The 69478-nt window shown below is 32.7% G+C and overlaps 6 protein-coding genes and 1 long non-coding RNA gene across 9 annotated transcripts in view; 4 read left to right on the top strand and 3 right to left on the bottom strand.

Annotated features, from left to right (window-relative positions):
- The window catches only part of LOC131603726 (calcineurin B-like protein 7), a 2334-nt gene extending 1654 nt beyond the window's left edge, over window positions 1-680 (top strand). For both annotated transcript variants that reach the window (XM_058876144.1, XM_058876143.1), the window contains exon 7: window positions 1-680. This exon is cut by the window's left edge and continues 380 nt beyond it. The gene's annotated coding sequence lies outside the window, so the exon portion shown is untranslated.
- Window positions 681-5377: 4697 nt separating this feature from the next.
- Window positions 5378-8366, top strand: LOC131603724 (phosphatidylinositol 4-kinase gamma 2). The gene is made up of 2 exons (XM_058876142.1): window positions 5378-7313; window positions 7594-8366. The coding sequence occupies exons 1-2, from the start codon at window positions 5958-5960 to the stop codon at window positions 7969-7971; spliced, it is 1734 nt and encodes a 577-aa protein (XP_058732125.1). The 5' UTR covers window positions 5378-5957; the 3' UTR covers window positions 7972-8366.
- A 5641-nt stretch (window positions 8367-14007) lies between these two features.
- Window positions 14008-15022, top strand: LOC131608103 (uncharacterized). The gene has a single exon (XM_058880035.1). It carries the CDS (start codon window positions 14223-14225, stop codon window positions 14862-14864), a length of 642 nt encoding a protein of 213 aa, XP_058736018.1. The 5' UTR covers window positions 14008-14222; the 3' UTR covers window positions 14865-15022.
- Window positions 15023-19557: 4535 nt separating this feature from the next.
- On the bottom strand, window positions 19558-21696 carry LOC131608101 (GDSL esterase/lipase At4g10955). The gene is made up of 3 exons (XM_058880034.1): window positions 21533-21696; window positions 21120-21214; window positions 19558-20766 (listed from the first exon to the last, which is right to left on the bottom strand). Exons 2-3 carry the CDS (start codon window positions 21179-21181, stop codon window positions 19794-19796), a joined length of 1035 nt encoding a protein of 344 aa, XP_058736017.1. The 5' UTR covers window positions 21182-21214; window positions 21533-21696; the 3' UTR covers window positions 19558-19793.
- Window positions 21697-32644: 10948 nt separating this feature from the next.
- Window positions 32645-34998, top strand: LOC131608100 (uncharacterized). 2 transcript variants are annotated; one of them, XR_009285502.1, is made up of 6 exons: window positions 32645-32877; window positions 32970-33032; window positions 33120-33662; window positions 34042-34164; window positions 34258-34310; window positions 34409-34998. It is a non-coding gene; the product is annotated as an uncharacterized LOC131608100 (long non-coding RNA). The 2 variants fall into 2 exon arrangements; XR_009285501.1 differs by having other exon boundaries at window positions 34258-34998.
- Window positions 34999-36882: 1884 nt separating this feature from the next.
- Window positions 36883-43818, bottom strand: LOC131603723 (dynamin-related protein 5A). The gene is made up of 16 exons (XM_058876141.1): window positions 43460-43818; window positions 43313-43376; window positions 43115-43222; window positions 42839-42940; window positions 42644-42694; window positions 42363-42424; window positions 41940-42030; window positions 41707-41771; window positions 39941-40135; window positions 39708-39827; window positions 39496-39566; window positions 39154-39379; window positions 38769-38819; window positions 37574-37802; window positions 37300-37439; window positions 36883-37171 (listed from the first exon to the last, which is right to left on the bottom strand). Exons 1-16 carry the CDS (start codon window positions 43586-43588, stop codon window positions 37043-37045), a joined length of 1833 nt encoding a protein of 610 aa, XP_058732124.1. The 5' UTR covers window positions 43589-43818; the 3' UTR covers window positions 36883-37042.
- An 8231-nt stretch (window positions 43819-52049) lies between these two features.
- On the bottom strand, window positions 52050-56582 carry LOC131603722 (UDP-glucose 4-epimerase GEPI48). The gene is made up of 9 exons (XM_058876140.1): window positions 56282-56582; window positions 54895-54944; window positions 54616-54751; window positions 54215-54316; window positions 53838-54065; window positions 53469-53547; window positions 53220-53302; window positions 52656-52747; window positions 52050-52483 (listed from the first exon to the last, which is right to left on the bottom strand). The coding sequence occupies exons 1-9, from the start codon at window positions 56465-56467 to the stop codon at window positions 52402-52404; spliced, it is 1038 nt and encodes a 345-aa protein (XP_058732123.1). The 5' UTR covers window positions 56468-56582; the 3' UTR covers window positions 52050-52401.
- Between the last annotated feature and the right edge of the window lie 12896 nt (window positions 56583-69478).

Below are 69478 nucleotides of genomic sequence, written 5' to 3'. Positions count from 1 at the left end.
TCTTAAACTGAGCATGTTAATCATGCCAAACTTAGAAACGAAGTTATTGAACTTGGAGATAGGTAGAGCCTTTGCAAGTTGGTCTTGGGATGAAATTGGAAGAAGGCGTGACAACTCTTGTTAAACCTTTTCATGCACAAAATGACAATCAATTTCAAGATGTTTCGTTCGTTAATAAAAAACGGGGTTGGAAGCAATATGCATTGCACTTTAGCTATTACAATATAGGACAAGAGGTTTGGAGCATGTGATGTGAAGATCTTTCATCAAGAACATCAACCAAAGTAGCTCATAAGTGGCAAAAGATGATGCCATGTATTCGGCCTCAGATGAAGATCTAGAAATAATTGGTTGCTTCTTTGCTCTCCAAGAAATCAAGGAGGGGCCTAGAAAGGAGCAATACCAGAGATTGATCTTCTTGAATCGAGACATCCAACCCAATCTACATTCGAGCAACCAAAGGTTTGTAATTCTGAACTGGGATGGAATATGAGACCTCATCCATGATTGTACTTCAAATATCTTACCATTCTACAAGCTGCTTGGCAGTGAACAATTATGGGATTGTGCAAGAATTGACTGAGCTGCTGGTAGCAAAAGTTCTATCACCCTGTAAATGTACATGACACCCCCAAATTTTCTCAATATCCAAAATACCCCTATCAATTTTTTTAGTTAAAAATAGCACATGAAAAACTAGTAGTTTAAGTAAAAAATTCGGTATGAATGTAAAAATCCGGTAGGCTAGTTTAAATGTATGATATGCATCTTTATCAGTTTTAATAAAAAAACGATGCATGGAAAAATATATTGTTTTTTTTTAAAAAAAAAACACCACAGATTGCCGAATATTTTCTATAATGTCAAAAAATTTGGTAGTGTAAAATCACATTTTTTTGAAAAGCTCATGCATTTACAAAATATTTAGCAAGGTTATGAAATATTCAGTAGTTTGAATTTTCACGGTTGAAATTTTGCCAACAGTTTTATACGGCCGTGATTGCATTGACAATTGTGTGTGGTTCATAATGAATCCAAACTTGTATAAATAAGGATAATACATTGTTAAAAAACATCTTTGAATGTATCAATATTCGTATATGGCAGTTGTGTACTTCAACAGCGTGAAACCTCCAGTTGATTTTTGACTCCCTGAGGACACCACGAATCTCTCTATTCTGAGATCCAAACTAGATAATTTGTTGTCAAACAATGAGATTAAAAAGGTGGATATGAACAAGTTTCATGCACCATGATGTTGAAGGAAAGGTGAAATACAACAAAATTGAGCTGAAGACTGATGAAGATTTGAAGGTTATGTGGAGAATATATCACCGTAGGCCAACAAAGGAACCAATCGAGTTTGATGTGACAATTGCTAGATCTGTCGACGATATAATTAAGATGTTGAAACGTTCAAAATCATCTAGTAATGTCTAAGTTTTATTATTTATTATTGATTTGTTAAGTTATGCAATTCTCCGTGTTAAATTATGTTAATTATCTGTGTTAAGTTATGTTAATCCTGCAATAATGAAAGCGATAAAGTGTTGTCTTAATAAATTGTTAAATTAAAATGTCAGTAATATACAAACAATATACGAATAATACAAAAAAAAAACAAATCTCCCATGGGCTATGTGTGCTATCTGCGATGGCTAAGTATAAACCTTACCATCTAAGTTTATCAAACCCATAAGGTTATCAGTAAGTACTACTATCGTCTACAAACGTTGCTGGTCAGCCACACGTGGGTGGAGGCGGTGACACATCATCGGAAGGTCCCCCTAACATCGGAAGTTCCAACATCATCAACATTCTCAACATGTGGGATGATGCGAGGGTGTGATACGGTAAGATATCATTATAAGTAACCATCCACACACTATCTAGGGAGCTGAACCTTAACCGCATGATCTGAAATAAGACGAGCACAACTGACAACTCACAATTGGCGCAAACACCTCTCAAGTAAGTGTATATCTACTAAGATCTCCTATTGCAGATTACTAGAAAAAAAGAAGTGTCATCAAACTTCTGATGTGCTATATGGTTTGCGTAGGGTGTCTAGATAACAATGTCTAAGGTTAACACATCGATCATGCGTCTGTACTAAAAAAGACCGTCTGAATGTGAATGTCTCGTTGTTTTATAAAATCGAGGGGAAATTGTCTATTTTATTCTTTCATTAAAAAAGAAACAACATTTCCCCTCAATTTTATAAAATAACCAAGGGGTATAGCTACTCAGTTAACCAACAACGAATCTATACTCTATGTTCATAAAGTAACAATGCCCAAGATATTGCCAACACATTAATTCACAAGAAACCAATCCTCTACATCCAATAAGAACACGAACACCACCACTATATATCTTAGACACTATTTCGTGAAACTGAAACATTGATAATGAAAGCGTTTTACATGAAAACAATGAAAACATTGATAAGAAAAACTTGGAACAAATCTCTGGGATGGATTGCAATTGTGGAAAAAAATAATTCCAACGTTGGTGTTCTTACATAATATCTTATATTTTTACTTAAATCTCATGTTATATGTGTATCTAACCTTTTTCTTATGTTATATCATAAATTGGAAGGGTGCAAATCATTGAGCTTGAAAAACATTGTGTATATAACAAAATATGTATTTATTCAAAGTGATGCTAATGAATCATATTTGTAAACAAATTGTACTTGTAGATTGAAACCAAAACAATGTAACATAAAAAACCTTGAATTAAATATTATGTGTAATTTAATTATTATGTGTAAACAATATAATTTAATATTCTATGTAAATAATGTAATTTATTTATAAAAAGAACTTTTTTCTTTGGTTTTTGACAGAAACTTAGAGGTATGTGGCTCTAGTTTTTAAAATATAAAAATGATGTTGTTGGGGATCGAATCAATGGCCATTTCAACTATCTCCCCGCTTAATCAGAAACTGAGGGGTAAAATGGAGAGTTTTGACGCTCTTTGCTACCTCACTTGTGTAGCTGGGGTAAAATCCCTTTCGTGGCCGAGGTAAAATGTGTTTTTTGTAGTAGTGCAATCATCGACAATCTCCCTAACGTCCAAAGGCGTCTGGACATCTGAGAACTTCTTTAGCTTTGCCCCGTGGGTGGTACATTCAAAGGTAGGAAATCTTGTAACAAAGAAAGTAAAAACCATCAATTATTTTCAACGTATCAATAATAAATAAAAATAAGTTTAAAATAATACATATATAGATCTCCCTACCATAATCTCAATGCTACATGATTGACATATCCTGTGAGCACTGTACAGTCACTAGACCCTATAGGAAACCCTTCATCAGCGGGTAAAGACGACTCTGTATCAGCTAGAGCAGTCATCTCTATATTAGTCAAAGTAGTCACCTCCATATTAACTGGAGTCGTCACCTCCATATCAACCAGAGTAGTATCCTCCACTGTATCCTCCGGAGCCTATGTCTCAGTATGATCGGCCACCTTTGTCGCAACCACCATCTACCCGTTACTGTGACCTTAACCTTTTAAGTTGCTGTCTCGACATCGTCAACAACGATAACAATGGGCTTATTAGCAAGATCTATGGCCTTTCCATCAGCTCCACCTCCTATACATCTAATAATGCGGGGTGTGCGTGACTGCTCAACCAACCTTCTCCCGTGAGAACCGATCGAGACTACTTTACTTGCTCGGGCATGTGAATCCTCGACATCATCCGTCCTCGCACGGGAGCTCACTACAACTGATCTCTCAGCTGACTGTCAGTATGTCTATAATCAATCGTGTTGTCTCGTCCTTTGATCCTCAATACAAAAAAATATATAAATTATCATAATTTTAAAAAATTTGGAGAGCAAAATAACTTTCTTGGGTTTTTCGAAAAAAATACAATTATCATTTCAACATTTTCTTCTACCTTTTTTTCGAAATATTTAGTATACATGTATGCATTTTTATTAGACTTTTCAAAATCATCAGTAAAAATGCCTTTGGTTTAATTGAAATTTTAAAAAATCTGATAAAAATACATGAAAAATATGAGTTTTTATCAGACATTTCAAGAATGCTGTTAAAATGCATAAGAGATATGAGTTTTTACCGGACATTTATAAAATGCTAGTAAAAATGCATAAGAGATATGAGTTTTTACCGAACATTTAAAAAATACTAGTAAAAATGCATGTTTTTAATAAAAAATGTGGTATTAAACATAAATTGCCGATAAAAACACAATTTATTAATAAAAATTCGATAATTAGTTCAAAAAAAATCCGTAAATTGCACAACTTTTCAAAATATTCGAAATATGACAATAAAAATATGAAAGTGGTTTTTTAATATAAAAGGATAATATAGTAAAAACACTGCAATGAGGGTACACGATACTAAGTGTTATTTTATATGACCAAAAAATATATATTTTAAATAGTAGTAATTATATATTCTTTTGAAATGTACTTTTTCTTATAATAAATTAATATTTTTAGTAAATTAAAATTTGCTATTGATACCTATAAATGATCAATTAATAAAATAGAGATTAATTACTGACATTTATCGGTGTAAAATTTTTTATAATGTCAATTCATCACCATCATTTGTTTGTATTATTATTGATTAAGATAGTACTAACTTATATTTTTGAAGTACAAATTATGAGATAAATATAATTAAAAAAATGAAAATTGTATGTTAAATTTAATACAAATTTATAATTAATAATTTTAATTTTTTAAAATACTAATTTTTTATTAGTGAATTTTTTAACAGGGACCCGAACAACACAAAATAGCATTACTATATCTTTTAGTACATTTCAATTAAATTAAAAAAAGGTACTGTAAGCAATAATATATAATTTAATTACAAAATTAAGCGAAGAACCCTCTAGAACAGAACCTTTAGGCTATGTTTGGGAGTTTGGAGGGGAAGGGAGGGGAGGGCTTTAAAAAATATGAAGAATTGGGTGAAAAGGGTAAAAAGATTTTGGGTAGGAGGGTTTTGGAGGGTTTGACTTTATTCATAACATCGAAAACCCCATAAAATGGAGTAACTCAAAAATTGTATTGTAGGAGGGTTTTGGAGGGTTTTGAAGGGCTTACATAAATTTTCCAAATATGTTTTAGGTTGTTATAGTATTATGAAAATTAAAAATTTATTAATGATAATGACTCTTTTATCATTCTAAACAAAATCATTTTTTCAAAAAATGTCAAATATTTTCCTATATTTTTTCAAAATTTTATTTTTGGAAGCCTTCCCCTCCCCTCCCCTCCAAACTCCCAAACATAGCCTTAGTGTTATAGTACAAATATTAATATCAGTATCCAATAAAATAGAAGCAGAAAAATTTAAACATAGAGCGTTTCATACGAAGCGCCGTTAACGACGACAAGAGAAAAACACAGACAGTGGCAAATGGCAACAGAGGTTTTGTTTGGTTTGGTCTCAAAACATTATATATAACCAACAACGCCTACAATAACGCTTTTTCTTCCATTCCCATTCCTCCAAAATCTTAAAATCACTTTTCTCGGAACAGAAATAATCTCCCCCTCACAGATTATAGATTCATCACTCCTTTCTCGGAATCGCTTCCATTCTTAAGCTTTTCTATCTCCCCATTCTCCTTTGGTTCTTTCCTTTCGGTTAGAATCCCCTCTCGCTCGCATTCAACCCTTCTTTCATCCTTTCGAGAGCACAACTTTTTCACACCATACTTTTTCCATTCTCAATTATTCAATCCCACTTTTCATAACAACATTAGGGTTTCCAGTTTCCACATTCTAATATTTCTTCTTAAATGTAGTATTTGATTTCATTCTGTAACTGTATTGTTTTTTTTTTCCAAGTAAGGGAAAAAGAAAAAGTAGTTTTTTTGTTGCTGTTGTTATTAAAATAAAAATATAAAAATAAAAATTAGGGTTTTGATTTTCGACATTCGACATTGAAATATGTCGGTTGCTTTGAGTTCAATTTCGAAAGAGAGGGTATATTGGGAGGGTCAACCAGAACATTGTTCTGTTGATCCAATCCTGATATACCTTACTGTGGATAGTGTTGTTACCCCGATGCGGGTTTTGGAGTCGGATTCAATTGCTTCTGTGAAATTGAGGATTCAACAATGTAAAGGTTTTGTGGTGAAGAAACAGAAGCTTGTTTTTGGTGGCAGGGAGCTTGCGCGGAATGATACACTTATTAAGGAGTATGGTGTTGCTGAAGGCAATGTTCTTCATTTGGTTTTGCGTCTTTCGGATCTTCTTTTCATTGTTGTTAGGACAGTTTCTGGTAAGGAGTTTGAGTTTCATGTTGATAGGCATAGGAATGTGGGGTATCTTAAACAAAGGATTAGGAAAAAAGGGGAAGGTTTTATTGATCTTGAGGAGCAAGAGCTTTTTTGTAATGAAGAGAGGCTAGATGATCAGATACTTTTTCATGATATATGTAAAGGGGGTGATGGTGTAGTGCATTTGATTATTAAGAAATCGGTTAAGGTTAGGGCTACGCCTATTCATAATGATTTGAATCTTTCTCTTGAGGCTTTGATACCGCGTGAGAGAAGTGATGTGTTACAATTACAAGTAGAAGAGAATAAGAATAGGAGCAGACCGATTCAGATAGCAAAGTTACCACCCGGTGTTGGTTTCTGGTTGGAGCCTATTGCGTTGAATCCCAAGATCAATTTTTTGCCTTTCCTTTCGGACATGATTAACTCCACATATGAGGGTTTGAAGAAAGGAAATCGTCCTATTAGGTCCTCGGAAGGAACGGGAGGGACTTATTTTATGCAAAATTCGACTGGCCAGGAGCGTGTTTCAGTATTCAAGCCCTTGGATGAGGAACCAATGGCTGTGAACAACCCAAGAGGCTTACCGTGTTCATTGAACGGCGAAGGTTTAAAAAGAGGAACAAGGGTGGGAGAAGGAGCCTTAAGGGAGGTAGCAGCATATGTATTAGATCATCCAAGGAGCGGGCCACGTTTGGTGTCAGGTGAGGAAATCGGGTTCTCTGGTGTTCCTCCTACTGTTATGGTGCAATGCTTACACCAAGAATTTCACCACCCAAATGGGTACGCATGCTCATCAAAACACATCAAGATTGGGTCGTTACAGAAATTTATGAATAACGATGGAAACTGTGAGGACATTGGACCCGGGGTCTTTCCAGTGGAGGAAGTGCATAAGATAACTGTGCTTGATATAAGAATGGCCAATGCTGACAGACATGCTGGGAATATTTTGTTCAGAAAGGAGGCAGCTGGCCAGGTTAAGCTCATTCCCATTGATCATGGTTATTGTCTACCAGATAAAGTAAGATTTCTCCTTAATTTCCTCTTTTGTATTACATTTTTCAATTTCTTTGTTTGATTTGATATCGTAAGAGTTGATTGAATTTCCTGATATAAAATTACTTGTCGAACACGCGTTATAATTACAGCGTAATGTTCTTTTAAGCGGCCAATGTGTATGCATGTATAAATGTTATTTGAGTGTTGCATGATCCATAGGCCACATCAGTAGTCCACGTCTTGCTGAAATTTAAGATCCTTCACATTGATTTAATATGGACTCATAGTATTTTTCTCTGCAGTTTGAAGACTGCACATTTGATTGGCTTTACTGGCCGCAAGCACTCCAGCCTTACTCAGCTGAGACAGTTGATTATATCAATTCTTTGGATGCCGAAAAAGACATTGAAATTTTGAAATATTATGGATGGGATATTCCACAGGAGTGTGCGCGTACACTTCGCGTTTCTACAATGCTGCTCAAGAAAGGCGTTGAGAGAGGTTTAACTCCCTATGCTATTGGAAGCATCATGTGTCGGGAAAATTTGAACAAGGAATCTGTAATTGAGGAAATCATAAGCGAAGCACAAGATTCCTTGCTTCCTGGCATGAAGGAATCAGCATTTCTTGATACCGTCTCCCAAATCATGGATTCCCGTCTTGATAAGCTTGCACAATAGATATTTTTATTTTCTGATTTATATATTGGTAAGGTAATATTTATATGTAATATGACTCTAGTCCATTTTTGGATGGACTGTGCAAACTGCAGGTTGCACCAACAAAAATGTCATATGGCTTGATGTGATCTGGACATAGGCCTGAAGCTCTTGTCTATTTCTGGCTTCTGAACTGTTTTCAGGATTGTATTGTCATGTTCAACAGAAATTAAAAGGTCTGAATAAGTTGTCTTATACTAAGATGAGATTTTGTGTATCTGAGATTTTGTGTATCTGAGATTTTGTGTATCATCATAGGATTGATTGTAGATGCTTGACAAAAAAACTGGATTTGTCATTTGTACATAATAAATGCCGTGCTAGATTTATTATCTAGCTACCGAAAAATTGCAACATGTTAGCTAGCTTTTCTCCTTGAATGAAATTTATTCTGCTTGCAGCCAAAAATCGAAAGATAATAGCAGTAATGTGGTCTGATTATGATTCATGATAGCAGGGATAGTGCACTAGATAGAAGCCAATGCAAGTGCCTGGTTGTTGCAATCATTGGAATCTTATTAGAGATAGATAGTTAATAATTTTGTTGGAAAGGCAAGAGATGTTGAATCACACCAGGTTTTGTGTGTTCTCCTTTTACTTTATCTGTGGTATGCTCATGAACATCAAACATCCTTGGGCATATGTCTAGTTTGTTGGCATGTAGTTTTCTCCTATTATGAAAGAACCCAGAAGTTAAGATAAAATGAAAATATATTATTGATTGAAATATGAACTGTTATAATAGAGAATAATTTTTGGTGTGGCCTTGACATGAACAAGTTACAAATCAAATGTTTGCTTGCTACCCCCACATAATCAGTTGCATTAGTTAATGTTTGCCACCTCGCATAATCAGTTGCATTGGATAGATAGATCATTAGCCATGTCGAATTCTCGCTTGAGTTGCAATGCTGTGTCCTTATGCAAGAATCTGTCGTTATCACCTTTGGTTTAAACATCAATAGTCCACTGGCTCCGACTAATACAATTAATGTCAGCAGACATATGTAAGACGATATCCTCATCAGCTAAGTACATGCCAAGTACCTTTTCTAGAATCTCAAGTTTAGAGATTACATTTTTTTTCCCTAACTGTCCTTAGATCTTTTCCATGTTCAACAACAATGACACAAACTAAACTGAAAAGTACATATGGTGGTTCCGCTGGCTACCTTCGCGTGCTCAAGCGACCTTTTCTGCGTGAAGGAGCTCTTCTCTCCTTGGTAGCGGTCTAACACTGTCACAACCATAGGGGAAGTGTCTAACGACGTCTAAGTGTTATTTCTCTGTCATTTCCATCTTTCTCCAAGCTCATCTTCCCACCTCTCTCCACCCACATTTTTTCTCAGATGGCTTAGACAGTAGTTTCCGTCATCAATGAATCGGTGTTCAGTGGTTTCAGAACTAGTGTAGGTGAGAGTTCGATCCTCATCTTTAGCAAGTCAGTTTTCCCCTTCAAGTTACCATGTTTGGTTGAGTGAGTATCTCGGCCCCGAGCCTCAACGAGTCATATTTTTCTTTCAAGCTCTCACATTTGGTTTAGTGAGTATATTAGTCCTCACCCTTAGCAATCTGAATTCTCCTTCCAAACTCTTAGAACTGGTTGAGTGAGAACTTTATCCTCAATTTCCCTCCAAGCTTGTACAATTGGTTGAGTGGGAACTCTAACCCTCAACTTCTCTGATATGTCCACTTCTCGACCAACCATCCAGCTGCTAACGGTAATGACTCCACCTCCAGTTCAATTCAAGGATCCTTCCTTGGGGAAAGGGCAGAAAAATTTACATTTTGTTCAACGATTTGTTTTAAGAAATGTTGGGAATCAATAAAGTCAAACAAGCATCATACTTAACAATCATCAACGGATAGCAATGAATAACCGTCAATGGAAGAAGCATCATACTTAACAACCATTTATAAGTTTAGAAACCAAATCCAAAATAAATCACAATAGTGAACAATTAGCTTGCACACGATTGTAAAGTTAATGTTCAATTGCAACATCAAATAGCACAAATAATTCCAAGAGTACACTAAACATCTAGTCAACTTGACCAATGATGGATAGAAGAAAACATCAAAACCAAGGAGGCGAAATATTTATAAAAAAATGATAAAGGCAACACATGTATGTAAGAACTTCTTTTACTAATCCAAACCAAAATGAGGCTTACTAAATTACCATTAAACACGATAAAATGCTTTACAAGTCTTCCAAAAGCACAAATTACAACACTATATATATGACTCCATTAGTTGGTATATCTCACGACTTGTTTTTTCATGGAAAATCCTCCAATATAACAGCAAAACCAACACGATCTTGAGATTTAAATAAGAAGTAAACATACTTTGATCAATCATTCCCATCAGCCGACTTTGATATTCTAACACACCATTGCTAAAAAGTTGACACAAAACCACCAGCCAAATCCAATTACTATGTAGGAAACTTAGCAAGTCTGAGTGTCAAATCAGTGGTTCTCCAACACTGAACATAGAAGAACCATTCCTAATAGCAACTGTGAAAGATTGGAAATTGAACATAATGAGCTTAAGCTCTATTTGCATTGATAAGGTCGATATATACAAGATATAGCTTGCAACACAAGTAACAAATAAACTATAACTAACCTAACCAACATAACTGTAAAAACAGTTATGTATTACAAGAGTAATAAGACTCAATACCCCTCTCCCTCAACTTGGAGCGTAGTTAATTGAGATTCTCAACTTGGATAAGATGAGAGAAAACGAATGAGGATCGAGGGGATTAGTAAAGATATCTGTAAGTTGGCCAGAACTTGGGATAGGTAATATGACTTAGAACAATTTCAGATATTTTAGACAACATGTGAGAGTCATTAGGTAGTTTGATGGTAATGGAACTAATAGAACGATAAGAATACAAAAGATTAAGGGAAGAGTAAGGCAAATCCGATGATGAGACATGAAAGATATAAAAATCTGAAGTGTTTGACTCCTCTGTTTTGCTGAGTAATGCGACCAATTTGTTGTACATGTCAGAGTTGATTTCAACTTTTCTATCTTGGAGATCAACATTAGTGGATGATGAATGTTAATACTCATCCCAGATATTAACATTGTTGGAAAATCTACTTTATCTTTGAACCTAAAGGTCGGTGGAAAATCATGTTTGAAATAACATGTATCAAGAATGTGACCAATTTTGTCACAAAATGTACAAAATTTGGAATTGGTTAAACCTTTGCCTTGGAAATTTGGTTTTCCACGACCTTTGCCTTGTTTTGGGTGAAATCTTACATTAGGTGAAGGATTATGTGTCTGAGCTAAGAGAATCTTGAAATTTTCAGAAGGAGAGAGAGTGGTTAACTGTCTTTCTTGTTACAAGATTGAAGAGGAAACCTTTGTAGCATTCGGGAGGGGCTCCACCATGAGGATTTGAGATTTTATATTGTTGAAATTGTCATTCAATCCTTTTAAAAAGCGAATGACATATTCCATATCACATTGCATTTTAACTGTGAGGTGTGAACCACAAATTCAATTGGGAAGAATTCCGAGAGCTTCTAGGTCTTCCAAAAGAGTTTTTAGCCCATTAAGTAAGCAGTCACAAATTTCTCACATTGTCTCTTAAATGAATTTGTTGAAGAAGATTAGATAATCGAAAATGATTACTCTTAGAAAAGCGACTGTGAATACCTATCTATAGTTAAGCAGCAATATCAACATAGATGGTTCTTTAAACAATATTAGGAGATAACGATGCTGAGATCCATGAAAGAACAACGTTGCTACATCTTTCTCAAGTATCGAAGAGAGCATCGTCTTCTAATGGTATTGTGAGTTTTCCATTGATAAATTTAATCTTGTTTTTTCCTTCAAGAGTTCACATTTCATCAAACGACTCCAAGATTCATAATTGTCTTCTAGTGGTGTTCTGAGTTTTCGATTGATAAATTTAATCTTGTTTTTGTTCAAGAGTACAAATTTCATCGAACGACTCCAAAATTCATAGTTGTTTTTCGATATGGGAGGAGAAACAAGAACTGCACCAGGATTTTCGGAGGGGTAAAGGTAATAGGGACTTAATTAAACAAGAGTCAGATTCTTGTTTGTTTGATTGTTGTTGGATTGATTATTGTTTTGGTGGTTTGAGTTGTTGTTGATTGTGTGATTTTTATGTTGTATTGTGGATGAATTTTCATGATCATGAATATCAATAGGTGAAGATGTGAATGAAGCTCAAGATGCAAGGTGTGGGAATCAGTGAAAAAGGAAGAAGAAGAAAATTGATCTTCTAATTACTCACACTACTAATACCATTATATTAATTGTGAAAGATTGGAAATTCAACATAATGAGCATAGGCTCTATTTGCATTGATAAGGTTTTTATATACAAGAAATAGCTTACAACACAAGCAACAAATACACTATAATTAACTTAACTAACATGGCTATAAAAAAATGATTACAAGAGTAATATGACTCAATAACTCCATTCACACAAAATTATACTCTAATATCATATTATACTCTGATATTAATGATAGCAATGATACAAAATAAAAGAGCTAATTACTAATAAATTAGCCTAATGATATAACGCCTCAGACTACTTTTAGAATTATCGACTGACCCTACAAACCGGTGCAACCACCCCTCACCTTTTTAGGCCTCGGGTGTTACATGCCCACCAACTTCCACATGGTTCGTTCTTGAACCACATCGTATTGGAAGAAGTCTGGCTCTGATACCATTTGTAACGCCCTAGACTGCTTCCAGGATTACTGACTGACCCTACAAATCGACACGAATCTTTTCAGCATGTACTTTCCGGAAAACTTTCTAGAAAGTCACCCACCCGTCCCAAAATTGCTTCAAGTCAAGCACGGTTAACCGTGAAGTTCTTATGAAACAGGCAACCGGAAAAAATATGCATATTGTTGGTATATGTAATATCAATCAATCTTTATATGCATTTCTTCAACCATGCAGTCCATTTCCTGCACAGTCTCAGGATCTCTCTTATTCTGATGTGGCGACCACCCTTATCTTTTTTTGACCTCAAATATTACATGCATTGCAACCACCCCTCATCTTCTTAGGTGAGGGTGTTACAAATGAACTCGTAATGAGCTATTATAGTTATTTTAAACATGTTAATGAAGTGCTATACTAATAAACATTATCTTCTACCTCATATACTAATTAACCAATGAGTCTAGCTAACTATATTCAATATACTGGATAATATTTTCAAGTTTGGTTGGGTATCAACCGTCCTCTAATCAATCAATACAATACCATGTCATTTTTGTATAATATTTTTTCAAACTAAATTTAAACTTGTGTATAAATTTTACCTAAGGAATATCAATCCAAAATAAACTCTTAGATATCAAAGAGTTTATTTATTATATCCGTTTCAAATAATAAGTAGTTTTAAAAAAAATTCAAATTATAAATTACTATACAATTTTATTGTACTAGTATCTATTACCATTAGTACTATTTAGTATTTTGTTTTATTTTCAATTATTTAATAAATGAGTATTATAAATTATACTATAATTTCTTTTTTCATATAAAATTAACTAGTGCTCTCTCATTCAAATAATTCATTTACTTTTTGTTAGAGAGATCAAGACCAGTCACATGGCAAGTTTTGCTTTGTCAGATTGATCAAACGATGAAAAATACTCTCTCTCTTTTGCACGAAAGATAGACAATATGTGTCCCCAACCCAACCAACCGTTCTCACTCAATCTAGTCAACAAAATGCCCACTCCAAGACAAACATGTCCACTTCCAAACACAATTATCTATACAATATTTATTTAACAATAAAAAAATCAATTTAAAATCGCCCATCCTTAATCCTCTCAATAAAACAAAATTACCTCAATTCTAGTCTGAAAATAATGCTGTTCGCCTGTTCCCAATAACACCACTAAACAAACTAAAATTAAATAAGAAAAAGAAAGAAAAAAAGCTAAAACAAAATTTCAAAGTTCATTTCTCACATACTCAACTAGTGTAGTGTTTGGTTTTTATGATTTCTTACTCTTCTATTTTGACAAAGCAATTTTCTACTTTTTCATATCAACATGTGGGGTTTGTTTTAATCAAATGGTCTTCACCTTTTATCTAACCTTATAATTTTCTTCATTCACATTCTATTTTCCTCTCAACATAAGATCCACCACCACTCCACCACCGTAGCCCATGGCGGATGGACCCATCCTCATCCCCACCACCGCCTCCACCACCAGACCAAAACGACCACGACCACCATCCGGACGCACCAACCTAGCCTCATGTGTCGTCGCCACAATCTTCCTAATCTTCATCATCATCGTCATCCTCATAGTCTACTACACAGTTTTCAAACCCCAAGACCCCAAGATCGCCGTCAACGCCGTCCAGCTCCCCTCCTTCTCCGTCATCAACGGCACCGTTAACTTCACCTTCGCACAATACGCCTCCGTCAGAAACCCTAACCGAGCCGCTTTCTCTCACTACGACAGCTCTCTTCAAATCCTCTACTACGGTAGCCAGGTCGGATTCATGTTCATCCCAGCCGGCCAGATCGACGCCGGGAGAACACAGTACATGGCCGCCACGTTCTCTGTTCAGAGCTTCCCGTTGTCGGCACCGCCGAATGTGGGGCCCACACTGGCGAATGGTGATGGTGTTGGGTTTAGCTTCGGGTTGAGAGTTCAACCGACGATGGAGATTGAGTCGAAGCTGGAAATGGCGGGGCGTGTTAGGGTTTTGCATTTCTTCAGCCATGAAGTGAAGGTTAGAACCGGTTGCAGAGTCGCCATTGCCGTTAGTGACGGTTCTGTGTTAGGGTTTCATTGTTGAGTTTTCTTTTTTGTTTTGTAACAGTAGAATTTAGTGGTAAATCTAAATATTATATATATCAAAGTTAATTGTTAGTGGTTTTGAGTAAGAAAAGGATGAAAATCAAAAATTGTAAAAATGATTATTCAGATTTTAAATTATGAATGCAGAGTTTTTGACATTGTTTGTAAGCTGTAAATAATCAATTATTAGTAATTAATGTGAATGTGAAAGTGGGGACAGAGAGGGAAATGAAGTGAAAGTGTTTGTGTTACTTTATTGATACAAGTTAAAGGGAGTGGAGTGGGTGATGAGTGTGAAGAGAAAATGGAACTCGAAGCACTTTTTTTTATGAGTTAGGTTGGTACTATTACTAGTTAATTGTTGGTTAAGCAAGGTTGGATGCTATGACTTTTTAAACATACATTACTTGTTGTGAGTGATAGGAATTGACAAAATGGGTTACTTTTTGCTAAGAGGTTTGAATATATGGGAATCAAATCAAGTGATCTTAGAGAGAGAAAGAGAGTGAAACGCGGGTCTCTTAAAGGAAGTTAGTTGATTGGCATTGTGTGGAAGTATCTAGTTATGTCTAGTTTCCTTTTCTATCTATGATGGCTATAAGATCTTGGATTTTGTTTTCCTTTTCCACTTCTTCAAACTTCTCATAAATCTCTATACTTGATAAGAACGTTTCTTGAATTTAGACATAGCTATTTTTGAGAACTCTGAATTTAAAATATTATAATGGTTGAATATATAAAGAAGCATAATGAACTAAAACATTTCATTAAACAAGATGAAATTTAACGAAATGTTATATGTTAAATACTAAAAATAAATTGTGAATAATAAAAAAATCAATTAAATATAAACAGATTGTAAATCGGACAAATTAATTCTTTTTTTCATAAGACTCAATTAGGCATGTTGTAGTCCAATCAAACATTCTGGAACAATTCATGCTTGAACAAATAGCACAAACATGGATGACCAACGTAACATCTAATTCGATTAGTTCTTAAATACTGTTTTGCTAGGGAATAAAAATTCTTGGTGAAATCGTGGGATATAGTTTCGTTATAGTGGAGTAGACATTTGGTACAGCAACGCGGAAGTGGACATGCAAGATTAGCACTTCAACTCCAAAGTCAGTAAAAAAATGAAAAGTAGAGTAAGTTATGAGTTACTGAGAGAATACCTCAAATCTCATGAGAGGCGCCTTGTATATAAATGACAGTTATGAACGTTTCCTACCATTTTGGCATCGGATACGAGAGATCGTCTGATGACATTTAACGACAAACATATGTGCTTGGTGAAGATCTAGGGTGGAGTTCCTGAGTGAGGTTGCATTGTTCCCTTAGTGCTTTAGTGGGATGTATATGATTGATGATTGAGCCTCCTTCTTTTGGGCCTGTGACCGACGCATAACAGTTTCGCCCAAGGCTTGTCGTGGCGCAACGATGGAAAGTCTTTAAGAAATTGGGTCGCACTTATTTCGTTGGGTCCATCACTTGGAGAAATGGAAAATATTTAAGACTTGATATGAATAACCTTGGGAGCACGTGCATTAAATGTCAATCTTATCATGAAATGTTTCGCAAGATTGCTTTCACATGTGGCTCTAGTTCCTTAGACTATGGTGTGACGCTTCCCTCTAGGATGCTCAAGTGTACTCAAGTGCCGTTAAAATATCGAGGCAAATCTAACTATGATTTTTCATCTGCTTATTTCCTATTATTTAGGATTACTAATTTTCCTGCTTCACCCCAATATATGAAGGTTTATTTACATTGCTAACTACGTTTTCACTCGTTGCACAAATTGTAAACCTTTTTTTCTTCCATGAATCCCGATTATTTTCTTTGGAGATTTGGTGACTCTTGTTTTACCTATCTTTCTTTTCTTCTCTGAGTCTTGCATTTTCTATGTATTTTCTCGATTCATCGCATCCCTAGAAATGTTCTTTGTTTTAATCATTTTCTCAAGCTTCAGCTTTTTCAGCTACTATTTCTCCCCCTACTTACCCTTGTTAATTTTCACTTCCTTGTTATATTCATGGATAATGTGGAAGACGACCCTACAAATGTTCTTAAAATTTCAAGTGATGCGAGCAATGCGAGATGCTCAATCTCGCATTGAAATAGTAAATCCATATATTCCAAATGTTGCACCTTTAGTAGTTAATTGAACCATTGCTAACCTCATTGTTCTTAGTGATAGTTCTGACTCTGGTGGGGGGTTCTATCGAAGATGGCAGTGAACCCTCGCGTTTCAATCCTAGTGGAAATACAAATGGTTTTGTTGGCCTGTAATTATGCCTTACCAAACAGAGCCTAAATTCAACAAATAAATTTTAAATATTTTCTATTAAATTTTATTTTAAAATTCGTCTTATGCTTCGATATGTATTGGGTGGGCTCTAGACACAAGACTCACATGATGTCTAGTAGTAGTATGGTACAACTCTATTAGCGTATGGTACAAGTTTATTGGCGCATATCTTAGGCGCATGCTCCTTCCCAATAGAGACGGTACTAGTCTATGTTTTCACTAATGTTGATCTTGAGAGCATGGTGTTCTTGTCCATTACTAAAGAAAAGAATTAGGGTCTGTTTGGTCAAAATAGCGGTTGACTGATAAGCTAGCTGATAGCTTATAAGCTTATGACTGATGGCTTATAACTTATAGCGGATTATTGAGACTGATAGCTTATAAGCTAATTGAAGTGTTTGGTAAAATTAACTGTTCAATTAACTTATAAATGTAAAATGACATAAAAGATATTTAATATATAATTATTTTATTTTAAATTAAAGTAAATTATAAAGGTTAAAAATCAATATTAATTAAAATAATAAGAATAAAAAAGGAAGAAAAAAATAATAAGTTATAAGACATAAGATAAAACGCTATTTAAAATAGCGTCTGAAAAATAAGCTATAAGTTAGTAAAATAAGATATAAGTTCGTGAAGAAAAGACCGTTATCAAACGAGACTAAATTATCATACGAGCTTATAAACATAAGACATAAGCTATAAACTCGAAAACATGTCTTACCAAAGAGAGTCTTAGTCAAACAATTTGAAAAAAAATAATATAACCTAACTTCAATATTTTGGAATATTGTGGCTCAAATTATAGAAACTAAAGAGATGTCTGATTTGATTTCTATAATTCAAAACATGCTTGGGGGCGTATCCATATTTTACAATCTGGACAATAACAATAACCTAGAAGAATAAAAACGTAATGCATAACTCATGTAACAGTGCAAAGGTGTACTAATTTGTTTCTAAATAGGAAATGATGATTGATTCAAGAAAGATTTTGTTTAAAATTAGTCAACGTGAGATATTTGAATTAGAGGATTTAAGAGATGTGGAAATTCAAATGCTAAAATCAAGGAAGAAAAGAAAGTTTGTTAAGAGTGTGTTTGGATGAGGTAATTAGAAATTTTAAGGGAATTTAAAATTCAAAGCAATTCAAATGATTCAATTGAAATCCATTCATTTTAAATTATTTTGTTTGGATGAAGTATTAAGGTAATTCATTGTTAGATTTTTTGGGTCATTTTTTATAAAATATAAATTTTTTGTACCAAATTAAAAAATTGAAAAGTAGGGACCAAATTGCAATTTTAAAAATTTGAAGGACCAAATTGTAAATTTTAAAAATTATTAAGGATCAATTTGTAATTTTTTTAAAAATTTTGGGGTCAATTTTATAATTTTGGAAAATATGAGGACCAATTTGTAAAATTTGAAGAAATAATAATAACAAATACATTCTATGGAACATGAGAGGAATTTCAAATTCTTTGGTTTTTGGTGTCATTTCAAAATGATTAAATTTAACTTAGATGAAATATTCCATAAATTTTCATCATTTTAACAATTCTTCATTTTTGTATCCAAACAATGGATTTTGGTCAAATCATTTTGAATTCCCTCAAAACATTACTTTCCCTCGTTAAAATGCTCCATCCAAACACACTCTAAAGGAATGTTTCAAATACTAGAATCCATAGCTCTATATTCTAGAATTTGAAGTGTTTCTGTCATTTCAAAGTTAGTATGAGAAATTTAAAAGGTGTGAAAAGAAATTAGTATCTTTCATAACCAATTTTAACCATACACAGAATAGAATTGTACACCTTTCTAATTCTTCTCATGAAATAGACTTACAAGGAATTTAAATTCTTTCCATCAACTATTCTCTTAATTTCTATACATTTCAATCTGAATCGTAAAATTTATCTAACAATTAAAAAAAAAAAAAGATTATTGCTTTCTAAAAAAATTTATTTACTACATTTTTTTATTGATAAAAATATCTTTATAAAAACACATCTATATAACTCTTAGGGAGATGTGGATAATGTGCATATAGCAATCAATTCTCTTTATTTATTTGTTTTTGTTTTTTATAAAAAAAAGATATAGTTAAAAAAAAAACATGAATAAATTACTAGTACATGAATACATTTTAGTATTTTGGTGTTTCTGTTTTTTTTTTTTTTTGTTACATTTTGCTAGATTGAAGCAATTGAGGTAGAATATACAGCATTCTTATAGCATCAAAACACATAATTTAGTTGTTGTTCTAACACCAGCAATGTTCATGTCCTAGTTTGAGATAAGATAACAATTACCAATACAGTAGTTGTTAAAATGAAGGTTGAATATAGTCTATGTGAACTTCAAATAATTAAGCTAATTCAAACACTTACTTATGGAACAAAATTACAAAACAAACATACTCTACAGCAATAAATACCGAGCCTTATTCCACTAACTGTGGTCGGCTACATGAATCAAATTCTGCTATAATGTTCTATAAAAAAAAATCATGTTTCTATGAATTTTCTCAATCTTCACACGAAAACCAGAATCATCAACCCCTAATAATTCACCTCCAATAAATTACAATAACTACTACATGAACTATTTGTAATTGTAAAGCTTGTAGTCAAGACTCAAGTCAGGTTTCCACCACTGATGAATCCCATGAGCTTCTTTGAAATCAGATGCAGGTGCAACATTAACTGTCAAAGAAGCTGAAGGAATCAGATGCAGCGGTTCAGAATATTCCTTCCCGAACGCACCCATCAATAGTCCACCAAGCGAGTTTTGAGTTGCTAGCCTTTCAATCACGCCTGCACCAATATCCTCCATGTTCCTCCTGTGTTCAAAATATCCAATATACTCCGAACATAAATGATCAGATGGATTCACAAATAAACACGGAACCCAGGCAGCCAAAGCGGTAAATGGATCGAGTGAGAAATCCTTCGGCTGTTTGGCTTTCATAGCCAAGGTGAGTCCAGCAGTTATCACGCTGCCAGCGAATCGAATCCCATGTTTTACTCTCTCGTCCTTAATCTTCTCAAGTGGGGCAGATACAAATGGAGGGTTGAAAAGAAAAGATTCAATAAAGTTTCCTTCCTTAGCCATGGCTTTCCCGGTAAGCATCGCCATTGCTGATCCTAGGGAATGTCCGGCCAACCAAACATTTGAATCACCTACAGTTGTAACTGTATTTCGAACAGCTTGAACAGCTATGTTAGAGCGTGTGGTTTGATGAAGTCCCTGTCGGATGAAGTGGATATCTAACTCAACATCGCGTGAAACCGAGTGTGCTTTCGTTAGAGTCCCTCGAAAGGCAATCACGTAACGTGGACTTCGGTATAATGTGTCGTTAGATTGAGATGATGGAGGCTTGAACTCGTAGATTGCACCAAATATGGAAGAGTCAACATCATCTACAAGTGGACGAAGTAGTTGAAAATGGAAAAATGTCCACCAAGGAGGAGCAAGGGCTTCCGAACCTTGGCGGTTTTCCTGCCGGTCTCTTTCTAGAATGTAAACACCTTGAACCAAACAAGCAGCAACTGACATTCGATGATATGGATTATCCCTGAATCAAATATTAAATGTAAAATACTAGTTAGATAATGATATTCAAGACGGAATCAGAGAGTCTGATTCAAGATCCGTTGGGCGTTAAGCCATCTGCTATCGGGTTTTTACTATCAAACCAATTATTATTTACATCTATACACCAAGCTCAATAGTGTTGAACGTGACGGGAGTCTTAAGAGTCTCACATCAGACTACATATGACCTGAATATATGTTTATAAGTAGGGACAATCCTCACAGAGGTTTTGTAAAGTTGAATACCCAACCACAATTTTAAGAGCAATAAAACTAGTCATTTTGTTATCCAAGTAGAGAAATAAAGAAGAACAAATTGATTTGAAGATCTTACCATAAAACATAAGTCAAGTGCAAAGGTCCCGAGAGGTCAAAACTTTCCCTCTCAGAGGCCATGGAACTCTACAGCACACCCTTCTGGCTTTTCTTCTGAGATTGCAAAACAATTCAAAAAGGAAAAGAAACAGATCAAAATTTGATTTTTAAGGTATCAGATTCTGAATCACATTTCATGGTCAAATCGAATAGTAAATCGTTGAATCAACGACAACGAAATAAAAAACTAATATTCGTAGAATATTCTCGCAATTATTATTATATGATAATGATGCAATAGGTGAATGAAGAAATGAAACAGAAACTGCAATGTGAGATTTGGATTGCGATTGTGTAAGCATAAGAAAAATGAAAATGAAACTATGATTGAAGAGAAATGGAGGTAAACGAAAATGGAAAAATGATTCTTACGTTGGAATCGGAGAGGATGAAATGAACGTCGGTTGTTTCGGATCTGCGAAGGTACAACGTCGTATCGTATGCTCCGGTGGTGGTCTCCTGGTGATAATGAAATGGAATCTACCGCACGACAACATAAAATCATTTTTTCACTTGCATCTTTCCTTTTAATATAGGTTACTTGTTTTTAAGAGAAGATTTGTTTTAAAACAATTTTTTTTTCTTTTTATAGAACAAAATGAGAAGTTATATAAAATCGTCACATTATTATAAAATTATAATTAAAAAATATATTTATAGTGTAAAATATTTTTAGAGTGTTAATTAGTTGAAGACAAGTATCACAATAAATCATATTTTTATTTTTTAAATATTGAAATGATATGAGAAATATAAGTTTTTTGATTGATTATAGGTGTAAAATTGTGTTACGTTGCAATATATTTAAACTCGTTAAATCATATTTTTACATTAGTATAATAGTAATATTTGTAGTAGTATAAATATCCCTTTTGATTTATGTAAATACACACCAATTTTCTTTGAATGACAAAAGTGATTTCATTCTTCTTTCTTCTTCATTTTCTCTTAGTCTAGTATTATATAACTAATATCATCATATTAATTCACAAATATTAACAAAGTTAGATTCAAATATCCAATTTTTCTCGACACGATCGTTTCTATCGGAAGATTTTACTACACTAGATATATATTATATACTTATCACTCTATTATTATTATTATTATTTGCTCCAATTATAGAAAATTGACAACCAGTAAGTGATTTATAAATAGAATGACTATTATCGTTATTATTACTTTATCCTTTGTTATAGAAAACAGACAATTTGTCAAATGCTTTATAATAAGTGTGACTATTATTATTATAAATCTTGTGTGGAGATATAAAACTCCATATATAGATACTAACTTTTATATTTTAATGAAGTTTTAAAATTACCAATCGTTAGTTGGTTTAGTGGTGATTGGCGCTGAACTTGGTTGGGAAGACCACGGTTCGATCCCCCGCAACTACGATCGGGAGAGGGCTGGAACCACTTGATGCCAGAACTGACCCCCGAACCGGACTAAACCGGTGGTTATAAACAAAAAAAAAAGTTTTAAAATCGCATACGTAGTTACTAACCTTTAAACTTAGTGGAGGTCTAAAACCCTATAAGCATATACTAACAATTAAATTTAATAGAGGTCTAAAACCACATATGCATATACTAAATTTTATCATATATGTTCATTTAAAATATATGTTATATTATAATTATCCCTAACACTTATAAAGGCTAGATGATATTTAACACACTTAAAATTTGACTAGATAATATTTAACATACTTAAACTTTTCTTTTTCTTTTTTTCTTTTCCCCAACAATAACTATAACGGTCATTTTACTAAAGCATCTATGTAAATACTTCAATTTATATCACATCATTCTACTTGTCATTATTTTGTTCCTTATCAGAATTATCAAGCATGAAGAATTAGGTAATAATTACATTGCATTAATGATATTGATCGTTTTACCATTACTAGTCTTAGCTTGGTTTATTAATAAATATTTTTGAATAAAACTTGATCATGGTTTTTGTAATCAAAACTGATATTTAAATCATCAAGCGTAGAGACTCTAACCCTAAATTTGAGTTCTTTTATCTAAAAAGACCCTAAATTTGAGTTTTAATATTAATGACTATTTTAGCCAATGCTTAAACTTAGGTGTAATTTGATTATTAATGACTATGTTAGCCAGGCTACTAAAGCTTGGTTATAACTAAAATTGGAGTTTGATTTGAAGATGAATTAAGAACTTCTTGTGTTGGCCATGGGTGTTTGTCAAATGAAGCGAAAACAATTGGAGTTTCATTTGAAGATGAATTTAGAAGAGCTTGTGTTGGCCAAGGGTGTTTGTCAAATGAAGCAGGAACAATTAGCCAACAACTAAGGGAGTGCATATTAAATTGGGTTAATATTGCAGACTGCAGTTTCATTTTATTTTGACAACGGTTTCTGCTGATTTTGGCAACGATTTTTTTGTAAAAATCGTTGCGTAAAAGCAAGGAGATACCAAAAATGAAAACTGCAATATTTAAAGGGACTAAAAACTTATTAAACCCTATTAAATCTGTAAGAGAGAGAAATTAATAGCTAATGCAGTATTAATTCTCAAACGGCATTGTTTTTAAAAACAATGTACCAAAGGCAGCATTTCTCAAACGAAACCTTCTCAAAACTTAAATTAAGTTGAATTTCAAACCATCTTTACGTAAAAGGCTCTGGCTAGGGTGAGAGGCCTGTTTAGGTCTCTTACCGTGAGAGACTTAATTTTTTTTTTTTTTTTGGTTTTAAATGCTTTTCAGCCATTGGATTAAATTAGGGTACCATTAGATTAAATTGGAGTTGCTGATGGTATGGTGTACCCAACACACACAATAAAACTCTTTAATGTTGGTCCATGTGTTTTGTTGTTTCCAATGTCAGAATAGTACAGTAAAAGTTAAAATTTTTGCAGTCAATGATTGTAGCATTAATTGAATGCTTAAAAAATTAAAAAAAAGGAAAACTGGGCGTGGAGCAAATTGAGATAGTGGTATCATCTTTACAAAATGCAACCTCATTAACATATAAACATTACTAGTAAAATTAAAATTAATAATAAAAAAACTGCATATTTAAAATTTATATTAAAATTATAAAAAATATTGTTATTTATTTAAAAACTTGATGTTTATTTGAATAAAATAAATAAATAAAGTTTATTTTGTAAAATTTATTTTGTAAAATTTATTTTGTAAAATTTATTTTGTAAAATTTGATTTTTTTTAATTTAAACAAAATTATGTTTACCATAAAAAATTTCACGTTAGGTTTAATTTTTTTTTAACTTTAAAAAACATTGTTTTTTATTTAAAAACTTGATGTTTATTTAAATTAAAAAAATAAATAAAGTTTAACTTAATAAATCTAACCGTTAAATTTATTTTGTAAAATTTGATTTTTTTTAATATAAAAAATAAATTATGTTTATCTTATAAAATCTAACGTTAAATTTTTTTTAAAATTTAAAAAATACTGTTTTTTATTTAAAAACTTGATGTTTATTTAAATTTAAAAAATAAATAAAGTTTAACTTAATAAATCTGACGCTAAATTTATTTAGTAGAATTTGATTTTTTTATAATTTAATAAATAAATTATGTTTAATATTATAAAATTATTATTATAAAATTATAATAATATTAGTAATAATATTATTAATTATAATAATAATAATAACACGTAGTTATAGTAACCATAATAATAATAAAAATAATAATTACCAAAATAATTGTAATAATAGTAATAATAATAATAATAACAACACATAGTTATAATAACCATAATAATGTGTGAACAATGTCAGAGATTCAACTGATGATGTCAAACTATGTGTGAAAAATGTCAGGGATTCAACTGATGATGTTGAACTATGTGTGATCCATGTCACAGATTCAACTGATGATGTCGAACTATATGTGAACCATGTCAGGGATTCAACTGATGATGTCGAACTATGTGTGAAACAAGTCAGGGATTCAACTGATGATGGTAAACTATGTGTGAACCATGTCAGAGATTCAACTGATGATGTCGAACTATGTGTAAAACATGTCAGGGATTCAACTGATGATGTCGAACTATGTGTGAACCATGTCAGGGATTCAACTGTTGATGTCGAACTATGTGTGAACCATGTCAGAGATTCAACTTATGATGTCGAACTATGTGTCTACCATGTCAGGGATTCAACTGATGATGTCTAACCATGTGTGAACCATGTCAGGGATTCAACTGATGATGTCCAACTATGTGTGAAACATGTCAGGGATTCAACTAATGATGTAGAACTATGTGTCTACCATGTCAGGGGTTCTACTGATGATTCGAACTATGTGTGATCCATGTAAGGGATTCAACTGATGATGTCGAACTATGTGTGAAACATGTCGGGGATTCAACTAATGATCTCGAACTATGTTACTACCATGTCAGGGATTCAACTGATGATGTCGAACTATGTGTGAAACATGTCAGGGATTCAACTGATGATGTCGAACTATGTGTCTACCATAACAGGGATTCAATAGATCATGTCGAACTATGTGTGATCCATGTCGGGGATTCAACAGATGATTGTAAATAATGCGTGAACCATGTCAGGGATTCAACTGATGATGTCAAAATATGTGTCTACCATGTCAGGGATTCAACTGATGATGTCAAACTATGTGTGATCCATGTCAGGGATTCAACTGATGATGTCAAACTATGTGTGATCCATGTCAGGGATTCAACTGATGATGTCGAACTATGTGTGAACCATGTCAGGGATTCAACTGATGATGTCGAACTATGTGTGAAACATGTCAGGGATTCAACTGATGATGGTAAACTGTGTGTGAACTATGTCAGGGATTAAACTGATGATGTCCAACTATGTGCGAACCATGTCAGGGATTCAACAAATGATGTCGAACTATGGGTGAACCATGTCAGGGATTCAACTGATGATGTCTAACTATGTGTGAACCATGTCAGGGATTCAACTGATGATGTCGAACTATGTGTGAAACATGTCAGGGATTCAACTGATGATGTCTAACTATGTGCGAACCATGTCAGTGATTCAACTGATGATGTCACACTATGTGTGAAACATGTCAGGGATTTGACTGATGCTGTCGAACTATGTGTGAAACATGTTATGAATTCCACTGATGATGTCGAACAATGTGTGAAACATGTTAGGGATTCAACTGATGATGTCGAACTATGTGTGAAACATGTCAGGGATTCAATTGATAATGTTGAACTATGTGTGAAACATGTCAAGGATTCAAATGATGATCTCGAACTATGTTACTACCATGTCAGGGATTCAACTGATGATGTCGAACTATGTGTGAAACATGTCAGGGATTCAACTGATGATGTCGAACTATGTGTCTACCATGTCAGGGATTCAACTGATGATGTCGAACTATGTGTGATCCATGTCGGTTATTCAACTGATTATTGTAAACTATGTATGAACCATGTAAGGGATTCAACTGATGATGGTAAACTATATGCGAACCATGTTAGGGATTCAATTGATGATGTCAAACTATGTGCAAACCATGTCAGGGATTAAACTGATGATGTCAAACTATGTGTGAACCATGTCATGGATTCAACTGATGATGTCGAACTATGTGAGAAACATGTCAGGGATTCAACTGGTGATGTCGAACTATGTGCGAACCATGTCAAGGATTCAACTGATGATGTCCAACTATGTGCGAACCATGTCAGAGATTCAACTGATGATGTCTAACTATGTGCGACCCATGTCAGAGATTCAACTGGTGATGTCCAACTATGTGCGAACCATGTCAGGGATTCAACTGATGATGTCGAACTATGTGTGATCCATGTCAGGGATTCAACTGATGATGTCGAACTATGTGTGATCCATGTCGGTTATTCAACTGATTATTGTAAACTATGTATGAACCATGTAAGGGATTCAACTGATGATGGTAAACTATATGCGAACCATGTTAGGGATTCAATTGATGATGTCAAACTATGTGCAAACCATGTCAGGGATTAAACTGATGATGTCAAACTATGTGTGAACCATGTCATGGATTCAACTGATGATGTCGAACTATGTGAGAAACATGTCAGGGATTCAACTGGTGATGTCGAACTATGTGCGAACCATGTCAAGGATTCAACTGATGATGTCCAACTATGTGCGAACCATGTCAGAGATTCAACTGATGATGTCTAACTATGTGCGACCCATGTCAGAGATTCAACTGGTGATGTCCAACTATGTGCGAACCATGTCAGGGATTCAACTGATGATGTCGAACTATGTGTGATCCATGTCAGGGATTCAACTGATGATGTCGAACTATATGTGAACCATGTCAGGGATTCAACTGATGATGTCGAACTATGTGTGAAACATGTCAGGGATTCAACTAATGATGGTAAACTGTGTGTGAACTATGTCAGGGATTAAACTGATGATGTCCAACTATGTGCGAACCATGTCAGGGATTCAACTAATGATGTCGAACTATGGGTGAACCATGTCAGGGATTCAACTGATGATGTCTAACTATGTGTGAACCATGTCAGGGATTCAACTGATGATGTCGAACTATGTGTGATCCATGTCAGGGATTCAACTGATGATGTCTAACTATGTGCGAACCATGTCAGTGATTCAACTGATGATGTCACACTATGTGTGAAACATGTCAGGGATTTGACTGATGCTGTCGAACTATGTGTGAAACATGTTATGAATTCCACTGATGATGTCGAACAATGTGTGAAACATGTCAGGAATTCAACTGATGATGTCGAACTATGTGTGAAACATGTCAGGGATTCAATTGATGATGTTGAACTATGTGTGAAACATGTCAAGGATTCAAATGATGATCTCGAAATATGTTACTACCATGTCAGGGATTCAACTGGTGATGTCGAACTATGTGCGAACCATGTCAAGGATTCAACTGATGATGTCCAACTATGTGCGAACCATGTCAGAGATTCAACTGATGATGTCCAACTATGTGCGAACCATGTCAGAGATTCAACTGGTGATGTCCAACTATGTGCGAACCATGTCAGGGATTCAACTGATGATGTCGAACTATGTGTGATCCACGTCATAGATTCAACTGATGATGTCGAACTATATGTGAACCATGTCAGGGATTCAACTGATGATGGTAAACTATGTGTGAAACATGTCAGGGATTCAACTGATGATGGTAAACTATGTGTGAACCATGTTAGGGATTCAACTGATGATGTCGAACTATGTGTGAACCATGTCAGGGATTCAACTGATGATGTCGAACTATGTGTAACCATGTCATGGATTCAACTGATGATGTCGAACTATGTGTGAAACATGTTATGAATTCCACTGATGATGTCGAACTATGTGTGAAACATGTCAGGGATTCAACTGATGATGTCGAACTATGTGTGAAACATGTCAGGGATTCAATTGATGATGTCGAACTATGTGTGAAACATGTCAAGGATTTAACTGATGATCTCGAACTATGTTACTACCATGTCAAGCATTTAACTGATGATGTCGAACTATGTGTGAAACATGTCAGGGATTCAACTGATGATGTTGAACTATGTGTCTACCATGTCAGGGATTCAACTGATGATGTCGAACTATGTGTGATCCATGTCGGGGATTCAACTGATTATTGTAAACTATGTGTGAACCATGTCAGGGATTCAACTGATGATGGTAAACTATGTGTGAACTATGTCAGGGATTCAAGTGATGATGGTAAACTATGTGCGAACCATGTCAGGGATTCAACTGATGATGTCGAACTATGTGTGAACCATGTCAGGATTCAACTGACGATGTCGAACTATGTGAGAAACATGTCAGGGATTCAACTGATGATGTCGAACTATGTGCGAACCATGTCAGGGATTCAACTGATGATGTCCAACTATGTGCGAACCATGTCAGAGATTCAACTGATGATGTCCAACTATGTGCGAACCATGTCAGGGATTCAACTGATGATGTCCAACTATGTGCGAACCATGTCAAGTATTCAACTGATGATGTTAAACTATGTGTCTACCATGTCAGAGATTCAACTGATGATGTCAAACTATGTGTGAACCATGACAGGGAGTCAACTGATGATGGTCAACTATGTGTTATCCATGTCAGGGATTCAACCGATGATGGTTAACTATGTGTGAACCATGTCAGGGATTCAACTGACGATGGTGAACTATGTGTGAACAATGTCAAGGATTCAACTAATGATGGTAAACTATGTGTGAACCATCTCAAGGATTCAACTGATGATGGTAAAAAATGTGTGAAGAATGTTACAGATGAACTGATGATGGTCAACGATGTTCTATCGATGTCAGGGATTAAACTGATGATGTCCAACTATGTGTTAACCATGTCAAGGATTCAATTAATGATGGTATACTATGCGGGAAGCGTGTAACAGATAAACTGATGATGTTCGAATATGTGTTAACCATGTCATGGAATCAACTGATGATATCAACTATGTGTGAAACATGTTACAAATGAACTGATGAGGGTCAACTATGTGTTAACCATGTCAGGGATTCAACTGATGATGGTAAACTATGTGTGAAGCGTGTTACAGATGAATTGATTATGTCCGACCATGTGTTAACCATGTCAGGGATTCAACTGATGATGGTAAACTATGTGTGAAGCATGCCAGAGAGTCAACTGATGATGATCAACTATGTCTGGACCATGTAAGGGATGCATTGAAGATGGTCAACTATGTGTGAACCATGTCAGGTAGTCAACAGATGATGGTCGACTATGTGTGATGTCAAGGATGCATTGTAGAAGATCAACTATATTTGAACCATGTTAGATAGTCAGCTGATGATGGTCGACTATGTCTGAATCATGTTAGGGATGAATTGTAGATGGTCAACTATCTTTAAAAATTATGTATTTGTGAAATATTAAAAATTATGTATTTGTGACAAATATTATTAAGAAAAAGTAAATAACATGTAATCTTTAAAAAATAAAATAAAATGTTGTTAAAAATATAATTTCATTTTAATAAAAAATAATGAAATTTTTTTAAATTGAGAGTAAATTGATTTTTTAATTAAGAATCATGATTTTTTTTATTAAAATATTTAGCATCATAATTACTTATTTTAGGAATCACATTTTTTAAAATGAAGAATAATTTGAGTTTTTAAAAATAGTGGAAAAATATATTTTATTTTATGATAAGGTATTATGATTTGATAAACTTAAAATTAGTTGTTACCAAAATTGGGAGAGACTATTTTTTAAAATAATCATGGAGTTATTAAGTGGTCATTTATAACCATTAAATTAGAATGATATCAAAAGTTAAATTGAACCTATGAGTAAAACTTGAGGATTTCTTTTTTTATCAATCGTTAGTTGGTCCAGTGGTGATTGACGCTGAACTTGGTAGGGAGAACCACTTGCAACTGCGATCGGGAGGGAGATGAAACCACTTGATGCCAGAACTTGTCCCTGAACCGGACTAAACCGGTGGTATAAAGCTAAAAAAAAAAAACTTGAGGATTTTTTAAAAGGTAGATCGATAGAATATTGACTTCTCTCACATAACTAAATAATTCCATATATAGATATTATATGCACTCTATAATTAACAAAATATTCTTTCATAAATATATTTCATAAACATATATTTATATGTACAACCTAATTAAAATAATATCTTTATATTAATAAATTAATTATTTTTCTCAAGTGAATAATAAATTTCATATAATTAAAAAGAAATGTTTAATAATATATATTTTTAATAAAATGTGGTTCTAAATATTTTTTAAATAAAATTATGATTCTTAATAAAAATTATTTTCTTCTTATTTTTAAATAAATTTATTTTTTATTTAAATTATATTATATTCTATTTACTTAAAATAAATGATAGAGTCTAATTACTAGGAACTCATAATTTAATTTAAGTAAATAGAATTTTTTTTATTTAAATGAAAAATGAAATTTATTAAAAATAACAAGAAAATATTTCTTTATTAAGAATCATACATTTCTTAAAAAATATTTAGAATAAAGTTTTATTTAAAAATATTATTTTTTAAACATTTATTTTAAATTTATAGAATTGATTAGTGACTTGAGAGAAATAAAAAAGTATTAATATATAGATATACATTTTATTTTTTCTATTCACAATTAAATTATTTTATACTCATTATTTATTATACTTTCTTCTGATCATAATTAAATTATTTTGTACACATTATTTTATTATTATTATTTCGTAGAGTAGTTACATTTTGATATTATTTTGTACTCATTGTTGTAAGTAGCCATTTGATTTGATAAAATTGTTACATTTTTAAATAGATTACGGAGTAATAATAAAATAATATAAAAATAACGAGTGCAAATAATTTAATTCCGATTAAAAGAAAATTATAATAAATAATGAATTTAAAACAATTTAATTGCTAAGAGAATAAATTAAAATGTATATCTATATATTAAAAAATTATTTCTTTCTCTCAAGCCACTAATTAATTTCATATACTAAAATAAATGTTTAAAAATTAATAGTTTTGAATAAAACTTGATTCTAAATATATTTTAAGAAAAACATGATTCATAATAATTTAATTTTTTCATGTTTGTTTTAATCAATTTCATTTTGAATTTAAATACAAAATTCTATTTACTTAAATTAAACTATGAGTTTCTAGGAATTAGACTTTATTATTTATTTTAAATAAATAGAATATAATTTAATTTAAATGAAAAAATAAATTTATTTAAAATAAGAAGAAATTATTTGTTATTAAGAATCATGATTATCTTAAAAAAATATTTAGAATCATATTTTATTAAAAATAAAAATATTTTTAAGCATTTCTTTTTATCTATATGAAATTTATTAATCCCTTGAGAGAAATAATTTGTGATTAATATATAAATATTATTTTAATTATGCCGTACATATAAGTATATATATAAAATATTTTTGTGAAAGAATATTTTATTAATTATAGAGTGCATAGAATATCTATATATGGAATGATTTAATTATGTGGGGAAAGTCAATATTTTATCAAGCTACCTTTTAATAGCCATTGAATTTTAAACAAACCAAAGGTTATAAATGAGTGTAATAACTAGTGTAACTTATTGGTGTAATTTGATCCCTATATATATATATATATATATATATATATATATATATATATATATATATATATATATATATATATATATATATATATATATATATATATATTGTGTATAAATTTATTAATAAATTTTGAAAAAATTGAAATTTTAGAAATTATTTTCCTTTCCCTCTTATATGCTAAAGGTTTCCCACAATTTTTTTTCATTCTCTCTCATTTTCCAAAACTTTCCCTCTTCTATTTTCAGCTTAAACAAAAAAAGTTAAATTATATTATATAAAAATAATAATTTCAGAATTTTATGTACCCCTGTCTAATATTCACTTATATCTTCACATTCTTTCTATTCTATTTTATCTCTCTCAAAGCTCCCTCTCTCTTAATACTACCTTCTCTAAGAATTGCTATGGCTTCTAAGATGATCTAAGATTATCTGTTACATTTTTTGTCCCGATGATTTGTGAATTTGTTTTTTACTCAAGGATGACAAATATCAAGATGTTCTTGGACACTTTCAGAAAGATTTTGAAGACTGGGGTGTCCGCGAAGAATTTGGGTAAGTTTTAACCTAGAACCCTAATTCATCTCACATTGGCCTGCAAAATAATTAGTTTTTTGGTCTAATAATATTGAGGAACAAAACTATAGGGGCGGAATTTGGTGGTTATGGATCAAGATCCTGATGCTGATTGTGTTAACCCTGAAGAATAGGTAGTGATAATTCATCTATTGTTCTATTTGGTTTAAATTGTAGTATATCACTTGTTTTGCTCATCACTTGCTGACCTTGATATGCAGGCCTGTTATACAGATGCAAACTCAAATGGACAGAAGAATGGTGATAAAGGTAAGAATAGCCCTCTACCTGATTCATCTATGAAGGATAATGGTGGGAAGAAAAGTTTGTTTACCAGAAGTAAGCAATCAGTTGGTAGTGTTATTCACCGAGCTGTCAGAATTGGTGGTTATCGCCATCAGGATCGAAAGGATAATAATCTTGAAGTGAAACATCAAGATATGAGGAAAGAATCACTGCCTGTGGTTGAATCCTTGTCTGTGTCTTTGGATGATTTGCCACGAATTTCTGAACCTTTGGTTCTTATTTCTGAAAGTATAAGATGGTGAACTCATGTGCAGAAGTTATCATGCATAGAAAACTCATTCAATTTTCTGAAACTGTTGGCTTCACATCTTAGATACTCTTCATGTTCATTTTAGGTTCATAAAATTTCGAAAATTGATGTACAGAGATAATTTTTAATTGTCAAATGGGGTGTGGACGGACTACAACTGGAATGGTCATTGCGACTTTGATTTATCTGAATCGAATTGGAGCTTCTGGTATGCATTTTATTTTATTTGATTTTTTCTATATAGACTTCCTTGTTTAATGAATTAAAAGTAAAATATTTAATGCACACTTTGCTACACCAATATGATAGATATGACAAAGCTTTTCAGCATTTGCTTAAATAAAAATGTCAATAGCTTTTTCAGTTTGTGTAACAGTTTTAATTTTATTTGTCAATGAGACACCAACAAGTCTGTCTGTCCTTTATGTATTTGGTATGTCTACCTGGGTTCTGATTTAGTTTATTAGCTCAGTAGAAGACCAGTTAACTATTTCTCTAGCTTCTTTCTTGTAAAAATGTACAAATATGGAAATAGAGCCTTTCAGGTCTTTTCTGAAAAGTTTATTTCTTTTTCATATTACCTCTAGGTTACGGGGTCTGTGTCTAGCAAATGAGAACAGCGTTGTCATCTGCATCAGCATATATGTATGAACATGTCCAACACATGACCGGAGAGTAATTACCTATTATGCACACGAGAAAAACCTCTTGTAAGTATCTTATACAAATGTTTCATCAGTGATATCAAAACCTCTTATTCTTGTGTATATTAGTAATTGTGAATTTGGTGTTTTTACCTGTAGGATCTTGGAGGTTCTTTGGGAAGAGAGGCAACCACATGTCTTGGAGTGATTATGTAAATAGGAAATACAAAAAAGACTCAAGTCTATCTCCCTTATAAATATACCTGCATAATATATGTTGAGTCTCACTCTAGTTCTATGATGTTTGCAGAACATTCAAGGTTTTATGTGGGATGAAGAAAAAGTGAACAGCCAGCTGAAGAGGTACATGAGCAGGGCTTTCTTAGACATCAAGGCAATGTGCAAAATTCATGAATGTTATCTAAGAATGGGAGCCTTCATTTTGGCAGTGAACTCTTGTGCAACACTTTTGAGGGATTTGGAAACTTGAGAATTGATTCAATTATTTTTGCTCCTTTTGTTTAGTTATATCAGAAACACCATTATTGCTTACTAATTCAAAAGTAGAATTTTTGTATTATTTTTTTACCTTTCAACCAGGCCTTTGGTATTGTAGTGTTAGTCAGTTAATTGAGATAGTTATGCCAGACTTTTTAATAAATGTTACCATTAAAAGATAATGGCATATTGGTATCAATCTTGTGATTAGTTGAAAACTGAAAAATACTCATTTTGTATTAGATGAAAACTGGAAAACCCAGGACCATAATCATTATTTGCGTCATGAATTTTAGTTGCTGTTTCAATTTCGATGTTGGTTGCAGCAGATTTATAACCCCCGCTAAATTAAATATTTTTTAAAAAAATAATGTAGCTATAAATTGCTTAGGAATTAAGTTAAGAGGCATATATATATATATATATATATATATATATATATATATATATATATATATATATATATATATATATATATATATATATATATATATATATATATATATATATATATATATATATATATATATATATATATATATATATATATATATATATATATAATCAGGACACAATCAAATCACAAATTGATACAAACATGACACATAAGTTTAAAATCTGATACCAATTAATATATTTCAGTAAAAAATTTAATACAATTATTGTTATGATTTTTTTTGTATTAATCAACAACTTATAACTGACATATATATTTTTCGTCTTTTTAAATCAATGACACCGAATTTTTTTAATAATTATTTTAATTGAATTTGATTTTTTTTAATAATTATTTTAAACATATATTTTAATTCTATCATATAATATATTAAATCTTAAATTTAAATTAAAAATAATTATTTAATATAGTTGATAAATTCTATAATATTACATATTTGACCTTTTATACACTAAAATTAACTGTAAAAAAAAACATTAATTTCATTTTAAAAGCAAGAATTTTATTATATAGTATTTTATTTTTAAAACCAAGAATTTTGAAAATTATTTATTAAAAACCATTTATTTACCACCAAAATCATTAGAGTAATTATATGATATGAATAATAAAAAATTAAATGCCAATGAAATTAATCAAATTAATTGACATTTATTAGATACCCTAAAATAATAGAATGAAAAGTTTTATAACGATAGAATTAAAAGTAATGAAAATATTTGAGATTATAATCTATTATTAACAATTAAAACATATTTTATAATTATTGTTCATATAATTTAATATTTAATATTATCATCAATTCAAAAATAGTATAATAAAAATTAATTGAATAATTTAACATTATTGTTAATTTACATAAATATTAAAATACCTTGGAAGTTGATAAAAATAGGTTCTAAATTTAAATAATATCTTTATATTTGATAGGATGCATCTATATAAGACCGCAATGTCTTTGTAAATTTTTTTAATTATATTTTTTTAATCAATAACATAACATCTATTGTATTGTAAATATATTTTGTTGATTGAAAAATATCACAGTTTTTCCGTATTTGAAAAAAAACACACTTTTTTCTTATAATTAAATTAAAATAATATTAATCTAAAAATTAAATACTATATGTTTTTTTGACCGAATTAAATACTATCTTAAATAAATATTAACAATTATTTATTGTAATCTTATTATGAATGAATTAATATGTTTAAAAACATATAAATATAATAAATTGATTTAAAATATTATTAATAAATATGTAAAAAAAAAAGCGAATCATATTTGTAAGAGAAATAGGTGGAATTAATTATTGTTAATAGCATAATAAATATAGGTCAAATTATTTCTTATTTATTTATTTAATAGTAATAAATATATGTCTCATATTTAATTATGTTTATTTAATTATGTTTATGACCACAAATATTTGACATGTATTTAATTACTAATTAATTAAAGGCTGCAGAAAAAAAAAATAAGAATGAAGAAGTACAGTGGTAGAAAATGAAAAAGAAAAGAGAAGATGTGAGAGATGGAGAGAGAGGAAAATGTGTAAGGGAGGGTAGTGATATTGTGTGTGATAGTGCATTGGTTGATAGTATAGACACCTAATCTAATCCTAATCTAATGGTCCTTGTTCATTTGAGCCCAAAAAAAAAATAAAAAATTAATCTCTCACATGAGAGACCTATGAAGGTCTCCCACCTTAGACGGCGCCAAAATCTTTACTCTCTTCTGTTCTCAACTAGTGGTATGAATTATAATTTTTTTTTGGCAGAATTGAAATATGACAGATCCCTATAGGGGAAAAAAGCATTCAATCATCTCACGCAAAAAAACACTTTTTTTACCTTTTAGAATTACAGACATATCTGGTCAAGACGATAATACAAATTTTAATGCTAGATACTTGCAATATGGAAAACAAGAATGAAAATAAATGGTGATACTACTCCCTCTAGAATAAACTTGATAAGGATATGCATTTACTTAGACCAAGCAACTGCATCTATCTCAGCCTGTGCACTTCGGTATAACTCTAGTCTCTTAGCAAGGCCAGTACGACGTTCCATAATTGCAGGATCCTCATTCAGTAATGAGGACAAACGCTTGGTCTGAAAATGCAGACAGTGAATGTTTTAAGTTATGCAACTATCAAAATCAAATTAAAAGCAGCACAACAAATTATTTGAATAATTGAAAATCTTATTCAGGAAAACTGGACTTGCAAATTTATTCTCACCTCCATTTTTCCTAGATCGGTGAAAAAGTGATCAAGTAGGCTTCGTTTTGCCTCCCTTACTTGACAATAAACAATTGACTTGGGAATTGAATGTCTCAGAGTAGCGCAGACCATGTTGACGTAGGACAAAATTGTAGTTCCTGTATATACAGAGTGAGATTGAACGGTCAGTGGTAAAATTCCATTTAACATGATGATAGAGGACATGCTATACTAAACTATGAGAACAATGTTATCAGTCCAAGTTTGAGACTAGGCTTAATAAGACCCCTACCAATTCGCCTTAGATAAGAATCATTATATCTATCGAAAATTGAATGTGTGGGGTTGCCTCCCTTGTCCACATCCTGAGGAAGCTTTCGAAAGAAGTCAACCGTAAGATAGCCAGACTCCATATCAACCAGTTGTAGTGTTGCCTTTTTGCTTTCATCCCTCATTCTATCTAGCGAATCAATAGCTGCAGCCCCAACCTCAGCCCGTAAACCAGGATATTGCTTCAAGTCCTGTGAATCAACAAAACCAATGCCATAGAGTTTAAGGCAAATTTGTGAGACTATGAAAAGGCAGAAAAATTTCAACCATATTAGTTTAATCACAAGTAATCATTACAATTTACAATGAGGGCATGCTAGCCTGTGCAATAGCAGCAAGAGATTAGCAATGGAAGAACAGAAAGGCCAAAAGTAATTGGCCCAACATTTAAGACTAGTTTACATTAACTTGAAAATTCCGACAATAGATATATTAGCATTCTCGGTGCCCATAGCATTATAAAAAGATAACCTAAACTACAGTTATCATTATTTAGTTAAATGCCAAAAGATTCAATCTCTACTCAAATGCACTTTTCATATGTACATGTTCCATAAAAAGAATAGACGCAACTATCTGAGTGGATTGTATTTTGTACTTGGCATTAAGAATTCATAAATAAAATTACATATGTACATACTACATTGGATCAAATTTTAAAATCAAAATCAAAATTAAATATAGTAAAAATTGGATTTTTTTTCCTATTCAGTTTTTCAATTTTTGATTTAATTTATCTAGTTTTCTTTGGATTTTATTTGTTTGTGAACATCCTCCCTTACCACTGACCATAAGAAACACATCTAAAAAACAGGAAGGCTCCTATTTTTAGAGAAAATAAGAGTATATCACATCTAAAAAACAGGAAGGCTCCTATTTTGTTTGTGAACACCCTCCCTTGCCACTGACCATATATCACATCAGTATTTTGTTTTTCAAAATTTATGGCAAAGCATTAAGAATCCCCCCTCTTTCTCAAACACTTCTAGAATTCTCGAAGCAAATACAGAAGTCATTCAAATGATGTTGCAAAATGAACCTTGTCACTAAAATTCCCCGACAAAATGAGAGCACCATAAGTTATACAATTTATTGAGCACAAATATGGCAGCAGGAAATACAACAGGAACATTAAATAAGAGGTCCCAGGAACAAACCAGAGTCTCGCTAACAGCTTTGTGAACCAGGTCCTTTAATAGGGAATGAACCTGGAAGAATTCAATCCAAAACGATATTTCAATGAGTATGAACAGAGAGATCAGCAAAAGCTTAAAGCAGAACGCTTAGATAAATCAACTACGACAAAAACACATATAACATAACAAAAGTGTCAAAATGCTTGCTAATAAAGAAACTGAATCAACTCAGAAATATTAAAAAAAACAGGGTCTCTCTTTAACAAGTATTTTTGTTTTTTTTTAAACATATTTTTTATGGCACCACCAATAACACAAGGTCTAAAAAAATGGGTATACAAAGTTTCAATTGAGAAGAGTGGCAAAACATCAATTGCTATTGATGATTCTCTTATGAAAATCTTACCGCATCAACAGCTGCCTCGGCAGGGCCCCTGATAGTAACTAGTGTGGATTCAATGAGACGACGGTATCCTTGTTCTGGAGCTATAAGATGAGGTTGGTACCCATCAGCTTCTGTAATAAGTTTCCTTATATTTTCCATTGAAAGTTGCTTGTCAAACTGCAATCTTTTTAATGCAGCAGGGAGCTGATTGTCAAAGACATTATAAATTTTATCACCACCAGGTCGCCTGTTGGAGATTGACACATTAATGAAGTTAGCATAAAAAAAGAGACATGCAGCACGAATAAACAATCAAATTGCACACTAAATTGGTAGCTTGGATAAAAAAAATAAAACACATACACGCCATCAAGATGGTCTTTGAATATTTGATCAAATGAGCGACATATTTCCATTATTGCATATAACTTTCCCTGTATGTGATGAGCAGTCATTCATTAGAAAATTCCAAAATAAAGAAAGACTTTTGAGCAAATAATTGTATCAGTAACCAATGATTTTGGAACTGGGAATTTAAACATTTAAACTGGCTGAGAAAATAAGAGCAAACTTACCCCAGCATCAGCTGCAACAGGCTTTCCCAAACGAGCCAGTTCAGTTTCAATTTCATTAATTGTTTTGTTGATAAGAGATTGAATGCCTGGAATTTTGGACTTGATTACTGTCTCCAAATGCTGAGATAAAAAGCAATGTGACTTTAGTCCTTGGAAGTTACTAAAACAAGATTTATATAAAATAAAATCCCAATATTTCAATCAAATGATGCTGCAAATTGTTTCTGATGTACCTTTGAGAGCATCTTCGCAAGATGCTCAGATCCCATTCTGTTGGCCAGGTGTTTATATTCAGGAGTACTATTAAAGTATTCGCGTTCTCTACGCCTTGCAGCAATCATGTCAACATTCTTGTTTATGTCTGCTTGTGATCTATTCACAACACCAATCCAGGGAAACTTTAACCTATATGCTCTCCCTTCTAACATCTGAGAAAGCAGAAGTATATCATGGATCAGTACGGAATCAAGTATTTACTTCTATTCGCTTCTTAGAATAAACCAGCTTATTATTATTCAGGGTTATGTTATAAACTTAAGAGGGGGAGGGAGGGCAAAGATTATTCAGTTTGAGGCTTTGGTCATTTCTGCAGCAGGATACTTTAACATCAGAAATTGTGAGCTTTATGAACAATTTATCCAGCTCCTTAGTTCTTGTAAATATGGAAATATGTCTAGAGTCCATCCTTTAACAAGTAATTCTCATACGAATAAATAAGAATACATCCTCAATTGAAATCAAGCTCATATGATCATATCCTCAATATGGAAAGCTAAAAGTTAATTTTGGCGATTGATACACCCTCCATTTCTAAACTTCTGATGTTTTGGTTAATGCACATATATTAATAAATAACAAAAATATATATTTAGGATAAAATATCTTTATGTAATACTATTGTATTTGTCATTAATTGTATTAAAATTTCTAAGTTCCACCTCTAGTTAAGAGTATAGTTGGAATCAAAACAATAATAAACATCTAGATTCTAAAAAATCAATAACAATAGTTTGAAACAAAAAGAAAAGGCTACAACATCACTAGTTAAAGAGCATAAGGAGTAATTAGTATCCTCACTTATCTTTAATATCAATGTAATATAGGCCAGTCTAATAGTGGCTTTACGAGGAAAGTATTGTATTTCATTACTTACAAAGAGTGAGTGCTTGAAATGCTATATTCACCAATGGGCTTATAGGCCCAATCCCTAGAATTCTAACATTCAACCTCAAGCTGGAGCATATAGAAAATATGCACCAAATTAACTCAATCTAGGGCATTTGAGAGGCTTGATGAGAATATCAGCTAGTTGATAATTAGAATTAATGTAACTAGTGACACTGCAGCCAGATAGTAGAGCAACTAATAATTATCACAAAGCAACTTCATTTGAGAGAGCTCGGTAAAATTCTGCTTGTCAATTAGTTGCTTGATCCAGATACACTAACATGAAAATTGAGACCAATGCCATAGATTAATACCCAACCTCAGCACTAGGTCTACCAATGAGCCTGGCTTGGTGGAGGTGGATGAACTATGGCTTTTATACCATGCAAAATTGTATGTATTAAATTTCATTGCTTGCAAAGAATGAGTGTTTACAAAGGTTATATACATATAGATAAATAGGCTTATGGACCCAATACCAAGTACTCTAACACTAAGATTTAGAGTTCATTAACAATATTAATAATAGAAATTGAAAGATCTTTGACCCCTTTTCCATTGTTTTGAGTTCATTTAACAATTATAATTATAGAGTTCATTAACAATAATAATTATAGAAATTGAAAGATCTTTGACCCCTTTTCCATTGTTTAGAGTTCATTAAAAAGTATAATTATAGAGTTCATTAACAATAATAATTATAGAAATTAAAAGATCTTTGACCCCTTTTCCATTGTTTAGAGCATCTTCGACCTTGTAACAAATTATTACCATGTTTTGGCATCTTATTATCTTATTATTATATTAAAATAAAAATAATAATTTGACTTACATCAACAGCATCGGTACCTTTGTCCATTAGATCAATCTTTGTCAAAACTCCAATGGTCCTTTCCCCTAAAAGTTGAAATAAATAAACCAAGATTAGAAAACTAACAAACTAGTATTTTTCTTAAATGCACTAACAAACTAACAATTGATTTTCAACAAATTAAAAAAGATTCATTAAATTCACTTAAAATGAAGGGCCTTTAAAGCCAAAAGAAAAGGAAATTTTAAAAGTACCGGTAGGATCCACTTCGCGGGAAATTTTAATTGCGTCTGAGGTTGCAATATCTTGATTAGCCGGTGAAATGGCCAAAATTATACAGTTTGGCTGCAAAACAACATCAATTTCAGTATACTACATATTGGTACATGGACATAATATTTTCAAAATATTCTACCAAGAACTTGCCTCAGTTGCTGAAAAAAATCATGTTCATAAAAGTTAAGCAGAGCAAGGTTTTTTGCACATCAGAGAACAAGGCAAGATAAACTTTCTAGCATAGTTACAAATGATTCTTTTTTAAATTAAATCATACAATTTGATCTCTAAACACTTTCTAGCATAGTTATATATATGATTTTTTAAAAATTAAATCATACAATTTAATCCTTAAACACTTTATTTACTATTAGAAGCTTCAGCACTTTAATGAGCAATACCTTCTCAATGTAAGAGCGGACCATATTCTCAATGTCATGCACAATGCTGTCAGGTTGGCCCTCTGTAGTAGTAGTACAAAAATATATATATATATTAGCATCTTGTACATCATTTAAAAATATATATATATATATATATATATATATATATATATATATATATATATATATATATATATATATATATATATATATATATATATATATATATATATATATATATATCACAAAACAGCCTTAAAAGTTGATGGACAAGTAAGACATGTCAATTTGTTGCTTACCTACAGCTACCTTCGTAAGCCCGGGAAGATCAATGAGTGTCAAGTTAACAACTGCAAGAGTCGCAAGAGGTCACCCATAATTAACCATTTGCATAAAATGAACAAATAGACCACAAGATGATTATGCTATACTTAAGCATTCAATAGAAATGTGGGATGCAACCGTAGATAATTAAAAAAAAAGTTCAATCGAACCATTGGGAGAATATATGCTAAGCTGAATAGGTACAGTTGAAATTTGTTTGCTCCGTCCAGTCTCTCTATCAGTTTCATCTTGAATCTCTTTCCTCACAGCAGCTACACAAAATAGATCATCATCATTAACATCCATATAGATTACATTATACATACATAGAAACATTTCGAAAGCGGTCAATAGAGTCAATACCATTCAAATCAGTCAAACCTAATCATACGCTTAACAACATTGACAAGGAAATGAGAAAATATGAGTGAGAAAAGAAAAAGTACCAAAATCAGTGAATCTTTTCCTCGGAAGGTGAAGAAACTCCGCATACTCTCTAGTTCCTTCATCACTCTTGTGAAGCTGCAAAACCAGCGGTCGTCTAGTAACAATCCCTACAAAAACGTTTATCATGCATCAATTATCAATAAATTTCAAATCAAAACCACCGATCTTAATTTCAAAAGTGTCCAATCAATAATTACCCGATCCACGAGGTAAGAAATCTTTTCCAACAACGCTTTCCAACACGGAGGACTTTCCAGAACTCTGAAAGAAAGAACGAAATCCGTTATAAGAAGAGAAAAACGAGAGAAGAAGAAAATAGAAGGATCGGAGAGAAAGATGATGACCTGGCCACCGACGACGGCGATAGCAGGAAGAGAATCCCACAGAGTAGGGAGTGCGCTAGCTTCACCGTAATCACCTAAGGCGGTGCAAGCTCTCTGGATTTTGTTGACTAGAGAGATTAAGTTCTCCATCTTGATTTCTCAGATCGGATCTATTCGAGGGAAGAGTTTCGGTGAGAATTATCGCCGGGATCTGTTGGATCTCCGGTGACGGTTACGATGAGGTGGATTTGGTGGTGTGTCGATTGTGGTGAAGTTTGAAGGTAAAGCGCGTTTGTATGAAGGAGTGTGTTAGGACTTGGTTTGAAAAAAAGTTGATATGTGAGTTAAAGCAACTCACCCAACGGGTTACGGGACAACAGCTAAATGTGATTATTGCTAGATATTCGTTTCCGTGTCCTTTCTTCCATGAAAATATATTTTTTATTTTATTTTTGATAATAATATTTTTGTTTTTGTTTTTTTCTATAATTTTTGAATTTGAATTTTAAAGTGATTTCTATTTTATTTTATTTTTTTACAGAAAAATTATTTCACTTTCTTTCCTATCTTATCTATTGGAAATGCTTGAACTTTCCTTCATAAGTATTATGTCAAGTATGGTTTCAACTTCTCTTTGGCATTTTTCTCATTTTCTTTAAGAATACTCTCTTTGTTTGCAATTGACTTTTTATATGATGACACACTAGTAATATACCCGTGCGTCTGCACGGGTAAAAATTATTTAGTAGTGTAAATTTATACTGTAAATTGAGAGTTATGTTTATTTAGCTGCAAATTAAAAATAAGAATTTCGTGTCTTAAATAAAGCAATTGTTTATTAAAAAAGGTATTTTGCTGATAATGTCCCGTGAGAAAAATAAAAATTGTGACATTTGAAAATAATTTTTTTTTGTTTTAAATAAAGGCAAATATTTATTAAAATAAAATATGTATTTTGTTGATAGTGACCCATGAGAAAAAGAAAATAATTTAATATTTAAAAATATAAATTTTGTGTCTCAAATAAAGACAAATGTTAATTAAAATAAAATAGGTGTGAGAAAAGGAGAAATTCGTGAGAAAAGAGAAATTTTGATATTTTAAAAATATATTAAGTAATATTTTTAATAATAGTAAATAAATAGAAAAAAATTTATATAGTGTAAAATTTATTTAAATATAAATATAAATTTAGAATAAATTATTTAATTGTAAAATGAATAATAATAATAATAATAATAATAATAATAATAATAATAATAATAATTTAAATTCAATACAATAATCTTATATAAAAATAAATAAAGAATTCGTAAGATAAAGAAAGAAAGAAAAAAGGAAAATTTTAATGTTTGAAATTTTTTTTCATTGTGAAATGCAAACCACAATGGTTTTAATGAAGTGGTTTTGGTGAAGAGAGAGATAAAAACTATTTAGAAGTGAAGTGGAAGTGTGTTGAAATGTGAGTGTAGTGTACCATGGTTTAGTGAAAAGAAAATATATGTTGTGAGAATTATTGGATTGTCTTTGTTTGCAATTGACTTTTTATATGATGACACATTTTCTTTAAGAATACTCTCTTTGTTTGCAATTGACTTTTTATATGATGACACATTTGAACAAATAAGTAAATAGACATAATGACTCGCAACACACACTATAAAGTTATTCAATTTTTTAAATGACTAAGATTAATTCAGGAGAAATCTTTTTCCACTCTTATGGTATGAATTGAGAATGGATTGGCTATCTTAACTGTGTGGTGTCTAACTTTAGGCTGTAAATGACATACTTAAACTAATATAATTAATTACTTAGATGAGTGAGAAGAAATTGTCAATCTCCGAAAAATGTCAAGCGGAAAATTGAATATATCATCATCTTGCATCATCATCTCTTTCATACTTCATTCATCCTCCATTAACTAAAACCCTTTAAAAAATTCATTATCAATCAACTTTTCAACTCCAAATTATCATTTGTGTTTTATTACATTAAAGTGAGGAAAAGAAGTTGCAATTTAAGGTAAAGTTCACTCATTTCATCTCTCATTACTTGCATTAATCTTGTTTTTGAATTGAAAAAAATACTACTTGAATTCGGAGATATATCTCTAAACTAACTAGTTATATGTTTTAAAGGTGCATCTTCGAGTTTGATGTATTTCTATATACTTGTTCTCATAATTTCTTAAGCACTTAAATCATCAGAACTCGAAAATTAAATTACATGGCCTTCTGCATTTGATATTCCTTTCATTCATGAGTTTAGTAATCTCATATTCCTTCTTATTACATGATAAACAACTTATCACAACTATAAGTACAAATAGACAATCACCAATTAGTGTGATTATAAGGAAATGAACAAAACTTCATAATATATTACAACTATGATCGATACAATTAATAATAAATATTTTGATATGAAAAACCAGTATTCTAATTCAGATAACAATGTGTAGATGTTCATGTATTGTCGTGTAACTGATGTATGCATAAATGTAGCTTTTTATGCTTAATTGCTATTGTGCTCTATCAAGATGGATTACAGTTGGTAAGACCAATTTTGTTTCTCAAGTAGGTGAACATGGGCCTAGACAAAGGCTTGGTGAGAATATATGCAAGTTGATCTTTGGTGAAAATGTGACACACAGAGTTAAATCAACTGTAGAGACGGCAATTAGACTCATCCCTAATAGGTACCTGCAAAAATTACTCAAAACGAATAGTATAAAAATCCACAAAATGGATACGGACATGGAAATGGGCAATTATGCACTAAAAATAACGGGTATGAGTGTGACTACATGTACCTTAGTACCCACCCTTCCCCATAATCGTACAATGTACATTTATATATTTCTATTTCTATTATTATATACACGCGTATTCTTATCAATTTTATTCAATACATCAATATTAAACTTGTACGCTTTTGAATATAAATGTTTGTTAATTTCTTAACTCAATAATAACATCCTTAAAAAAATTAAATATTATTAAAAACTTAAAATGACATGATAAATTATAATTGATCAAATTTTTTCTTAGAAATGCGGGTAAACGAGTATGGGTATGGTATTTGGGTACTCAGTACGGGTGCAAACATTGGTGCCCACGTGGGTATGTGGATTTTTTTCAAACTGCGGGTATAGGGACAAGTACTATAGTACCATATCCAAGTTGACGTACATAATGGTAGTCAAGTGCAATATGTTTCATTCAAGAGTGAAAAACTAGACTATAACACAAGTATGTAGCTCAAATGTTATCACAAAATAAATGAGGAACTGGTGTTTTGACATGTAACTCACTTAGAAGGTTAGCTAACCTCGTGACTTCTATTTCGGCGTTGGCTAACGAACGATATTCAGTCTTCGTTGATGATTGTGCCATAGTTCTTTGCCTCTTGGATAGCAACGACACTATACTATCTCCAAAATAGATTATGAATGTTGAGATAGAAGTGTGGTCATTGTTAAGTGCCAAAATGTAGTTATTTTGTGTTTGTAAATAGTGGCACTTATCGATACTTTTTGTTAATACCGTTTGAATAATTCCCCGTTTTTGTGTATATTTGTATCGTTTGTGTTTTGTTATGTTTTCGTGTAAATATATACCGTTTAATAGTTTTGTTGTCTTTTTGTAGGTATTTATGCGTGTTCGAAGCTTTGAGGAATAAAGTGTCGAAGACACGGCGGCGAGCACGCGATTTTACCAATTCATCGGCGGACAAGGCTCAAAATAAGGATGATCAAATTCATCAATTTGGTTGCAATTTATTCATGGTTAGATAGAGCATGGAATAAGCTTTCCAACGCTTCGAACCGGGCGCAAATCGGAGTTACGGTTCTCAAGATATGACCAAAATAAGATTTGCTGTTCTGTTGAGCGCGCTAAGCGGGCTTGACCGCGCTAAGCGGGGTCTGGAAGCATTTTTGACCCGTTTGGCAGAGAGTTGGGCGCTTAGCGCGGGTTTTTGGCGCTAAGCGCGGTCTGGCGGTTTCAGAACAATAAAAAATAGCCCGCTTAGCGCGGTGGGCGCGCTTAGCGCGGTCTGCGACTTCAATTTTGGTATATATGTTGTAAAATCATATTTTTTAGGTATGTTTTGGGTATTTTTGAACCCCAACTCATCCTAGGTCATTTTTGGTAGATTGAGCTTAGAAAACAACATTTGTGGCTTGTAATCGGAAGATTCTTGGTCGGGAGCTCGATTGATCGTGATTGACACCGCGAAAGATTTGGTTTTCTCCTCCTCCTCTTCTCTTTGTAACCATTTTTGTTGGGTTTGTTTGTAAGTTTACTCTAAACACATGGATGTTTGTTACTCTTTGTACTAGTTGTATAATATATTTGCTTTACAAATCTTAATCGGTGTTTCCTTGATCTTTTTGCTTAAATGCTCTGGATTTGTGTTGTTGCAGACATGGACACCATAGATCTTGATTAGGGGGATATCTGTTAGCTTTTGATTCTAGACATAGGATTAGGGTTAACATCCACATAATATCTGAGTTTAATGTCTCTGTGTTGTTCGATCGGTGGAGACATCGTCGAAAGAGCAATATAGTGAATTTCCGTCGGTGTTGCAGACATGGACATTGATGTGAGGGATATGTGGTGATTCTGACGAGTATTGTAGATTGAGTACGGCGGAGTGATAAATCTAAGTTTGTGAGGAGTAGTTTAGATCCAAACCAAATAAGCTATTCTCTATCAAGAATGAATTCTTTTTATGTTCATATGTTAATTTTTACTTGTTTGCTTTCAACCCATTTTAACCCAAACTCAATACCATAAGAAACCGTCGAACGGCAGTTCGGTATCACCAATCTCTGTGGACTACGATACGATATAACCTATATCACCCGGTAATAAATAATACCTATTACTTTTTGCTTGCCGCTTTACCGCATTCAGCAGTCATCTAAGTCCCCCCCTCAATTTGCATCACTAAAGGCCTGCAATTTTAAATGAGTTGGTTTCTTGAGTTTCAAGCCATAAATGATAGTTTGAGATATCCCATGATTCATTTAAGTTGCTAAAAATGAATTTATGGTGTAGTCTGGTTCAAGAGTTATGACAGTTTATTGATGGAAATGAAAGGTTTCTCCCATTGAAGGTGATATATTGCAAAGCTCCAATAATGTTGTGAAACATTTTAGAATCAGCATTGCAGACTCGTCCACTAGTTGAAGGGGTGGAAGTGAAAAGTGGAGTATAAGTAGGTTTCGCTCCAGCCATGTCAAATTTTGTAACAAGTTCCTGATATGTCCTTGTTGAGAGAGAGAATAAACCATCAGCGATAGGTATAAGTTCAATACCGAGGAAGTAATATGGATAGCCAAGATACTTAATGGAAAAAATATTTGGCAATCCTTCTTAAATGATTTGAGTAGTGGATGGCTTCCTGTGAGGATTAAGTCATCAACTTATACTGGCAAAAAAGCTTATGGTAATACCTTATGATAATACAACTTTTTTGAGTGCATCATGTCATGCACGAGGTGCTTGTTTGAGACCATAGATTGATTTTCTTAAATTTGCAAATGTGATTGGGAAAATTAGCATGAGTGAAACCAGGTGGTTGTTGCATATAAATATCCTCACTTAGTTGACCTTGTAGGTAGGCATTAATAACATCTAATTGATGCAAAAACCAATCTGAGGTAAGAGCAACGGTAAGAATAACTTTGATGGTTTAAAGTTTAACTACAAGAGCAAATGTTTCTTTGAAATCTAATCCAGGTGTTTGAGTGTATTCTTTGGCTATCAATCTAGCTTTGTACCTAGATATACTAACATTTAGGTTTATTTTGATACGAAAGAGCCACTTGCAGCCTACCAAATTTTTGCTAGTGTCCTTGGGCCCAATGTTCATGTGACATTGTTCATAATTGCATTGAACTCTTCTAAACAATATTTTATGCTTGGTGGCAGCATAAATGCATTTTGGTTTGAAAATATTGTTTTTGAAATGTATAATGATAGTATTTCCATTAGATGAGAATAAAATAGATGATAAAGGTGGAAATGAAGAGGGAATAGAATGAGTACCTTGTATTGTTGTGTCAGCTTGAGCAAGCGGAATTTCTAATGCAAGGACCAATGAAGAATCAAGATCATTAGTTGTGGAGTTTGTGGTAGGATGCATCTCTTGTTGGTCAGGTTATATATGAATAGATGATGGAAAGATTGTATGAAAGGTGGGATCAATGGGAGGTATTGTTGATGGGTTGGGTGGAGTAAGGGATTGATTTTCAATGAACTTAACATGTCTAGAGGTGTATATACGACCAAAAACATATTCAAGGCAACAAAAGGCATATTGGGATAAGGAGTAACTGAGGAAAATAGAGGAAGAGGATATGTTTTTGTAATTTGTGTTTGGTATAAGGTCTTAACCAAGGAAAACATATACATCCAAATGCATGTAGTCTATTATAATCAGGTGGTTTGTTCAATAGAACTTCATAAGGTGACTTCATGTGAAGGTTAGGGGTAGGCATCCTACTTATGAGATATGTGGTTGTGTTGAAAGCAAAACTTCAAAATTGGCCAACTAGTTTAGCATGATGGAGCAGGGCTCTATCAGTTTCAACAATGTGTCAGTGTCGTCGACCTTTTTAGTTTAGTTTGATTTGAATATCGTTTTAATTGGTTTTTTCTGATCCACTTACACCCCTAATGATTGCAATATCCAATTATGATAAATAAATTTTAGTATCCATGAGCAACCCTAGGTCAAAATATTGCATTATGTAAGTGTCACAAGTTATTCTCATAGTAATTAGGCCGATATAAAAGCAAGACTACGAACTCGACCCAGATCATGTGCGGATCTATAAAAAGGAAGGTCGCTAACTATTGTCCAAGTATGATGGATATGTTAAAGGCCTCAACCAAAGTCGAGACGCTAACTACTATCCGAGTATGATGGATATGTTAAAGGCCTCAACTAAAGTCGAGGCAGGTAACATCACCTATATAAATAGGCGACTCAATATAAACCCTAATCATCGGCAAACAATCCAGAAACCTAAACACCTAATGTTTTAAAAATCGGATCGGTCATCAAATCGGTGAAGATACTGAGTCACTGGTTTATCGGTCGAACCACTAGGTCACTGGTCGAACCGCATAACCAAACCGGATTAAATCGGGTAACTCGGTTTAATAAACCTATCATTATAACCAAACTATATAGGTATATAAATCGGTTGAACCGAATCATTTAATCTCTAAAAAAATATAATTAGCACTTAAATTTTTGGATATGATAAATTCACTAGTTGATAAATTAAATTCAAATTTAAACATAAGTATCACACATAATAAAATAATACAAATTACAAAATCTAATTGCAAACAAAGACCTAATACTGTTTTTGATAACAACATACTTATACCAAAAGCAACACTCTAAACAATCTACTTTCTCCAAACAAAAAGCAGAATTTATATAGTCAATAAAACACCACAAATCGGCACTTTACAGTTTAAACGGCTTACACACCTCAACATTTCACAAACTTCACACACAATTTTAATATCATAATGTCAACGGAGTTAAAGGCCTAAGTTATCATTCACAAGTAGTAATTAGGTACTAAGTTATCATTCACAAGTTGCAGTCATGTTTTCACACTTGTTTTAGAACTTACCTATATATGTGCTTCTGATCTATCAAACTAAATTCTCAAGATCCTTTTTAATAGTTTCTTTTAATTTTTTTTAGGTATTCCTCTACTTCTATGTATGACTCTTCAAGTCTTAACATCACACCAATTTTGCAAAACTCACATTCAATCAAACATGAAACAAACTAACAAACAAACTAAAACAAAAACCATATCTCCATCCATTCACAACACAAGAATCAAAGTCAAAGATCACAAAAACACATGCATAATTTAAATTTCAGCTCAAGTAAACTAAGAGAAATTAAAACGAAATAAAAGAAGGATATCGAGGGATCAATGGAATAATAAGAGAAATTAAAATGAAATAAAAGAAGGATATCGAGGGGATCAACGGAATCATCGGTGTGAGGAACTTAAAAGTGGTAAAATGAAGAAAAAAAAGTTTTGATTTAATTAAAAAAAAAACACAGTTAGCCGCCGATTTGCGATTTGCGATTTTTTCCGATTCAACGACGCGGACGATACAACTATTGGAACAGACCAGTACCTAGTCCGGTTCCCGGTTCAACCGGTCCGGTCTGGTTTTTACAACAGTTCTAATCACAACAATTATTGGCAAGACTCAACAATGTCAACCGTTGGACCACAATAAAGACAATTAGTTGGTCACAGTGTCACACAATAGTTGAAAAGATGGTACAAAGGCAACCTTGGACCAATGAGTTCACTTTTAAAATGTACAGTTCACTAATTTTACTCTAGAATTATTTCTTTAAATGTTTACTTCTTCATTATGGCTTTGAATTTTAACTTGGATGAACCTTATAATGATTCCAATGTAGTTGTTATTGACGAGTCGTTGATAAACAAAAATAGAGTTCCATTACCCTTCGATTTAAATATGCAGTCTCATAATTATTCTGATGTAGTTCTTGATATTGTCGCCAATGAGTCATCATTAAATGAATGAAAGCAGAAATTTGTTATACATCAACTTAAAATACAATAAAAATAGGAGGAAAACCAAAACATATAATGAGGTAAAGTAAAATTATATCTATAAGTCATCTAGCTCTAAAATGAGAGAATCCATTTGATAACATGTAAATTGGAGCCTAAAGAATCACCACTTATAGTAGTACTACTACTACTTATTTGCCTCGTAATTATAATTAAAACTCATAATTACAAAAGTTATTTCCATCTTAGAATCGCTCAAGAAAAAACTCTAGAGAAAACTAAACTTGTAGTAGTACTTATTTTGTATAAATATAAATAAATGATCAATGTCAAATGGATTGATTTGGAAGAGTCTTCATTCTTTACCATAGCCATAAGGGTTTTTGCTAGCCCAATTCCATTGATCACGGCACATATCATCGATGCCATATTTAGCCCTGCAAAAGGAGAATATATTTGTGAAAACTTGCACAAATTTCTTATCAAATGAAGAAAATACTCGAAATATAGTATCTGCCAAATTTAAAGACACCGAAAATTAACAGAGAGGAGTGCTTACAGAACAGCTAAATATCACAAAATAATTGGTTTGAGCAAATCAATACTTACTTCCAGTTAAGTTCTTTTTCTGCTTTTGATGTTGATGCATAAACAGTTTCGGCATCTCCAGGTCTCCGACCAGCTTTTACAATTGGAATTTTCTAAACAGAAAAAAAATTGTATTGATTAATTAGTCCTGAACAAATAGCTTAATCTGAAAATAATATAATTAGACTCACCACAGCCATATCTTTTTATCTTGAGGGGCCAAAGTGAAAGATTTTTACAGCTTAATTAAGCATCTACCATAAAAGAGCTTATGAATTATATGTTCTTTTTTTGGGTACAAAGGTATAAAGTGTTTCTTCAATTGAAGTGGGAGGATGAACTCTGGGAGCTAAAAATAGCTTAAGACAATCACTTAATGAAAATAAGCAGACAACAACTTGGATATGATAGGGTCTGTTTGGCAAAACAAAATTTTGATCTTATAGCAGATAGCTTATAAACTAATGACTAAAGCAAACATGTATATTAACAATTTTTTATCAAGAGCTTATAGTTTTTTTTACTAGCTTACGAGTTTTTTGATAAGCAAAGGATAGCACAAGATAAAGGATCATAAGTAGTTACCTTTCCAGAGGCCTTTTCAAAAGCTGTAATCATCTCGAAGACTGATGTTCCCTTTCCTGTTCCCAAGTTGAAAACCTCACAACCTGTATATGCAGACATGAAAACTTTAACAAAACAATATCATATTTACAGAAAATCCAAAAATATGACAAAGAAGAAAAAATAGCATTGATTATAGGAATCCGATATCAATTCACAACCATTTACTATTGCCACACAGTCTGCCAAAATGAATGGGCTGAATAGTACCTGTTTTAGGATCGTCTAGTTTACGCAATGCAGCAATGTGCCCATCTGCTAAATCAACAACATGAATATAATCGCGAACCTGAGAAAAAGAAAAGACTTATCATGTAAGATCCTCAAAAGAAATCAAAGGCGTATCTTATGAAATGGGAAAAGATAAAATAGACCCAATGAGGGAAAGAGGGGTTGGCTTGATGGGGAATTATGCATGAATGAATGAACTAACTTTGATTGTGGTTGCTCATAATGTCACATACATACATCATCAAATTAATCCAAATCGAAAGGAAATAGTGAATAGAGTGTGAGCTTAGCATGCAACTTTCCAAGTAAAAATTTGAGTAAAATACGTCAAAAGCAAATAGAACATACTCCGGTTCCATCATTTGTACTATAGTCTGTTCCAAAAACTGTCAATGCGGGGCGTCTGCCAACTGCAACTTGCTGAACAAAAGGCATGAGGTTGTTAGGTATTCCGCGAGGATCCTCGCCGATATGACCACTAGGATGAGCACCAACTGGGTTGAAGTATCTCAACAGTGTTATTTTCCATTCTGAATCTGCATGATAGATATCACGACAAATTTCTTCAACGTAAAGCTGGTAAAAAAAAGCTCTTGTTAGATTCTGATAGGATACCTCAACACTACTATGTGTAATATACAACAAATATAAACAAGAATGAAAAGGAAATATAGTTTCATCATTCCAACCCAAGTATCCGACCCTAAACAGTTTACTACTCATACCTTCGTTCGTCCATATGGGTTTACAGCTGATAAAGGGAACTCTTCGGTACAAGGGACTGTTTTTGGCCAACCATATACAGTGGCGGAAGAGGAGAACACAAGCTGAAAACATTCAAGAAATATAGAATCGTGTTAGCTAATCAGATTACAGCAACCAATCTCACAATACACTTTCATGTAGCAGTATTATCACGGCACTACAAGAAATGTCTAAACTATATCTTATATCTTATGATAAAGCTTCTATTGAATCTTTTCAACAAAAAATTGCAAATAGATGGCTTGAAATTTTTTCACTACAATTACTTAATTTATAATGACCCATTAGCATCACTTGAGATTGTACAAGGTGAACCTCATTCTAGTCTTTTCTAAAAACATTCCCCCCAAGTTGTTGTTACCTTCTTGCATCCGTGGGCGGCCATGACTTCAAATAGAACAATTGTCCCAATCAAGTTGTTGTTATAGTATATCAGTGGTTTCAGCACACTTTCACCTACAGCTTTTAGCCCAGCAAAATGTATGACTGCATCAAACCTGGAGGAAAAAATGCACATATATATCAGAAACATTAATAAACCAATAATCAAGTGAAATTATAAGAGAACTTAAAAACATTGACAAATGTGCAATCTAATGTATAAAAAGAAAAATTACAGATGCTTCTGCATAATCCTTACTTTGTGGAAGAAAAAATCTTCTCCAGTTCATCTCGGTTCCGCAGGTCTAACTGCAGCATGAAAAAGTAAAATGAAAAAATGTCTGTCAAAATCACAATAACATAATTGTCATCAATTTCACATGGGTAACAAATTGAAAAACCATGTAAGGTGAAATACTTTATCAATGTCTACTGCAAATAATAAAATCTTAACATATATGCTGTTTTCAGTAAACTGTTCCAGGCTGGACAAAATAGTCCCACAACCTAATGGGACGCCTTTTTTAAAAGACAAAGTCGCGAGAGTTCTCACACTCAAAGCGGACAATACCTCACAGCCGCAATGGCGCGGACTTGAGATCAACCGGACAACTCGCGGTTGTTTATCAAAGTAGCTTGCAAAACAATTCAACTACACTCACTAGTTGATTTATATTCATTTATTCCATAAGTACTTATGATTTTAAGTTATTTTTTCACATAGACATTCATTTTGTACAGCATTAGAACAAGGGAAATCACTTGTATTTTGCTATCCCCTTTTAAGTACAGAGAATTAAAGGAATTGGTATGAATGAAACATTTTAAATCCAAAAGTTGGCTTAAACCCTAAATCATAAACTCAAATTAACCTGAGAACAAAAACTAACAAAATACAACTCTTCAAACTTGTTTGGCTAAGCTTATTTAAGTTTATCTATTGACATAGATTTTGTAATACATTGGTGTAGCACCGACACTTCCGATAAAAGTATATCCGTGTCAATGTCGGTGTCCGAAACCAACAATACCGACACTAGTGATTACTATTAATTTATTCATATTTTCAAATTATTACCGGTTTCAGGTGTCAGTGTCATGTTTCCAGTGTCTCTGGTAATTCTAGAGAACTCACTTAAATCTAAACTTAAGTAAGCTTGTAAATCAAACTAGAAACGAAGATAGCTAGCAAAAAAAACCAGATTGGATCTAGTAGTAGCAATCCAACAAAACAAACATCACATCAAAAAGTATGTTATGTACTTGTCGGGCCAATTGTAAAACCCACACATACATAACTTGAATCTTGAATCAGCCACCGTCTATTTATTTACTACACCACAGAAATATATATATATATAAACTTTCACTTTTACGGTTTTACCTCTCTGGTTGGGTCCACCGGAAGAAGAAAAAAAAGAGACTAAATCACAACAAAATCACTAAAACCACTAAAATAACTAAAAACCAACGCAATGAATTAAACAATTTTTAATTCAGAATTACAACCATATTCAGAAAATAAAAAATAAAAAACAACAATCAAATCATAAACGACATTACAACCGAATCATAAAGAAAAAAAAAGATAGAATTGAAAAAGGCTGAACAACAAGAAAGCGAGAAAGAGAATGTATGCTTCTTACCTTATGAAACGAAAGGTTACCGGCGGATTTACCGGCGAGAGACTTGACTCTATCGATGGATTTGGCGGAAGAATTATCGAGATTATCGACGACGACGACTTTGTAACCGGCGAGAAGAAGCTGGAGAACGGTGTGGGTTCCGATGTAACCGGCACCGCCGGTAACAAGAATGGTTTTGGGTGACATAATTGAAACGGTTTTGACGATAGAGAGAGAATTGAGGGGAAAATTTATATGAATGCGGAAAATGTAATAACGATGGATAGATTTGATATAGAAAAAGTAGGGGTTATGTGTTTTATAGGAAAAGTGAGAGTTTGTTACGCGCCATGACCTTTTTTATTTTTTATATATTATATATTAGTATATTAATATATTAATAATATATTTATTTTATTTTTTTTATTACTTTTGCGGATTTTTTTCTTTTTTGGAATTTTATTTGTTTATTGTGGAATGTTACAGATCATTGTAAGGAAAAAAAAGAATGGGACAGGTCATCCATGTGGATTTCCAGTGTGTTTAGTCTTTGGGTTTTCTTATTTTTTCCACGGCGGTTATTGGGGGAGGATTTTCTAATTAGAAGTTCTTTACTTTTTTTCCACGCCAGGTGTAATATTTTCTAATTGCTATAGTTTCTCTTTTGGGTTGGGTGCATGGTTTTTGTTTTGAGATTGTGGATGATTAGTGAATATTTTGACGAGTGTTTTTTAGAAAATGGGTTGGATCAATGATTGGGTCATCAAAAGAATCATGTTTATGACAGTTACACTCTCTTGTTTGTTTAGTTGAGTGATTAATATTATAAAATATAAATTAATTAATAAATTTTAAAAAGTTATTTGATGCATAGGATAAGAGAGAGTTATAATATGATAATAAGTCGAATAAATGTATCATATACAATTATTTTAGATCGTCGGCAAGTCTACGAAGAAGACTCAATAACAAATGTTAAAGGAGGAAGATAAACCAAATAAATGGATTTTCATATCTTTGTTGAGGATACATATCCTACATCTCATTTTATATTTGTGGGTACCTATTTGAACAACTATATACACAAGGCGTCAACCCATACACGAATGGTTTTAACTGCCCATACTATATAAATACTAGACCGCATCATTTTAGGTATTCAATTTATTCCGACGATTATGCTACTTTTCACTTATTGACAGACTTAGACATTGTAATGTTAACCTTGCAGGTCAACCTTCTCTATGTTATACTGGAAGCTTGCTCCATCGCACCAAGGTTTCACTCTACCACTTTATTATACATTTTTAGTTCTCGAACGAAACACTGACGATGTTTGGGGAATGAATCTTGATTCCCATCGCTTTTCCACAAAACCATTGTCTCTTTACCAAAGACAAATCACATATTTTCTTCTCAAAAATCATTAATCTTCTTCTTACATATCATCGGTCTTTTACTCTTAAATCACTGATCTTTTCTCTCTTTCTCTCTCTTTCTCTCTCTCTCTCTCTCTCTCTCTCTCTCTCTCTCTCTCTCTCTCTCTCTCTCTCTCTCTCTCTCTCTCTCTCTCTCTCTCTCTCTCTCAGGGATCGCAGGCAGACTCAAATTCACGGGCCCACCCGCACCCGAACCCGAGTCAACGGATGAAAACTCGAATTGACTGGGTTTGAATTTGGGTTTGGGTGTCACCCGGTATTTCGGGTGCGGGTTTGGGTAGTGTGAAACACGCACTCGAAACCCAAAACTACACCCGCTTAGACATGAAATTACATAAGTCCCCCTAAATATATATAATTCTACGTTGTATTTTAGTGTTGTTGTTGCATTTTACGCCCTTAAATATATTTTAATTCTACGGTGTTTTTCCACCCGTTTGGATTGATGCAAAATTTTAATGTTGTTGTTGTATTTTATGTATTTTGCTGCGAGTTCAGGTTCGGGTGAAAATACCCGAACCCAACGGCTGTGGGCGTGGGTCCTATTTTGCCACCCGAATAATCTTTGGGTTCGGGTTCAGGTGGTGATTTTGAGTGCGAGTTTGGGTAGTGTGAAACTCGTACCTGACCCTACTCGTTGCCATTTTCACACTCTCTCTCGAACAAATCAGATAACAAACTCTTGAAGTTATGGTGATATCAAAGATTACCAGATCTACCGCTCAATGTCACGCATCTGTTGTAGTTGATGAGGCTAACAAAGCCCCACCACCTCCTTTAGTAGAGAATTATCTCGTTTTTGGACCTTTCTGTCTTCTTTGACACAATAAGATCTTACACCTCTAAGACTTGATTAAAGAACATTCTAAGCCTCACTCTTCTTCTAACCTATGCAACAGTTTTGCTAAGGTCACCTGCCCAGTAACCTCTTTCACAATTGCTAATTCTTGGTCACGACATGCTCCCGAACATTCAATGAGTGCAAGTCAACCTAGATATGCAAGGATAAAATGACCTACTAAATATTGTCTATAACCTAGTACAACACCAAAGTTCTCAATCCATGCCCATACCTAACGTGATATTTTAAATCGAAGAGCCAACGCTACACATGAGGCGATCACATAAACATACCATACCCGACTCCAATAGATGTAATGTCGCCATATGAAGTGGATCTGAGGTCACCATGTGGTAACAGAAGTATGAGACATTGTATTCCCTCGCTTGACTCCAGTTGGATAAGTGATTGTCACACTCCACCATAGATTCGCCAACCCCATAACTCAGCAGCACACTACTCCAAAAATAGGAAAGGTACGACGCAAATGACCGGTCTTTGAGCGGAAATGGAACCCACTCTCCACGTGCATTCTTGACATCAGAATCCCACGGTCCCTTGAGAAACCCCAAAATCTAGAAAGTTACAACGACATTGGGGATTCAGACATACACGTCAAACATGTCAACAACGGGGTGGATTATTACCATGGCCGGAGATTCTTGAAGTGTAAAATCTTCACATTAACCCTTAAGGAAGGTGCCAAGACTTAGTTCAAAATCCTTCCAGGCAGAAGGATATACTCGTGGAAGGAACTGTGTGGTATGTTCATTACTTAAAAGAGACAAGCTACTACTACGGTCATACTCAGCTGGATCATGAAAAATAAGAAAGAAATTATGTGTGAGTACATCAACAAATTTACCAAGGTACTCGTAGAGGTGGGAGGTTCAGATGATGGACCTAAATGTTGGATCTTTAAAAAAGGATTAAGATCATACTACATGTTTAGAGAAAAATTAGGGTTGGAAGGAGCTTGCGGTTTAAGCGACATGTTGAATAAGGCATATTCCAATATTAACTACTAAGAAGAGCTCGTAGCTAAAGAGAATACCCAAATATCGAGAAACCTCAAACATGGTTGGGTTCCATAAAAGGATAGTAACTATCGCAAAGAAGACGGAGAACGAGGACCCCAATCCAGATTTTTGTGTACTCTCCTTTAAATATATTGAGGGATAAAATCTAGCAAGATTGCGCAAACATTGAGTTTAAAGAGGTCGAGATCAAAAAACCTTTTATAGTTAGGGAATTAGTTAGGACAGATAAGTCGAAGTACTGTCATTTGTATAAAAGTTATGACAAGGATACTAATGAATGCATCCACCTAAAGGATGCAATTAAAAAGTTGATTAAACATGGGCAACTCATCGATTACACCTGAGATGGAGAGCGAAGAGACAACTTAGACCAGAAGAAAGTTCAAAAACATGATGAGTCCTCGAATAAGAACCGGTTATCTCAAATGGATAGGGCTTCCCTAAATATAACTATCGAGGTTGTAAGTGGATCCAGTGGGAAGAAGGACAGTAGCAGTGAAAAAGAATAAGACCGGAAGTGTGAAACAATAATACATCGCTTCCATCACTATGGGTCTTCCCAAAGCAAAAAATCCTTCCAAGGGGAATATGAAAAGAAGGATTATTGAGTTAATGGAAATCAACAAAGAAGAAGAAACAACCTCTGACGGGAAGCTGAAAAGGTCGATCCTCGGGTTCTAGAATAGTGAAAAGGTGGGGGGAATCACAAATGATATTTTTCCCTCGGTGATATTTGCGAAAATGATTAGTTTTGATGTATTCAACATCCTCATCAATGAGGGAAGATTTTACGATTTTATGTAGGTAAATTTTTTCAAGAAGCTTGGACTAAAACGAGAGAAGTCGCGGCTTTCCAAGAGATTCAACCTACTTTATTTCAATGGTAATGTTACTTATCCATGGAGGAATATTTAGATTTTGGTCACCTTGGGAGAAGGAAAAGACACTAGGATGATCAACTTTTAATTCATAGTAATTCCTTGCAAGAGCGTCTATAACTACATCCCATGCAGACCTTTCGCAACAATGTTGGACGCCATGGAGTCTCTGGTCCACCTCAAATTAAAGTATCACTATATTCACAATGAGGTGATAACGATTGTTGTCGACCTATCCAGAGCACGAAGGATACATAAAGCCCTACAACATAACCAGAAGGGGAAAGACAAAGAGAAGGCAATGGAAATCAATTTGGGCTATTTCACCAAGTAATTGGAAGGATTGGTGATCAAACCCCTGAAAGAGAGGACTATGCATCCTAGCTAACATAATTTGAATGATTCCAACTTCATAGATACAGAGGATAAAATCGAGTAAGGCCTGCCGATAATGTCGTATTAGCACAACTCGAAGAGAATAAGCAACAACCCTAGTTCTTGGTTAAAATTTCCTTTATCGTATATGCATGCAATACTCTTATTTTCAAAATTAATGAATAAAGTTTCACTAAGTTCTCTTCTATATGTCCGTAAAGGACAACAAAAAATCAGGGGTTTTGTCGCAACCATCATAAGTGTATGACCAAAGAAATCAAAACCCTGCAACGAATAAATCAAGGGTGTTGTCACAAATGCCACAAGCATACTACCAAATAAATCAAAACTGCACATCGAAAGTCAGATGGATAAAAAACAAAAAATCACAAAGTGGTAATCCATGCTCTCCCCCTTTTGGTAGCTATCCACTCCAGAGGTAAAGGTGAATCCCAACTACGTCAACCTCAAAATTATCTCAAACTTTGGGTCAGGGAAGGGGTGTCAACCTTTTGTCAGGAACAGTCCCCAAAGACATAAAATAAGAGAATAATCGACATGTCATCAACATATAATAAGAGAATAATAAAATCACCATCTGAGAGTTTCTTCACAAACATACAATAATCAACAGTAGTTTTATCATAACCATTTCTTTCCATGAAAGAATTAAATTATTGTGTACCATTGTCACAGAGCTTGCTTGAGACTATACAAACTTATGTTCAGTGTACAAACAATCTCTTATTTACCCTTGACTTCGATGCCATCAAGTAGCTCCATATAGATCTCTTCCTCTAAACACCATGAAGGAAAGCAATCTTCACATTAAGTTGTTCAACCTCTAGATTCAAGCTAGCTGTTAATCCCAGCACAACTTGAATATATGTCATCTTCACCGCAGGTGAGAAAATTTCTTCAAAGTTAATACCTTTTCTCCAATTAAAACCTTTCACAACCAATATTGCTTTGTATCTTGGTTGAGTTTTATTCACTTCAAACTTTATCTTGTATACTCATGAGTGCTTTTCTATCCTTAGGCAATTTTACTAACTCAAATGTGTGATTCTCATGCAAGGAATTCATCTCCTCTTGCATAGCCTTCAACCACTTTTCTTTATCAATATTTGAAATGGCCTCTTGGTAGTATTCTAGCTTTTCATTATCAGTGATCATCACATACTCATGTGGAGGATATCTTTGAGAAACTTGACGCTCTCTAGTAAATCTTGTCAACTCAGGTTCAACCGATGGCTCAGGTGGAACCTTTTTAACTTGGTCATCATGATAAGGTTCTTTGTCAGTGGTTGCATTGTCATCATCTACCTGTATATCTCCCTCATCATCAAAATTTCCAATAAGATGTCTAGGCACAACATAAATGTAACTTCTACCATCAAATTTTGGCTTCTCTATTTCATCAAAATCTTCAATAGTTTGGTCTTCAAAAAATATCACATTGCGATTTCTGATTATTTTCCTATCAACTAGATCCCACGATCTATAACTAAACTCTTAATAGCCATAACGAACAAACACACATTGTTTAGATCTTTTATAAAGCTTGGATCTCTCATCTCTTGGAATGTAAACAAAAGCCCTGTAGTTAAACACTGTCAAGTAACCATAAGAGACATCTTTCCCTGTCCATACTCTATTAGGAACATCATCATCAAGTGGAACAGAAGGAGAAAGATTGATCAAATCCACTGCAGTTGTCAATGCTTCACTTTGAAAGGCTTTTGATAACTTTGCATGAGAGATCATACACCTGATTCGGTCAAGAGGCCTCGCTCTCCGGACTCCCTAACAAGTGGTATCAGAGCCTGGTTGGCTCGGTGGAAAGCGAAATTGGATCCTAGTATGGATCAAGACTAGTGATGTGGGTGACTCACACTTGTGGAGGAGATTACTGGGTTTCAAGTGTGAAAGTGTTAAAGTCCCACATCGACTAGGAATAGAGGAAATTTTGGATTTATATAAGAAATGACTCATATCCCATTGCCTTAAAATTTTGGATGGACATGTGATGTCAAGATCTCTTTCATTCCCAAAGTTTGATATATTGACACTTCAGAACTAAGGGTGGGAATAGGCCAGGCCGGCCTACATGGGCCTATAGCCTAGCCTTCTTAAGGCCAGGCCAGGCCAGGCCTATTTGATAAAAAGGCCAGGCTTGGGCTTTTTTAAAAGCCTATTTAATAAAATAGGCCAGGCCTAGGCTATTAAAAAAATCCTATAAAGCCTTGTAGGCCGGCCTATATTTTCATATATTAAAATTAGTCTAAATAGGTTGGCCTATATATGCATATGTATTAGAAAAAGTGTTAAATAGATTGGTCTATTTATGCATATATATTAGAAAAAAAATTCTAAGTAGGTCGGTCTAAATGTTCATATATATGCGACCTATAAGGCATCTTAAGTAATATGAATGAATTGAAAACATTATTAAGAAAGAGGCTTTTAAATAGGCTTTCAGGTCAGGCCAGGCTTTTAAAAAGGTCAGGCCAGGCTGAAAAAACGAGCCTATAGTAGGCCATAGGCCAGACTCAGGCCTTGTAAGTTTATCGTAGGCCAGGCCCAGGCCTTATATAGCCTAGCCTAGCCTAGCCTATTCCCACCCCTATTCAGAACCTCACTCCAAAAACTCCATCGTTCAACTTAATTTTACATAAACTTTGAAGTGTGGATTCAAAACAAAGTTTAAAGAATTAATTTTGTAACAATAATCACAAAATACTATTACTTTAATGATTTTGAGTCAAACAAAATATTTATAAAAAAGATTAAGAGGTCATGCTATTGTAAGTAAAAAACAACTTCATTAACAACGGTTCGATCTTCCGCAACTGCGATCGAGGAGGAACTCAACCCATTTGATGCGAGAACTGACCCTCAAACCGAACTATATAAGAAAAAAAAACAACTTCATCATAGTAGAGAAAAAACAATTTGCCCAACCTAAAGTCCTAAATGACACCGATCAAATGTGAGGTCAATGAAAATTTAAGTGATGGTTGACAATGATCAAAATGGTAATTGATAATAGTCATGTTAATGGTGGTAAAAAAATGGTTGAATTGATAGACCATTTAAAAAAAAAAACATTAATTTTGAAATCTATTCTTTTAATTTTAAATTTTAATGGAAAATTATTTTAAAAGTAAATATAACACAACTCAATTCTAATTTTCTGAACAAATTTTAATTAAAAAAAAAAATTCACAACCAATACTCCTAAAACAATCTAAATCCAAAAGTTCCTTCTTTTCCTTTTTCTATTCAAATCCAAAAATTCCTTTATTTATTTGACTAAAATCCAAAAATTCCTTATTTTAAAAGTAAATATAACACAACTCAATTCTAATTTTCTGAACAAATTTTAATTAAAAAAAAAATTCACAACCAATACTCCTAAAACAATCTAAATCCAAAAGTTCCTTCTTTTCCTTTTTCTATTCAAATCCAAAAATTCCTTTATTTATTTGACTAAAATCAAAAGTTCATTCTTTTTCTTTTATTCAAATCCAAAAATTCCTTTACTTATTTGACTAAAATCCAAAAGTTCCTATAATCTCACGATTTCAATTCCTTGGTGTTTAAATTTCAAAGAATTGAATTGCATTGTCAAAAAAGGAAAAGTTGAATGAAATGAATTGGTTGACAAAAAATGGCAGAAAAAGCCTAAAGAGTCGCTTACGCAATCCAATCCAAGTGCAGACAATTATAGTTGTAAGATTTTATTTTGCTTCTGTCTGTTGAAAGAAGTAACATAAGCCAGATTCGTGGATATTCAGGAATTGTTAATAAAATAAAAAATTTACCTATGGCGTGTCTACTATACAAACAATTAATAATAGATTGACTAATGTGACTAATATGCCCTTTGTTAAAAAACTTTTTATACATAAAAAAGGGCAATTCTGTAACTAACAAATTAACATACTACTTTTTCAACTTTTCAATAATCAAGCGCCAATGGTTGGTTTCTCATTAGTCCAACTTTTTAACTTTTCAATAACTAACTTTTTCTCCCCAACACACTTCTTCTCTCTCTTACTTAAAATTTCAAATTTCTTTCACATTTCATTTTCCCACACTTTCTTATTTTCATTTTAATTATTTTCCATTTATTCACATAAATTATTAATAATCTATTTTTTTAATTTTAATAAAATTAAATATTTATTTATCTCACGGGTCACTATCAGTACAATATTTAATTTATTTTAATTGATCATTACACACTTTCTCTATCTTAATTAAAATTTCAAATTTCTCTCAAATTTTCTTCCCACACTTTCTTACTTTCATTTTAATTTTTTCCCTCTATTTATTTATCATCTCTAAAAAATAATTTATTTTTTAATTTTAATAAAATTAAAAATATTGTAATCTCACGGGTCACTATCAACATAATACTTATTTTATTTTAATCAATCATTGTTTTTATTAAAGAGATAATATCCTTATTTTTAATTTTTTTTTCTTTCTTCATTTCACGATTCTTTTTTTTTTATGATTATTTAATACAATTAAATTCATATGATTATTGTTCATTTTACATTTGTATTTAAATATATTTTATATCACGTCAAATAAATTTTTTATTTCACGGGTTATTATCAACAAAATATCTATTTTATTTTAATCAACAATTACTATAAATTGAGAGATAATTTTTATTTTTAAATGTTAAAATTTCATTTTTTTAATCTTCATCTTACAGATTCTTTTTTTTATATAATTATTTAATATAATTAAATTTATATGATATTTTTCATTTATAATTAAATCATTTATTTTAAATTAATACATATAATTTCATACAATATTAAATAAATTTACCCGTGCGGAAGCACGGGTATCTTACTAGTTTATCATATAATCAGTTAAATATGTTTTTCTTGTCAATAATATAATGTTTATTTAACTTTAATATGAATTTTTAGGAAAAAAATATGAGAAAAGGGGTGATGCACTGAACCAATCACCACCCATGTATCCAATTAAACCATTTTTTTATTAAAAAAAAACTTAATGACATGGCACATTTATGATTTTCTATTAGATGACAGTGTAAAATTATTTTACACTGTCAGTGCACTACCTTTTAACTCAAAAAATATTGTTTTTTAAGATTTGACGAAAGTAATTTGAAGGGTTATTTTATAAAAAATATATTGTTATTGAATAATATGAAAAAATATTTTATTAAAAACATAATATTAGTGAATAATTTAAATAATTATTTTTTAATATATTATGAAAAATTGACAAGGTGAATGATCTATCTTATAAAAAACAAAAACTATATAAAAAAAAGTAGTTCGGTTTTGTTTTTATAACTTTCCTTTCACCTTGCATCTTTCTCATAATATATATATATATATATATATATATATATATATATATATATATATATATATATATATATATATATATATATAAAATAATCCTTCAAATTATTCAATAACCACGTTTTCTTGATAAAATAATCCTTTAAATCATAATACATTATGATCCTATATTATATTATAATCTTATAACCTCTTATAATTTCTCTTATCAAAATTCATTTCCTTTTTAGCCACATCTTAAGTCTATGAATAAATTTACTCCAAAAAAGTATTTCCATAACATACTAAACGAAAAAAAATGCATAATTATAGTCATATCTGCATATAATTTATTTATAAAAATTAACAGTAAAAATATTTTTTTTTTTTTGAAATGGAGGGCCTAAGTCCAAAACAAGAAAAAATTACAACCGAATGCTCATGCTGAGAGCCAATAATATTAGAAACTACTAACTGCGTAATCAAATTCGACATACTTTCTCCAAAGGTCTCACTTTTCTGGCTTGTAGCTCCAAATTTAGCTAGAGAGATAACCTTGTATTTTGAGATAAAACATATTTTCCGTTGAATAAAAACAACATTTAGTACCTTGTATTTTGAACTTAACTTGTTAAAAACAAGGGGAAAATCCATAAATTCAAACATAATTTAGCCCTCAATTTAATTGTCTCGTATTAGAAATATCTGTGAGCTGTAGTCAATTCAATGGTGTATTACAACTTGAAAAAAATGTTCGATCATAAACTATCATTTTTATTTCGCACTACGCTAAAAAATCAATAGAGTGGTTGAAATTTCACTTGATACTTTGCTCTAGTAAGACAAGCACTAAAAGCAAAGAGGAGGAAACCAGTTATAAAGTGGGTTCAGAGATACATTTTTAGACTAACTTTTGGAAAAAAATTAGACTGAGACTTAATTTGAGCGTATTTTGATGTGATCAGAGTGCATTCGAAATGCATTTCCGTATTAGATGCTTTTGGTGTCGATGATTATAATGTTGAACCATATGATTATTTTGATGATCAACAACTTGGAGATGAGGTGAATATTCCAACTAATGATGATAAAAGGGATAATGATATGTCACATGGTGAGAATCTTGGTGAAGCTTCAAAATCATCTCAAGTTTAACTTAGAAGGTCTAACAGCCAGAGACAACATTCTAAAAGGTATAATTATGATGAGTATGTGACATTAACTGATGAAGGTGGACATGAGTGTTTTTAAGAGGCCATGGAAAGTGATAAAAATCAAAAGAGGTTGGATGCAATGTATGATGAGATGAAATCATTGCATGAAAATCACATTTATAATTTATTAGAGTTGCCTAAAGGCAAAAAGACTTTGGAAATAGGTGGATTTATAGAGTTAAACATAAGAGCAACTCTAAGTCTCCAAGGTATAAATCCAGATTAGTGGTGAAAGGTTTCCGTCAAATAAAGGATGTTAATTTTAATGAGGTTTTCCCACCTATTGTAAAGATGTCATCAATCAGAACCGTTTTAAGTTTGACTGCTACTCTTGATTTAGAGGTTGGACAAATGGATGTGAAAACGACTTTCCTTCATGGTGATTTCATGGTGATTTGGAGGAAGATATCTACATGAAACAACCTGATGATTTTTAATTTAAAGGCAAAAAAGATCAAGTGTGTAGATTGAGAAAGAGTCTATATGGGTTGAAGCAAGCTCCAAGGCAATGGTACAAGAGGTTTGAGTCTGTTATGTGTGATCAAGGATACCAGAAGACTTCTTCACATCGTTGCGTCTTTGTTAGAAAATTTTCTAACAATGACTTCATTATCCTGTTGTTATATGTTGATGATATGTTTATTGTAGGAAAAGTATTTCTAATATTAGTAGGTTAAAGAAACAGTTGAGAGAGTCATTTGACATGAAAGACATGGGAACATTTAAACATATTCTTGGCATTAGAATCATACGTGACAGAAAGGAGAAGAAACTTTGGATGTCACAAGAACATTATATCAAAAGAATGTTGCAAAGATTCAAAATGGAAAGTTCTAAGGCGGTAAACACTCCTCTTTCTACTCATTTCAAATCGAGTTCTAATCGAAGTCCTTCGAGTGAAGATGAAACATTTGATATGAAGCGTGTTTCTTATGCGTATGTTGTGGGTAGTTTGATCTATGCAATAATGTGTACAGACCATATATAACATATATTGTTGGTACAGTCAGTAGATTTTTGTCAAATCCAGGTAGAGAGCATTGAAATAGTTGTAAAATGAATTTTAAGGTATCTCTGCGCTATTACTTCTATAATGATTTGCTTTAGAGAAGATAAGCCTATTCTAATGTGGGTAATTTGACTCTGATATGGATGGAGACATTGATTTCATAAAGGCTACTTTGGGCTACATGATTAAATTTGCAAGGGGATTTGTGGCTTGGAAGTCCAGTTTGCAAAAGTGTATGAGGTTGAGTTCATTCTCATTACCGAAGCATGCAACGAGTTACTGTGGTTAAATAAATTTTTGCAGAAGTTTGGTTTTTTTCTAGACAAATATGTGTTACTAGTAGGTAGTCAAAACAATATTCATCTTGGTAAGAACCCAATTTTTTATAATAGGTCCGAACACATTTGATAGTCAAAACACTACTCATCTTGGTAAGAATCCAATTTTTCATAATAGGTACAAACACATTGAGGTGACATATCATTGGGATACATTATATTTTGGTTGCTAAGTTTTTGGAGTTAGTTAAAGTTCATACATATGATAATGATTCTGATATGATGACTAAAACATTATCAAGAGGAAAGTTTGAAGCTTATTGGGATATCGCCGATTTAACGATTTTCTCCACATAGTTGTGAGAGGGAGATTTCCTGGGTTCGGGCTCCCGTCCTATGTGGAGAAAAACCCAAATATGAATAACCCAATTGTCTCACTTATTAAAGTGGAGAGGATCAATTTAGGGTTGAAAGAGATAGATAGAAAATAAGGATTCAAAATAGAGAAAAGATGAGAGAAACATATTCTCGTTTTTCTGCAACCAGTCTCACTAAATCAACGATTTCAGATTCGTTAACCGTCAGATCTAACAACACATGTACCTAACTTTTGACCATTCATAATTTCAAAACAAGGTCTGAGCTGAGAGATATCTGCTTCGCACTGAAGCTGCGAATTTTAGTAATTTTTCAGCTATTTGTTTTTTATTTGTAAGTTAGTTTGCTTTGGTGATTTGTGGTTGTTAGCACTAGTTTGTGAATCACTTTAAGACTCTCTTGTACCCTTATTTGATTATAGTGA

Source organism: Vicia villosa, linkage group LG5 (assembly GCF_029867415.1).
Source record: "Vicia villosa cultivar HV-30 ecotype Madison, WI linkage group LG5, Vvil1.0, whole genome shotgun sequence".
Lineage (NCBI taxonomy): Eukaryota > Viridiplantae > Streptophyta > Magnoliopsida > Fabales > Fabaceae > Vicia > Vicia villosa.
The sequence above is the reverse complement of the archived record's forward strand: the minus strand, read 5'-3'. Positions and strand labels throughout refer to the sequence as shown.

Coding starts and splice junctions, on each gene's coding strand:
- LOC131603724 (XM_058876142.1), top strand. CDS start 5,958: ATGTCGGTTGCTTTGAGTTCAATTTCGAAAGAGAGGGTATATTGGGAG. Junction 7,314..7,593: donor GTTATTGTCTACCAGATAAA/GTAAGATTTCTC, acceptor TTTTCTCTGCAG/TTTGAAGACTGCACATTTGA.
- LOC131608103 (XM_058880035.1), top strand. CDS start 14,223: ATGGCGGATGGACCCATCCTCATCCCCACCACCGCCTCCACCACCAGA.
- LOC131608101 (XM_058880034.1), bottom strand. CDS start 21,181: ATGGCCTCTGAGAGGGAAAGTTTTGACCTCTCGGGACCTTTGCACTTG. Junction 20,767..21,119: donor CACTTGACTTATGTTTTATG/GTAAGATCTTCA, acceptor TATTTGATTCAG/GGATAATCCATATCATCGAA.
- LOC131603723 (XM_058876141.1), bottom strand. CDS start 43,588: ATGGAGAACTTAATCTCTCTAGTCAACAAAATCCAGAGAGCTTGCACC. Junction 43,223..43,312: donor TTTCTTACCTCGTGGATCGG/GTAATTATTGAT, acceptor ACGTTTTTGTAG/GGATTGTTACTAGACGACCG. Junction 41,772..41,939: donor CCGCGAAGTGGATCCTACCG/GTACTTTTAAAA, acceptor TTCAACTTTTAG/GGGAAAGGACCATTGGAGTT.
- LOC131603722 (XM_058876140.1), bottom strand. CDS start 56,467: ATGTCACCCAAAACCATTCTTGTTACCGGCGGTGCCGGTTACATCGGA. Junction 54,317..54,615: donor CCGCCCACGGATGCAAGAAG/GTAACAACAACT, acceptor GAATGTTTTCAG/CTTGTGTTCTCCTCTTCCGC. Junction 54,066..54,214: donor ACCCATATGGACGAACGAAG/GTATGAGTAGTA, acceptor TTTTTTTACCAG/CTTTACGTTGAAGAAATTTG.